Genomic DNA, 62,962 nt, shown 5'->3' with positions numbered 1-62,962 from the left:
AATTATCCATTTTAATTAATTAATATTATTAGTAAATAATTTATAATATTTAATATTTAATTTAAATATTAATATAAACTTATTATTTGTTTATCATTTTTAATAAATGGTCCGTTAAAATAATGATTATATATATTCTAAATTTAATCACATCTAAACAATTTTAAAATATAATATAAAGAGATATGAAATCTTATAAAACTTATTAAAGGTAGAGATATTAAATTCATCGTTTTTTTTTTTTCCTATAATTATTTTTAAAACGACCATTTTTTAGATTAAACAATTTTTCTCCATCAGGGTCATTTACATAAAACAATAAAGCTAAGCGTTTATACAATTTTAAATTGTTTCTCTTAAAAATATTAATATTATACAAATAGTCGACGTTTGGTAAAATGAAACGGTTATCATAAAAATTGTATATTCATCACTACATAGTATAAAACAAAGTCGCTTTCTCTGTCCCTATGTCCCTTTGTATGCTTAAATCTTTGAAACTACGCAACGGATTTTGATGCGGTTTTTTTTAATAGATAGAGTGATTCAAGAGGAAGGCTTATATGTATAATAACATCCATTAAATAGTGGAGAAGTACTGCTATTTTTGAGGTTTCTAATGTGATGTCGTAAATAATTAAATTTTTTCCGCATACATTTCCGCTATGTTTTTATATACAACGTTCACAGTTTTTCTGTAGTGTATTTAGTATCAGCATTGCACCCGTGCGAAGCCGGGGCGGGTCGCTAGTCTAAAATAAATTGTAAGCGACGTCCTGAATCTTAAGGCTATATAAAGCAATATAAGTCACTTGAAACTGCGTCGAATTTATAGTTGGAAAAAAGAATTTAGTCGTGATTTGTATAATTCTGGATCACGAGTCCTAGAAGAAAATAGAATAAAACGTCGTGAAGAAGCAAACAGCAAAGATGGGCTCCCAGTAGCATAAAGGAAAATATGCGGATGAATATGATGCCATACCTAGCAGCAGAAAAAAATCACATAAAAAAGGAAAAACAGATGTAAGGATAGAGATGATTGCAACATAGCTTGAAGCTTGTGGCTGAAGACAAAAGCAACTGTGAAACCAAAGCAATGACTAAATCACAAAAAGCACATACAGTCTACAATACTCCAGAATTAATTGCAGCAAACTATTCGATAGTTCCAAAACTTTCCAGAATATTTCATGTTTTTCGTAGTGATACCAATTTATATTCACTTTGGACCAACAAGTTTTTATGCTTTCGAAAAGCTAAAATAGAACAGTTGTGTTCACAAATGAACCTTCGGGGAATGTGATGAAGAAGAAAACAAGAAATAACATCTGTTGCATCGATGCCCGACACTGGAATATCAACGATTTTCTGGACATCAGTCATTTCGGCGAAAATGGACATCATGCAAAATAATGAAGGTGAAGTTTTTTAGCAGACGATAATGTTTTGTCCCATGCCTCAAACGACTGTTAGGACTGCTGAGACGTTCGATCTCTTCAAATTGATCCACCTGTCCTTAAATTTTTGAAAGAGACTATGAAAATTATTCGACGTACACTTTAAAAATATAATTAACATAACCAAAGTAAAAAAAAAAAATACATATTTACTAAACATATAACCACAGGTAACTACTAAGAAACAAAGTAAACAATTTGATGGTGGCTGTGAAACTCTTATAGAAGATTCCATTCTTATAGGTATGGGGTCAGGCATAGTACTTGACAGTCATTTTTGAGTGGTTTCAAAACAGACAGTTGCTAACGTCGTGCTAAGGTTTTAACTTTAATTTCAATAGATTTTTTTTAATTTCCACCCACTAGGTTTGGATAAATCTATCGTTTTCCCATATGGCCAATGGTATGAATACTTTTGAAGTAATTTAATTATATTTAGACAATCGGGTAACTCCATCCCCCTCTAAAATTGATTTAAACTTAGTCCAAATGCATATAAAAAAAAAAATTAATAAATCTAGCCTTTTCTCCAAAAAGATAAGCCCCCAGCTATAAGAAGACTTTGAAAATAGCCCCTTAATTATACTTAGACAATCGGGTAACTCCATCCCCCTCTAAAATTGATTTAACCTTAGTCCAAATGCATATAAAAAAAAATAAATAAATCAAGCCTTTTCCCCAAAAAGATAAGCCCCCAGCTATAAGAAGACTTTGAAAATAGCCCCTTAAATTTTCAGCCTTTCTGATAGATTTGATTGGGATAGTTTAGAAATTCCGTTTTCCCATAAGGCCAATGGGAAAAAGAATGAATATGAATACTTTTGAAGTAATTTATTTATACTTAGATAATCGGGCAACTCCCTCTCCCTCTAAAATTTTCAGAATTGATTTAAACTTAGTCCAAAAGCATATAAAAAAAATAAATAAATAAAATAAAATCAATCAATCCTTTTCCCCAAAAAGAGAAGCCCCCAGCTATAAGAAGACTTTGAAAATAGATTTTCTTCTGATAGATTTTGTATATCTACAGATTTGATTAGGATAGTCTAGAAATTGTGAAGTTTCCAGAGTTCTCCCGATTTCAGTAAAGAAAGATGTTTTTGGATAATTTGTTTTACATTTAGGTAAGTGAATCAGTTTTGAACACTGAACAAAAATATCGTACAGTTTTTATGATTCGGTGACATAAATAGATTAATTTCACTATCATCCGACTAAAGATTAATCTCTTGCAACTTGACTTCCCGGAATTTTCAGATGATAACGCTTCTTTCTTAAGTGACTATCAAATATTACCACTTGCCCTAGACTTATCGCTGAGAGAGCCTCCATCTAAGCATTATGTTGTACTTCTTCTTCCATTCTCGAACGTTTCTTGTTTTAAGTCAAACATTCTTTTTAAGAGTAGATGGATTGAATTAATATACAAATTTACATAATTTATTAAAAATAATATATGATTAATGATTATATGTACATTTATACACAACAACAAGGTATCCAAGTACCCCCCATGATGACGTTTTTACATTTACCAAGCGTTCTTGTATAAGTAATGTTTTTTTTTTTTCAACAAAGTATGTTAAGTAAGTTTTTAAGTTTATTTTTTGTAAGTACACCTATGGCGTTACTTAGTTGTAATTTTTGTGTTTGTCTTATTTTAACATCAAGTCATTTATTATAATTGCATTTGTGAGAAAATTATTTCGTTTCGGAATAACAATGTACAGCCAGAATTTTATTTTGGGTGGAGTCAATTACTTTCTTATTTTCTAGGTCAAAATTTAAATCGGTGACTTAAAAAAATTTCTCATTTTTTTTTAAATTTTCTTAAGAGGTCTCATCTAATCGTGAAATGAGCTGCTTTTTTTAGGTTTTTTGGGTTCAAGTTACTCTGAATAATCTATAGACATGCAAAACTGATTGATTTTGCAATTAAACGACAAGTTTCTGCAATAAGGAGTGAAGAAATTGCTCCGGAATATCTCCTTTCGCCACCTTAGTTAATATCTCAACGATCTTAGTCAATATCTCAAAAAGTACACGCCCAATCGTTATTGGTTTTGTTTGTATATACCCTAGAAAATTTGTTTCCTCTAAATCGAAAACAAAAGAATTAGATTACTCTGTAGACTCGAAAATCTGCTTCATTTACCGATTGAATTACAAGTTTCTGACATATCGAGTGAAGAAATTGCTTCGAGTCATCACCTCCTGTATAATATCTCAATATTTCAAAAACTACGCGAAAAATCGTCAAAGTTTTTTCTGATTTTGTACAATTTTCTTAAGGCGTAAGTAGAACCCCATTAAAAAATCGAAAAAAAATTTTTTGGTTCGGAACTTGATAAAACTTTGTATATAGGATAATTTTGATCCCAAACAACGAGTTTTCTCCGAAGACACGAACATTTTATTAATGACAACTTTCTAGCATGTACAGTGAAGAAATTGCTGTGGAAAATTATTTTTACTCAAACTGGAGCCCAAAAATGTTTTCCGCTTTTTTGCAAATTTTCTTAAGGGATACAAAAATCGAATTCATTTATGGATTGGATGAGTAGCTTTCACCAAATGAGTTAAACCTCTACATACTTATTGCTTTATAATTACCCTAAGTAATCCAGAAAACCTCGATTTTTGTATTTATTGAGTCAATTTTTAAAGAGGGATATTTTCTACAATACTGTAATCATTTATACAAAAATCCTCTCGAATTTCTTTTCTAAAAACCGTAGTAGTTAAAACCATATCTTAACGATAATTTTATAATTACAGGTTTAACCGCATAATGTAAATGATATAAAAGAAAAAAAAATTAATAATTGTAATAAATCAACAACTATTTAAAAAAAAAAATGTATTCAAAAATTTTTATTGATCGTCCTCTAAAAGGCCAATCGTTCGTTGTGTATTTTTAAATAGCGATTTTCAGTTAATACTCTAGGGCGTATCAATTTTATAAGTAAAAAAAAAATATAAATATTAAAAAAATATAAACACTAAAAAAAAAAATAATTCTTCAATATTTGTATTACAAATTATACCAATTTTCATTTGTTGTTAAAAATTAATTCAATATTTCAATAAAGCAGACTATATCTTGACTTAAGTGAAACAAATTAAATCGATTTTCAAAATCGAGTGTCGCCCAGGAATATCCATACGTTTATTAAAGACGTAGGGCTTATGAAGTGCCTTTGGAACAAAGGAGGTACAATAGATCAAACTGTTTCCCGGTACAAAATATCTTATAAGACTTACTCCAAACTGAAATCGCAACTAATATATAATCTAAAGCGGACCATTAATTTAAGCTGAAGTTAATTAGTTTAAGCTAAAATTGTTAATCATACACGAAAAATTAGCAAAAATGGAAAATTTTTTAAATCAAAGAAATGAGAATCAGTTAAGTGGACATTATTTATACAGAAAAGCCAAAGGAAAAGCGAGAAATCTACATGGCTTACATAATTAATTCCAAGATAGTTTTTGTATTATCTTCAAGTTTGTCAAATCAGTAAAACCGAGTCCTTTTTTTATCAATTCTAAAGAAATACTTTTTCAAATATGAGACAATTGATAGAAAGTCGCATTTTTGATATAATAAACTGTCGAAGTCGTGAAAACTATACGAAAATTTCTAGTTTAAAAGCGATATCGTATTTAAAAAACGGAAACTATGCGACTGTTTTGAAAACAACGAAACATAGACAATTTCCTGAGCAACATCTTCAATTTATTGGTACTTTTATTTTCCAAATCGAATTTGCCCATGGTATATTCCCCCAATTTTCGAATATTCTAAATAAAAACCGGAAAAGAATCCTTTGAGAATCTTAGTCCATTTCCCTTTCTCGCTGGTCGTTATCTTCTTTGATAAGATCGATACGTGTTTGAGACTTGAGCAACAAGCCGACATACAACGTTTTTGGGAGATTCTTCGTGATGAGCGAGTTTCTTCTAGAGTCGAGAATATTATTTTTGTACTTCAAATTTTCAATCGTGTTTCTTTCTTAGCATTTTTTCTTTATCGTCTAGGCTCCGCATAGTATAAATAATGAACTGGTACTATTTAAATTTAAGTAAACTCGTATCGATGATGATGAAGAATGAAAAAGTATGTAGTGATTATGTGTTGTTGACATACAAATTATAAGCCATACTTCGTTAAGGTACAGCCCTCATCTCCTAGGCATATTATAAGTACCTTTGCTATATAGTGTACATATCTCATCCATAACCATACACTGAAACATTTCAAAACGATTAAGTAAATGACCTTTGGTAGCTCAGCAAATCAAAGGTTCTGTAAGTAGTTTTATATGAAGTTGAACTAAGTCTAAATCAATTCTGAAATTTTTAGGAAAAGGGGGGGGGGGGTGCCCGATTATTTAAATAAATAAATGACTTCAAAAGTAGACATATTTAACATTGGTCTTTGGGAAAACGGTAGATGCATGATATGTTTTCATAGATTTATCCAAGACTAGTCGATGGAAATTAAAAAAAAGGTATTTAATTTAAAGTTAAAACCTTTATAAATTATGGAAAACAAAAATCACCCATTCTGCCCGACTAATTAAGGATGTATGAGCACGATAGTAGGGACACAAATTAAAATATATATAATTTTCTAAATTTTGATGGTGAATTATGTTATAACTTGATAATATAAGACGAAAAGTAAGGATAAAATTTTTCGATATCTGGAGTAATTTTCAAACTATGGAAAATTGTAATTTTTTTTAAATTATTTAACTTTCGATAGTCCGAAAACCAAGGTAGATATTGAAAAGTTTTATTCTGATTTTTCGTCTATATTTATGGAGCTATAACAAAATTTATCATCCAAGTTGAAAATAAGATACAAATAATTTCAACCACACAAGTTTAAACTTGCCTTGGCGCTACTACCTTAAAATTAAAAAACTCAATTCATGCACCATTTATCTAGAAACATTTTGAAGGTACAATTACAGAAATAGTAAAATAATCCGAAATGTTATGGACTTTTGGAAAATTTGTACAGCTATACATCATCCTAAACATACAAGAAAAAAAAAAAACAATCACATCTCTCATATACAATCATGATATGTCCGTCCTTATTTATGATTGATTCTATGGCCTACACTATTATAAATCATGTATAACCATCTTTGTCTATAAATATAGAGTTAGTTATTCATTTAACAAGATCTCACTATAAGTACAAGACGTTAAGACATAAGTTAGTTAGTCAAAGTCTTGTAATATAACTAAAAAACTAAATAAGATTGTGTTAAGGCGAAGAAGAAATCATATATACATCTCAAAACGTAATCATGTAATAATTTACAGTAGTACAAAAAATATTATTCTCTCTTAAATGACGTACTCAAAGGCTATTTTGTTTCTATTACCTTCTATTTAAGGTAAACACAATACACACCGGTAATCGGAAAAAATAGACCGAAAAATGAGACTTCATTCCGCTGGTACAATATTAGACAAAAATCATACCTCATTTCACTACAAGCTCATATACTCTTACGGTGCATATAATAAAAAACTTTTAGACAATATTGTAGCGGGGCAATATCCATAATTTCATCTTTTATAATAAAATAGTTTTGTATTTTGCCACTTGGGAGAATTTTAACTACCATGGTTAAGTAGTTGATTTTCAAAACGATCGGGCCTACATTCAATGAGAGAGAATTGAGGCAGACTTATTGTTAAATTAATGTGCAACAGTAATTTTGATGTGATTTTTCCGAGGGTAACTTTGTGGTCTTATTCTTTAAAAAAAGCAATGTAAGGGTATAGGGGTAATGCAAGGTATAATAATATTTTTGGTATAACAGTATTATAATAAATATATAGTATACGTTTATAATGTTATGAAGTCTGTCTTAACTAATAATAATAATAAATAAATTTTATTGAAATTTCAAAACTATTTTCTATTTTATTTGAATTCAATACCAATATAAAAAAAAAACGATATTATTGATTCATTTTCGAAAATTTTTTAGTTTTTTGATTAATAATATTATTTTGAAGGCTGGATTACTCACTTTCACCAATAACCATAGAACAAATAGTATAAAACTCGACGATGAAGTCTACCGGTTTCCCCAAAATGTAATTACTAGGCATATAGTCAAACAGGCTATAAAAGTCAATGGTTTGTATACTAGTACAATAGACGAACTTTTTTCTTAAGAAAAAATTGTTCGATGGGTGTATTGACTTACAGTTTTTTGCATTGGCTTCAGAAAAATATCCTTAAAAGAGTCTACATGGCTTAGAGCATAACGTTTTTGCCCCCACGCCATTGGGGTGAAGTCAGTTTAAATAGTTAAAGTAAATCAGATTGAATAAAATAACTTTTTTTTTAAGATTTTAAAAAGGTTAAAATGCTAAAGTAACCCGAAATTAAAGATATTTTTACTAATAAACTCCTTTATGCACATCACCTCCCACCCCTTTCGGGATTCAAAATCAAAAACATTTTTTTTGCAAATTAAAACTTTTAATGACGTAAAAGGGGGATTTTGGGGTCACTGATCTCGGATTTCAGTCAAAATGTTTAATTTGTTATTTTCTACCCTCTATTAGCTCATATTAGTAGACCTTCTAAATAAATAACACAATTTTATGAAAATTTAAGCCTCTTTAAGGTATGTAAGGGGGTTTTAAAGTTGCTGATCTTGAATCTATGATAAAATTGAATCAATTTTCACCCTTCCCCCTCTTTTAGCTTACATAAGTGGTACCCCGAAATAAAAAAATGCCATTTTTTTGCAAAATAAGACTTTTAATGACGTACAGGGAGGTTTTTGGGGTCGGCTATGTCGAATTTTCAGTCAAAATGTTTACTTTGTTACTCCCTCCCCTCTTTTAGCCCACATTAGTAGTTCTCCTAAATAAATAGTACCATGTTTTTGAAAATTTAAGCCATTTTAGTTTATTTAAGAAAATTTATTTCTATTTAGTAAACAAAATTTTTAAATGTGTTTGTTATTAATTCTAAATAAAATTTACGAAGATGGTGAAGTTTTGGATACAAAATATAAATCAGATATCAAAATATCACTGAGATGGGACCAAAATTGAAATTTTGACAAATGTCCATATAATGTGTTAAGAATCCGTACACATATAAATTGTATAAAACCGCGGCACATTACTTGAATCACGATTTCGATAAGTTGTGTGTATTATATGTATATAAACCAAAAACATATAATTATGATTGGTCAGATTTCAATACTATTGTGAAGTTGTTCCATCAAAAATAAAAATGGATATTGGTTATTCAACCGATGCGATCCATAATGCAATACATATATAACTTTTACATGTAAATCGAAATTCTTTTTGTTGTTGTAGAGAAAACCAAAAACCAATTTGTTCAATAAATGGATTTATTGAAAAAGAATTTTTATAATAATATTAAATATTTAATATTATTCGTGTACTTGTAAAATATTATTTATGAAATGAAAATTAAGTTATTCTTTGATGGATAGCGATTTTGATTAGAAAATTTGTTGATGAGACTGGTTAGAACACCAAAACAAGAGAAAATAAGCCATAAGGGATCCGACTAAATTTTTTTTATCACTTCAAAAATTTGCACTTTACGTGCAGAAAAGTGAAATTGGTTATTAAAAATCTTAACTAGTAAGCAATATATGAACGTTTAAAATTCCTAATAAAACAAAGAGGAAGATATCGAAAATTTAATTTTGCTCTATCACATCCAAATTGTATCCAATTTTGATAAACCAAGTATGTAATTCTACTAAATTTGGGCCATATTTTTCAAATTTATGATCAAAATTTACCTAGCTTTATTAGATTTCAAGAATGTGGAGGTCTGGTCCCGGAATTAAGCACATAAGTGATAACTAGCGAAAAACTGACATCACAGCTGAAAAGAATGACCCAAAATTAGTGGGTTTCAAAAAAAATTCCAATAAGATCGGAACAAAATTGCCTGTGTTATTAAAAAAATCGAATTTTTGTACTTGATGGCGTCATCAAAATTCAAAATATTTAATTTTGCTCTATTACATCGAAATTTTATCCAATTTTTATAAACAAAATATGTAATCCTACTAAATTTGGGCCATATTTTTCAAATTTATGATCAAAAATAACCTAGCTCTATTAGATTTCAAGTATGTGGAGGTCTGGTCCCGGAATTAAGCACATAAGTGATAACTAGCGAAAAACTGACATCACAGCTGAAAAGAATGACCCAAAATTAGTGGGTTTCAAAAAAAATTCCAATAAGATTCGATCAAATTTGCTTGTGTTACCAAAAAAATCGAATTTTTGAACTTGATGACGTCATCAAAATTCAAAATATTTAATTTTGCTCTATTACATCGAAATTTTATCCAATTTTGACAAACCAAGTATGTAATTCTACAAAATTTGGGCCATACTTTTCAAATTTGTGATCAAAATTAACCTAGCACTAATAGGTTTCAAGAATGTGGAGGTCTGGTTTCGGAACTAAGCACATAAGTGATAACTAACGATAAACTGACATCACAGCTGAAAAGAATGACCCAAAATTAGTGGGTTTCAAAAAAAATTCCAATCAGATCGGATCAAAATTGCCTGTGTTATTTAAAAAAATCGAATTTTTGAATTCTACGTCATCTTTTAGTTGCAAAATGGCCCAATTTTGATAAAAATCGCTTTGAAAACTTGTGATTTGAGTAAAATTGCATTTCGTACTTTAAGTATTATGCCGATCAGAGGAAATATTTTACTCTACATCCTATATAGAAGGTGGTAACAGTAAATGTAGAAATTTTCAATCTAGAAACATGCGAATTAAGCATTTCCCAACAGAGCAAAAATTCTAAAAAATTCCATAATACCTACCACATCATAAAAATAAAACCTTTTATGAATAATTAAACAAATTATTATATTTTCATGTCCATTACTATATACTACGCATCTTTTGAACTAATTAAAATAAAAAAGCGTTGTTGATTCAAACATGAAATATAATTAATTATTTACCTTACAAAAATGCCAACACAAACATAATTAAAAAAAAAAAAACTACAAAGAGTTATAAACTATATCAACAGTGAGTCGGTCGGTCGTAGCCGAGTCGTAAATACAATTTTAATATTTATATAAATATCGTTAACTCTATTTATCTTTTTTTTACCTCTACGTATAGAAAAATTGTGAGTAGCTAGTAATCTCTCATTGGGTACGTCTGTTGCTTATTAACGTGGAACAGCATCTTTGAATTCTTCCCGAAACAAATCGATATGACAGATCCAGACAAACTGGGAATAATTTGAGAAATCCTAGCCGAGTTATAATAAATATACACAATAATTAATATTTTCGCCTGGCAATATGAAATCCTTTTCGTTGACTCATTGGGTACGTCTGTGGTTTATTAGCGTGAGCCAGTATCTTCACATTCTTCCAGAAACAAATCGATATGACAGATCCAGACAAACTGGGAATAATTTGAGAAATTCGGGCACAGTTATGATGGATAAACACAAGAATTAATATTTTAGTGAAATACGACCCATTGTACAAGATCATAATGTACCATTGAAGACATCCTAGTGTAAATTTGCCTGGCAATATGAAATCCTTTTCGTTGACTCATTGGGTACGTCTGTGGTTTATTAGCGTGAACCAATATCTTCACATTCTTCCAGAAACAAATCGATATGACAGATCCAGACAAACTGGGAATAATTTGAGAAATTCGGGCACAGTTATAATGGATAAACACAAGAATAAATATTTTAGTGAAATACGACCCATTGTACAAGATCATAATATACCATCCTAGTGTACATTAGCCAGGCAATATGAAATCCTTTTCGTTGACTCAGGAATAGATTAAAGAAGATTATCGTCGGATACATTAAAATTAGATTGAAATAGGATTGCTTTTCCATTAAGACTACCTTAAAGATTAAAAAATTGCAATATAAAGACTATATGCTTATTAATCAGTGTACAGGACGTTGGTTTGGTCCAAAGTACAAGACGCTACGCTGTGTTTTTTCAAACATTATAAAATGAAGTCTAATCGCTTTTCCTCTTAACTCTTTATTTTATATCTCGTAGGTGGCAGCAACATGTACCCAAAAAATTGAAGGGTGATTCGAGATACAACAGCCTTTCGTTCCAATATAGAGGCTTTGTGAGTTTTTCGACTTAAACTTTTTATTTAAAACTAGTATGTATTTATTATTATTATTTTATATAAATCTACATATTATTATGCGACATCTAAACTAAAAAAAAAAGGTATCCGACCGTGTGTGCTACGTTTTTAAACGCTATCTGGCTTCCATTGGCTTCTACAATGTAAATTCACTATATAAATGCATTGTTATATATTTATTTAAGAAAAATTAAAAAAATAAAAATAAAGAATATATATTTATGTGTAGCATTTTTGTTTGTCGGTGTATGCAAAAGAGGAAAAAAAAATCGCGCGTTATTTATTCAGAAAAAATAAAGAAACCGTTTATATATTATTTGTTTTTGTTTTATTATAATATTGCAACGCTAACAATGTATTTATATATCTTGTTATTATTATTCTTATTATATGAATTATTTCTAATCGGTCCGTAGGTTCAATTCATTTAGAAAAATAACAAAAAGTTCGAGATCTGTAGCAAATTATATTATTACTTAGCGACAAAAATTTTAAATGATTTTACTCTATCAAAAGCAAATTATTTCCAAATTTACTAATCCAAACAGTAAGTAATTCTTCTCCTTTTTGTACTTGCTGACGTCATAAAAATCTAGAAAAATCAATTTTGCTCTATCCCGTGAAAACTATATGAAATTTTAATAAAACAAGTACGTAATTAAATTAATTTTCGGGCATATTTTTCAATTTTTTGAATAAATTTTAAATGTTGGATAAGATTTATCTAAATGATCAAAGAAATAGATTCTTTTATACTTGATAACCTCATCAAACCCAAAAACCATGGATTTTGCTCCATCTCTCGCAAAGTATATTTTTGACTTTTTTGGTTGAATTTTGCATATCAATTTGGCAAAACTATACAAAAAATGAACGATGTACTAGTCCCATGTTTCTAATTCTTTATAATAAATTCGAGCCTTTGAAGGCTATGCTCGGCGTTATTCATTTTTAATAAAAAAACTTTACTTTTCACTTAATTGCACAATTGTTCCTGTTTCTGATTATTATTATAATTCATTCCTACGGGACCTTATCGCACACATCCGTAAATTGTAGGTGTACAATATTTATTTTTTATTTTTTAATCGGTAGTTTTTTTTAAAAATATATTTTTAATGCGAATAAATATAATTATCAAATGATAGCGCGTAATAATTTACCGCTGTATGATCAAACAATATATAAAGTTAACTATATTTTTAAACACTGTTAAGTGTTATCAGTATAAAAAAATGTTGCAGCATAATAAAACTAAAAGTGAGTAGATTATTTATTTAATTAAAATTTTTTATGTAAACAATTATTATTTACTTCCCAGTATAAGTAACTTCTTGTAATCGATCAGAAAATCGAAAGTTTTTCTCGAATGTTTGTAACAGTTTATCACGTTATAAAACGATAAATGTATTAGAAAAAAAATTTTTTTTCTTCATATTTTCATGTCTAAAGCGAATTTATTAGCAGATTGGCAACGTTTAAGTATCTTTTTCAATCGTTACATCGTTATAAAACTTTAATGATTCCACTTTGATGTTGGTTGCATAATATTTTAAAATAAATACGATATTATTTATTAGTAAATAAAATATTTTTATAAATGAACTAAAAATTAGTTTCAGTTTATAAAAGCCGTATTAATACGCATACTACCACTAATTTTACGAATTAGCCATAAAAAGTATGCTATATAAAAATATATAAAAATATATTTATGAGATTCGTATTAAAGACGTCTTCATCATTGCTTTAAAATTCAATTCAATTAAAAGTATAATCTTTTTGTGTATTATTACCAAAAGCTGCTCTCAATTGCGCTTAAACATTCTTAATTTTAAGCGTATTGTCTTAAAAAAATACTACACGTATTGTTTAAGGGAAGTGTTATCCCAGGGAAGAGATCCTGGATTATAAACTAACTTTACAAGAATTATTATGCTTAAAAAGGAACAGCATATGGTAACCTTAATCTATTTGGAAAAACACGAAAGCATCCTATTTCTACTTCTTTTTACATGCTGTCCTGACCGAACTCAATCAATTTTCAAAATACTAATTTAAACTTTTCGCATCAGTTTTATTGTATTTTTCTGAAGAAAAAGAGAATAGTCGGTTTCGAGAGAAAAATTTGGTATAGGTGCCAAAAATAATCAAATGTTGAAGATGATTTTGTCCTAATCATGAAGTATATTTTAAGATGTGATGAACTTTTGTAATATTTTCAACAATAAATAACAACCATTTCATTTTACGCATTTAAATTAGGTATACGGCTATCACTGTTTATAAGTTTTAAAATATATTTAGTTTAGCTACGGGATGTTCAAGGTCTGAATTATTAGATTTGAAAATATAACAAGCCAAAAGTTCAGTCATTTTTAACTTATAAAGTAATTTTATCTTATAAAGAAAAGCTCTGATGCAGAGTAAATAAATGATGGAAGCGCAATTAAGTTATGCAACATATCCATCCTTACTGTGTAATTTAAATTTATTTGCGCTCCCACCATATTTATTAAAATTGACTTATTTATTATCTAAGATATCTAAAACTGGCAAATATTTAGAGGAGTCAAATCGCAACATCGATTTTTCACATAGGAAACTCTCTTCCGGTTTTTCCCATGAAAAACAAATAGAAATTTGGAGATACGAGAAACTTTGAGATACTGTCAAGGGGTATCAATATAGGATCGAGGAGAAATTTTGTCAAAAAATATTTTTATTTTCAACATGATACTTATTGGAATTTTTACTTTGAAACCATGTGTTTGAAACCAGAGCTCAATTTTCATTGGTTTACTTTAGTTTTTCAAATTTTAGCCGAATTTGCGGATAGATACCTTTCTGTGATTAAATGTGGATGTTCTGCTAGACAATGAAAATGCATATTATCCACTCTTTGGAAACTTACCAGCGCCGGTGTTTATTAACCCCCGAACCAAAAAGAGGGGTGTTATAAGTTTGACAGCTATGTGTGTGTGTCTGACTGCCTGTCTGTGACATCACAGCTCCTAAGAAGATTATTCGATTTTAATTTTTTTGATTTCTTTTGAAAGATAATTTAATGTAGAATGTTCGTAGCTATGTTTCAAGCATGAGTTTAGAATTCCGTACCGTAATAGTCGATAACTTTCAAAATCGGTTCAGTTTGGAGAAGGCTTTAAAGGAAAATATATTTTAATAGAGTGTTCTTAGATGTTCCATATCTGAACTTAGAGTTCCATTCCCGGAAAATTTGTCTGGGGTTTCTTAAATTTTGTATATTTCACTTGTTTTTTATTAGTGTTAATCGCCAAAGAGCGACACACAAAGTAAACCTACTCGTGTGGAGTTTATCCAGTGGGCTCGGTTACAATGTAAACGGTTATAATATTTGTCTTAAGAAGATATTCAATGAAAATTAAAGATTTGAACCTGAAACACTTGATATTAAATAGCAGGTGCAATCGTGTATATTCGTTTCAGTTCGTATTTTACCACATGGAGGAAGAAATTTATAATATGTTATGAATATATATTGTGTTGTATAGTTATGTATTCTTGTATACTTCTATACCAGTAACATCCACAGATCCAGTCCAGTCTCAGTCGTCACAAAACACTTGAAATTCTTAACTTACTTAAAGAAGAGTAGTAAGTTTTTAAGTCAGTCTTACTTAGTCAATTCAACTATAAACTGGTGTTGTTGGTTGGTTAAAGAACTCTTGCTGAATGCTGTTTACCTGAGTGTGGTGTGCTATAGTTTTGTGTTGTTTAACTTCAAAAAAAAAAATTTATAATCACTTTTCAAAAATATTTCTTAAACGTGGGCTAATTTGACGCGTGTGACTTCCTTCACGCGCACAAAAAACTATGGAATTTTTACACATATTATTTTTATTATTCTTTAATACAGTGTTAATCGCCGGCGAACCGTCATTAACGAAATGTGAACCAATTCGTGTGGACTTATGTCGTGGACTCGGTTACAATGTTACCGGTATGACAAATGATTTACAAGCGGAAGCGGATTTAACCCTTCAAACTTTTACGCCCCTAATTCAATATGGGTGTAGTGCTCAATTACATTTCTTCCTGTGTTCAGTGTATGTGCCCATGTGTACCGAGAAAGTGGCAAATCCTATAGGACCGTGTCGCAGTTTATGTGAATCTGTACGATCCAGATGTTTTCCTGTACTCCAAGGATTTGGATTCTCATGGCCGGCTGCTTTGAATTGCAGTAACTTCCCAAAAGAGAATAATCATGAAAATATGTGTATGGAAGGACCAGCTGAAGTAGTGTCAAACCCACCAAATTTATCTCCAGTGATAACTGGTGGTTTGAATCCAAATTTTGGTGTTACAAAAACGAAATTATTGCAAAGCGGTGGAACATCGACTGGTTTCTCAACGCAATGCCCACGGTTGCATATTTACGTTAATCGTAGTGGTAAATGTGCGCCGTTATGTGATGCAGATATCTTTTGGGATGAGGCAGAAAAAAGTTTGGCTGAAGTTTGGTTACAAACATGGTCCATTATGTGTTTTACATCTTCGGTGCTTGCATTACTTAGTTTTTTGGTAAGTGATATTACAAGAATTGGATGTCATTTTGTTATTTTGTTAAATAGTTTCACGTATACAGTGATATACGTTTAGAAAAAAAACTGATGTCACGTACTTTAAACGAATATTTAAATAATTTAATAATTACTGCACGTAAAATTTAAGAAATACATTTGTTAAATTCCAAAACATCATCTGTATTTTGTGTTTTTAATTTATTGTACATGATGGTTTCTAAAAATTGTCCCATTGGAGAATTACCTCTTTCAAGACCAAGTCCAAAAGCAAGATCAAAATATATTTTTATCTTGGTCTTTTCTCAGGCATAAGATTGGTTTTAGCCTTGGCTGTGAACTTTCCACAAAAGGAAGACCCAGACTGCTAAACCAAGGATAATTTTAAAAGTTTACCCTCTATTTAAGATAAAAAGTTATAATTAGCGTGAAATCACCTCAGCCAGTTCTCTTTTTTATCAAGATGGATACCATTTATTCTATCCTAAAGATGATATTTCCCTTTTCGATGTGATATTCTGCCAAAAAGTGTATGCATTAGGTTTTTACAAATAAAAGACCGTTGAATTTATTCAAAGAATCTTACATACGCTGTTGAGCTTCGATGAAAACTACTTCGCTGAAGTGCTTACTAAGATGACAGTTCCTGAACAATTACTCTAGTAGCCAATGTAAAAAGGTGGACATTCCTTAGAAAGTAAGGAATCTTTAGCTTCAACTAAAATTTTTACCGAGCTTTTCTATCTTTCTTCTAGTGATGAGCAAAGTGTTTGTCCTGTTAAAATCGCGTTTTGATCTTGCAGGATTGCAAAACCGAAAAGGCCGGGACTTTATCTTGACCACTATTCTGACCACGGGAAAACATTTTCTCGTCTACTTTATTTTATCTACAATATCGGTAAGCAATATTAATTCCCAACGTCGGAAGGAGATTTTTTTCTAGTATAATTTACCGAATTTATATTCTTCTTATCGAAAATATTTATGCACTTTGGCTTATATCTCCAAAATGATTAAAAATTTTATTATTTTTGAACACAAAAATTCTACAAATCTGATAAGAATGATAAGAAGTGTGAGAATGCTTTTGTAGATAAGAATAACTTTAGAAATTATTTTTACCAAGAAACTTGTTACGATAATAGAATTTACCTTGCTGAATCCATTCACATTATTTTATATTAATAAACAGGTGTATAACAGACTAATTCAACACAACAAATTGAAAAAGTAAATAAACAATATAACCACCCCTATATTTAAACAAGGGGTAGTTTAAGTTTTGGGTCTTATAAATATAAATAAGTTTTTTGGACATATTTGTATTTTATAATTTTTATAATACATCCATCTGTAATAATAATATTCATCTGTCTATCTCCCTTCATTTTGATATTACAAAAACAGGCCTGTTTTTTACATTATTTTTGTACACTTTTAATCAAAAAGAATTGAAGCTATTGTTTTTACTCGCGTGAACATTTGATTTATAATATGGCAGTTCTATACATTGTAGTTTGTAAAAAATATTAGTCAGTATTCCACACTCCGGTTTCGATCCATCTTTTCCTTCAAGCAGCATAGGAGAGCAGTTATTCTCTACATATGCGCTCAAATATCATGCAAACTTGATACGATACCAGGCCCTCTACAGGGAAATGTAAAATCTACGAGTTCGTCAGGAATGACAAAAATCTGACGTTAATAAAAGTATCACCAAGTATTTTTATCTACCTTTTGCAAGCGACTCCATAATGAAACCATCTTAAAAGAATATGTAGGGGAGGAACGTCCCTGTGATATTGCAAAATAGATATGATAGAAGTATAATTGAAGATATTCCGAAGTATTACTTCACTTCAAATTAAGCATCCATAAGGCATATCGTTGCAGTTATTACTGTCTGGAAGACAAATAAGCTGAGCATCCGAGCCTGCACCTGCTCTATCACTGACCATCTCTTATCTTGAAAGATTACCCAGGCCACTTGAATCACCAAGACAGGAATACCTGAAGAAGTCGTTCTGTAGATCTTACTTCAAAAGTCCTTCATAAGCAACATTGTTGCAGATATTACGCCGCACTGGCTAGGAGGAAAAGACCTAGATTAGCCATTCTTTGAAGGCATTTCCGGTTTGAGGTCTATTGAAGCACTGTGGTTGTAAATGAGACTGCTTGTTTTATTCGGTATTAAATCGGATGCTTCTAAGGGCCACTATGAGGTGGTCATTACCACCTAACATAAAGTTAGATGTTCAATGTAACTGTGATTCAAAGGACACACTTACACCTTATTTTTACTAAACTTATTGCTAGATTTACTTTAGAGCCAGATCTGCCAAAGACATCTACCATATCTAGAGCCTTTTAAAGCTCCAACTGGAGCCTTTGACATTTCTTAGAGTTATGCTTAGAGCAAGTCTAGCGTTACGTTTAATAGACATAGTGGACAAACGTGGCTCCGGGTTGAGGTTGGTTCATTTATTGTTACTCTCGTGTACAATCGGTAATATTATTATGATTTTGTGAATATATTTCTCATATATTATACAAGATCTTTGAACAGAACAGAATAACATAACAATAACAGCATACATACATTCAGAAAATGTTATGTTATTTATCTAGGCAGGCATTCACTATCATATTTTATATATTTTGACAGATATAAATGCAGTTTAGATGTTTGGCTTTTTAAAAATACAAAAAAAAAAGGTTGCGTTTGGTTTTGGTTTTTCAAACTACACGTTGTTCAGACTATCTCACTCTCATTCATTACTACTGCAATGGATATGCTTGCCTATAAAGTTGCCTGCATATGTTGCACGGTAGTAAATTGGACACTATTTATCGATAATTTGATTAGAGACTATCGCAAGATATGCGTAAATCGGATGGCAATACAATATTAAGGTTCAAAAATTGTAAAACTTACTTTATTTTTTGTACCTTTCACTTCTAGCATATAATTGATATGCACACGCTTATTTTTACAAACGTTTACATCAAATTTTGATATTCGTGACACGTTTTCATTGTCATTTTAAATTAATGGATGAAGATCATAATGTAACATAGATCAGACTATAGTGTATCTTGGATTAACCTTCTCTTCAGTTTGTGGATCGCAGCACTTAGTTCAAAATGTAATCTGTACAGCTCTTTTTAAGAAGGTCCCTTTGCCGCCAATGTTAATTAAAAGAAAATGCACATTTACTTCCAGAGTGGATAATTTGCAGCGAGAAAGGACAGCCAGTGAAAGGACTACCTTAAAGACTTAAGACTTATATTGAAACATTGAGAACTCTATAACAGTGCTCAAATTGGCTCATTGTCAACAAAACTTCTTTTTATTCACTTGTACTACGTAAAATGATGGCCTATACCATTTATTATATATTATTGATCAATGGTACAGGACTTCATTTAGATCCAAGGCTTATGACAGTACGCCTTCCCTTTTGTTATGGCAAAACACAATACCCACTGATAAGTAGTAATTTAAGTAGAATATAAAGCAGAATTTCAACGTTTTTTAAATTTATAGTTTCAACCAATACCTGTAAAGAAACTGGAGGATAATTCAACGATTTGATAACTGTGTTTTACTTTTTACACAGATAAAGTGCCTAATTTACTTACAACCATCTTGTTGTACCTACAATATACCTATAAATATGTTATAGAGAAGCTTGTTAAAAAGATAAAAAGGTATCTACAATAACTACCACACAGCAGAGAAAGGAAAAAGAAATATTGTTATCGAGATATGATAGAGAGAAAGAATTCTTTTTAACCAGAGTGTAGAGACCTGAGACGATGATGACGACGGGCAATACGGACGACATCTAATATACAAATCTCGTTTGCTTGTTGAATATATATTTTTTTTCTTGTAAAATAAATGAGGGTTCGTTCTCTTCTTGTAATATTTAAATATTGTTGGAAAGTTTTGTTGTTAAGAAGTTATGTATCATGTTTTTATATACAGGATGATTATTATAATGTGAGGATCAAGAATATGCTATACGTGAATCTTTATCAAAACAAAGTCATGATTAGTAAGGCTAAAGAAAAGATATCCGAGTAAAATGCCGTGGAACATCTTTGGCTCATGAGAAATGCTTGCCGATCACTGAAGACTCAAAAGTATCTAAACGGGGCAGTAGTACGTTTTCGTATTGTGAAAAGGTGGCTGCTATGTTATTTCGTATTCTTGCAAAATGTTCTCGTAAATCCAGAATGGCATATCTAGCCTTTGTATATGCAGTGTGAATTGTCGTATCTCTTCAGAATTGTAATTCCAGTGTAGATAACTTTCCATTTTTGCAAGTTTACCGAGCTTTTGAAGTTTTCTGTCATTACTCTGGTCCTTATCTATGACCTTGTCTATAGTGCTCAAGCTATGTGGCGATCTTCATGATATTGGTATCCACCTTTCGTTACTCTCCATTAACTCATTAATCGTTGGAAGTTGTGATTTTATCATCGCTGCTTAATGTTCTCCTTGGTAATGAAAATACTCTGTCTGCTAAAACTTATCCCCCAATTTTTCAGGTTTGTGAAAAGAAATAAAAGGAACTTTTGAAAATATCCCGAAAACCAATGCACTTAAGAATACAGGTTTGTAAGAACTGGTTGTATATTTATTACTTTATCCAAATCACACTGTATTATACAACCAAAAACAATCGTCCTATACTTAAGCGACAGTCAAAAAAGGTATAACAAGGAACCAACAAAGTTTTAAAAATGCCTTGTAGCGATAATTTATTGGTTGTTATAAACTTTCAAAGAAAAAAAATAATGTACATACAAAATTGAATTTTATCCTAAATTTGCTAAATATTATATATTTGACTTTTTGTTTATATTTCTAAAATTTATGACCATTTACTATTTAGTTTAGAGAGGTAGGCTGCTATAGGGTCTGACCTTTCATTGAAGTCCTTAAGTTTGTATATTATTAAATGTATAAATTTTAAACTAATTTACGAAAAAAAACAATATCTGTCTTTAAAAACGTTTAAAATTGTTTAATTTCGATGAAGGTTTTTGACACAGATATCAATTTAAAAAGGAAAGAGTCTTTAGAATTTAAAGCCACACACAGATATAAATTGTTTTGATAATACGAAACAGTAAAGACAGTATGGATGTCCAAAAGTTTTTAGAGTTCTATTGCTAAATATAATAAAATGTGGCCTCATTCTTGCAAAACCGGCAGCAAAAACAGTCAACTTTATAAACATCATAGTGGCAGATACTTACCTGGATCATCATCTTCGACCATAAGGACAAAAAATGTTCATGCCATGGGAAGCACTGTTCTTGGTTTCCGTTACTCCTGATTACGAAGAGTGCTTCCTAAATTCCTCCTCTCTAAGTGATATGGACAATTTTCATGAGTTTGATAAATAACCTGATTGGTTTATCTTCACGATTGATAACACTTTTGAAGATTCCAGCTACCTATCATTGCAACAATTGAAAAAAAGTAGCTTCTCTAAACCAAACTGCTGCAAATACAGAGAAAAAATGTGTTCTTTTCTAAGAAATGAATTTATGAATTTTATTGAATCGAGCGTTAACTTTAACCGTTCATTTCATTTGATTAGTTGACCTGCAGAAGTCAAACATAGACATATAGATATTATAAAAAATAGGCTTAGAATGAAATAATGAATAATACATCCATTAAAAAGTCAATGACAAATTATAAATTATATTATTTTATTTCAAATAATAATGAATAAATAACTTTAATTCACTGTCAAAGTTATTAAAGTACAGTTATTTAATTTCTTTCTCAATCTTTATATTTGATTATCATAGTTCCTTAAGAACCTAGAAAGAGGAACCTCGACTCTTCTATCTATAATTTAAAACGGTTTTTTTTTCCCGAAATAAATCTATATCTTGAATCAAACGGCATAAATCAGGTAATGATTTGGGCCTCAGATGCTACCCTGGGGTACACCAGGTTAGATAGGAAAAAATTATAGTGTACTCTTCTTCCAAAGTTGCAGGTACTAAATAGAGATAAAAATATGATGTTTTCAGAGAAATATCTATCTTATGAAATTTGGCCTGTAGAAGTCAAACACAGATAGTTTGATTTTGTATATCAAATAGACTTAGAAATGAAATAATAATAAATAATACTAAAAAGTCAATGACAAATTATAATTTATTATTTGATATCAAATAATAAAAATATAAAAACTTTAATTTACTGTCAAGTTATTATTCAAGAAATCAAATACATAAGAAGTACAGTTATTTAATGATTACATTTACATTTATCCATCTGACTAAATTTAATTTCAAGTATTGTACAATAATAATACTATGAATTCTACCATACGTAAAAAATATATACTTCTAAATAGGAACATTGTACAATCCAGTACATTAAGATTGAACCAAGAAGTAAAATTGGAAAAATGTGTAATAGTTCATAAATGTATAGCAATAATTTCAATTTTTTTGTAGTGGATTAACAGGTGGTTTGAGACGGACACATAGAAATAGTGACTCCAAAAGACAATGTACCAATTTGGCTATATGATTTAAAAATCAATGAGGATGTTGACTTAATTTTTTTTTAATACTTTAAAGAATTCTCACTTCACGAATGGAAAAATGTAGTTGGTTTTTGAAAATCTTTAGAAATACCCTAAATATGAAAGCTTACAACTCCTAATTAGACAAAGAGGAAATAGTTCAAATTGTGTTTTCAAGTGTAGTGTTGATTCAAATTTATTGGGTGGTAGTATACAATCACAGAATAAAAAAAAATTATTCGATGTGATTATATTACTATTATTTGAGAAGTAAAATATAATTTAAAATAATAATAATCATAATATTGAGTATTTTATGAAGATGTGATTTTGATGTTGGGGCTTTACAGAACACTCTACGGCTGAGAAGAGTTGGGTAAAAAATATTTAATAAAAAAAAATACATATAAACTTATTTGTGGTATAAGAGATTCATTTACGGGGTGTGTAGCTTATCATAAGGTTGCCCAAACTAAGAGAACCTTTGATAGTATTTTTAATTAAATATCATATTTACGAGGACATAAAAGGCCAATTTGATCATCTCTATATATCGAAAGAGTTATAGATCTCATAAACTTGAAGAATATAGAATTAGTGACGAGACCCAAGACCAAAACATGACTAATTTGATTATCTTTATCTTATTCACTTTGACTTGTAGGTACATTGGGTTTTCTCTTACACCTTAGTCATTCAAAACTAATGTGTTAGAGAAATCTTTCAATAATAACAGGTCTCTCTATCTTGATTATTGGTATTGTAAGCTAATCTCAATTTTACACACTCATAAGACAAAACAAGACTTGTAAGACCACAAGTTTTGTGTAACACAAAGATGCAAAACTCTTAAGAATAGGTTTCCCATTGTTCCTCAAGTTTTAAGCTTTAAAATCATACCAAAATTAAGAACTGTGCATAAAAATGAAAAGCTTTTTTTTAGTAAAAACACTGACTAAAATAGTTAATTTCTCTTATTTCGTACCGAGAATCGATATGTTATCGATTATTCGATATCGCTAATTGATAAATAAAATTTCAAATTTTTTGGATTATTTTCATTTTATTGGTATCGAAAAGGTATCGAAATACCGAAATAAGTGAACTAACTATTGGTGCAGATTACTGGTCTTTTAAAAACGTATTTTAAAAGAAAAATGCATTTTCATAGCTACCATTGCTACTAAGGGTAATAAATAAACTCAAAACTAGAACAGATAACCATTGGTCACTATGTTTCAGAAAATGCGTTCTCCTTTTCATGCAATTCTACAGTTTTGCTCCAAGACAACATACACTTCATGCTTCTTCTTCTTACTTGAAATTTTACTTTATGCTGGAATAATATGAAACAATTTTAAAGGCTAATGCTTATAAACACATCCTGTACATTCATATAATTTAAAAATTACTTTTTTTCCTATAAATTATTATTCACTTTAAAAATTTTATCTTCTTCATATATTTCGTTTTTTTTTTTTATTAAATAGAATCATTATATCTTCTTTATGTCTTTACAAAAATATAATTTTAGAAATTATTAAATATTTTTGGTTATTCTAAACTTTTGACTTTAAATTGAATTTATTTAATTTTAAATAATAATTTCATTTCAAAAAATTGTTTAAATTGTGCACATAAAAAAATTGTTTGTTCACGGAATTTAAAAAAAAATTAACGCCTTTAAATGATTTAACCCGAAGTAATTCGAAATCACTTATAAAGAAATTTGATTAAAGGATATGAATTTTGGGCATACATTCTGAAATACATTGTTAGGTCGAATAATTTACAATTTTGTTAAAAAACACATCAAATAAACTTTAGAAAATATTTATTTCAAGTTATTTTGGACGGTACTAATTTTTGTCTTTTTTATTTATGTTTATAGGTTGAACCAAGCCGTTTTCGTTATCCAGAACGACCGTTAGCGATATTGGCATTGTGCTATTTATTATGTGCCGTGGGTTGGGGTGTACGAGCATTAGCTGGACGTCGGGCGGTAGCATGTCAACATGAAATATCTGAATCAAGTGATCCAAACAGTTTGGGACATTATGGTCATGTTCTATTGGCACAAGATGGCTTAGCTAATCCGAATTGTGCTGTTGTATTCTTTTTATTATACTATTTTGGAATGGCTGCAAATGTATGGTAAGTAATTTTTAGTGTTCTTTGGTTTTTAATCGCTTGAAAATATTAGGTACCAAGAAACTCAAATTTTTGTGTAAACATTAGTTTTTCATATCCGTTGTGTGCGTAGTCATGGTAGGGACAATTAAATCGACGCCAGCTCTTCCAGTCGATAATTTTAGCTCCTCAATGATTTTGAGAAGCTGAGTACACCTCTTTCATGCATATACCAAGATACCAGCCCATCGCAACTATTAATTAAATTAATTTTTCTTGTGACGACGGGAATTGAACCCGCTACCCTAGGCATATCGAGAATGGAGTTGGTTACGCTTTCACATACTCAATACTCATAGCTCTCCTCTTTGTCGGCAGTGTAGTCGGGTAAAGAAGCAACAATTCAATCATAAACAGAAACTACAATAAACAAATATTTAATTAATATCCAACAATGTGTGATAAAATATGTTAAGTATTATGGAAGAACTTAGTCCGCGGGGCGGGTAGGACCTTATTTAAAGTATGAAGTTGTTTATATTTGAAAAGAATGAAGAAAAAAACAACTTATTTACTCATTATATAGAAAAAAAAAGAAGTTTAATATACTCATAAATTTGTGTGTGTATATTGAAATGAATGAACTCTATTTTAAAATAAAGTAAGAAAAAGTTTTTATTTTTTTTTCAACAACGAACAAGCAACACAGAAGAAGTTGAAATAGAATTAACAAGCAAAACATACGACTCATTCCTCTCTCTATAATATCTTTGACTCTGCATTATTATAATGATTATAAAAGAGGTGCTAAGTGGACCTGAATAAGCAAAGAGACTTTGGATCTCGAGACTTGAGTGCTTCTTTTTTGTTTTTGCCTCGAAGGTGGCAGGAAAGAACTTCGGTGTCGAAAGAGAGAAAAATTTTGGAAATGTAACGTAGAAATGTAAAATTATAGTTTTCAATTTCTCGAGCGCTTTATCTACGTCTGTGCCTTCGCAGACCTTATACCACTTTGTTTGTGATTATTACGGTATCCACTTGTATACTTTGGATTGGCAGATCACTTCCAATACGAAGAAAATTGACGTGTTTTCTTTGAAAATTAAAAATTTCTAGGACTATATCTCGAAAACTAGACTCATTCTAATCAAAAATAATACACAGCTCCCCCCTTCACAGCTTACGGTCTAATACGTTCTTGAAAGTGATCGTATTATAGTCCAATTATCTTAGTAAGTTCACCTCAAGATTTTAAATCCAGCTATAAACTCGTATAAACTTGTATTTTGACAAATTAAAAGTTGTCTCAAAATCTACATATGATAGGGCGTACGTGACTATTATAATCTAAGGACATAGGTCGCAAAAACAGCTATTTAGGTAGGTTTTGATACAACTTTTAGTATGTTTAGAATACTAGTAAGTTTAAACGATTTTATAGCTGGGTATCTCAAATTCCAAGATAAGATTATTAGTAGTTAATTGCCTGACATATTTTTGCGACTTATTGATAATTACAAAACCTGAAATACTAAACGATGTTTAGCAAACTGGGTATTCGAGTATATTCGACCAGATTTTAAACATATTTTGGCGTTAATATTTAATTTAAACGAGGAAAATTATATCAACCATAATGCAGGTTGAGCTATCCTATTCTATCCTATCGTAAGTACATAAAATTTCACCTATTTTATTCTCACGGAAAAATGTAAAGAATGAAGACATAGAATTACAAAACTAGATATTTTTAATAATCTTTTTTGGTCCACTTTATCTGAATAAACTGGATTTTCTCAAACTGATCGGAGTAATTTTTGTTCTTTTATGTTCAAAAGAATGATGTAAAAGTTTGCGAAAAAAGATTATCAATGTTTGCATACTTAATGCCGATTAGAATCGATTATGTATAATGACTGTAGCCATTGAAAGTGGTATATAGTGGACAGACAGACTGACACTGACCATACAATTCTTGTTATAATAAAAGTTTGTTTATAACAGTCAGACAGATAGACAGACATGGCAGGCAGCAGCGTGGTCTTGTAAAGAGATGTTTTAAGGCCGCTATAAAATTATATTATATCATATATGAAAAATATTATTATAAACTATACACCTTCGCCTATCAGAAATGTATTTTATATGTACTCTTTGGATTTTTTTTTTTGGATAGTGCGTTTTTTTTTGTGTTGTTTTATCTTTAACGAAGAGTTTTTGACGAATAAAATGGATCAGTTGTCATAACGATGAGATGAATAATTCTGGAAATACAAATCCGAAGAATGGTGAAGTCAAGTAGTCAATATGGTGTGATAGATAGTTCATTCATTCAAATTTGAACGGTATTATTGAAAATTACTATGGTTTCTTGATGATACTTATCCACCGCCAGCCGAAACCAAGTTTAAATCGGTTATTGTAGTTCTATTTTAAGCCACATGTTGTCGCAATGACATAAAGTTTTTCCCAATACTAATCAAAGGAAGTATTGTAACGGCGAAAAAAATTCGTTGTCCGTTTTTCAATCGAAAATTAAGGATCTAAAACTTTTTTTACAGTTATTTGTGAGCCGCTGCTTTTGCACTGACTTGTACGAAGGAATATCGAAAAAATTTTTGATACCTCGTTAATTAAAAATATTATGAAAAGTTTTCTAATAAAATTCGCCAATTGAATAAAATCTTGATAATTGCTAATTAAAACAGAAATATTAGCGCGACTAATGACATGAGAGTCATACAATTTTATCAATCCAATTATTAACTTTGTGCTATAAAATAGTATATGCTTTAATCAAAACTATTTGATGTCGTTTGCATGTAGGCAGTAAGTAATAACTAAACTTTTATGACCCGCATAAAATATTTTAATATAAATAATTACTGGCGCCAATGGAATTACATAAATCAACTCCTTCATAATATGTAGTACAGTGTCTTCAAAATTAATATTAATTGTATGCAAATTAATTGAATTAATTTAGTTTAAACAAGATAATATTAAAATTTTTTTTAATGTCAAAAATAGTGGGATGGAAGTCAAACTTGAAGTGAATTTTTGTGTCCAATAAGTATAGAGCAAAGCGTAATATCTGAAAATAAATTCAGAACGACTGAAAATTTGAGAGATCTACTAAGAGTTGAACAATTTTTTACTAAAAGTCGGAATTGATTAAAAGTAATTTTCCAGAGTAATTTTGATCCAAACAAATAAAAAAAACGGAGTAGTTTCTAAAATTGTTTTCTATGGGAGATATTCTGGAACAAATTCTTCAGTATACACCTCAGAAAATCTCTCCAGTGTTAAATGAACCAAATTTTCCTGTCTATGGGTATCGTTCGGGGGTAAATGGGATCTAAAAACAAAAAATTCACCACATTTGAGTTTAGATATACGAAACTATACTATATGAAAAGCTTTTATTTGAAACAAGAACGTATTTTCGTAAAATACTTTTTTTCTAGAGTAATTTTGACCTCAAAAAATACAAAAATTTAATATCCCACGATTGGAATCATAGTTTAGAGTTATTGCCAAAATCCAATATCCATAGCGATTTCTAGGATCGATTTCAGACAATTTCTTAGAAGAGATTTTTGTCTGAGCCAAATTAAAGGGATTTTCATGATCTAATTTTTGAAGAAAATTAAAAAGCCGAAACAAAATTTTTCAAGTTTAAGTAAAATCGTAAGAAAAACTAGCAATCACAAGAAAATCACCAGGAAAATTTGAAAATTTAGTTCTTATAATTTTCCCTTATGTTAAGTGAAATATTTTTTTTTTTTTAAATTGAAAAAACATTTATTATTGGGAAAACTTATTTGCTTCCGCTTTGAATAAAAAACTACAAAAATCATATCCTTTGACGTTTGAGTAGCAGTTCAAATATTTGACCAGAATTTTCCAGAATGTTTTGCTGATAAAACGTTCAAAATTAATTGTAAATGACTATAAATATTACTGTTTAAAATAATAATTGTATTTCATATTATTATAATATATAAGAATGAAGTCAGTTGGAAGTTGTTATCGGTTTGAAACATCACACACACAAAACACAACACACACAAGTCAGAGAGCCGTCTTGTTAACTCGTTAAAATACTATAGTGGGTGCCATGCCATGCTGCCATGCTTGTACGTCCACAATCTTATGGAAGCGGACTCTACACAGAGAGAAGAATATTATTAATTAAAATTAATAATTGTTATCGTAATAAAAAAAAAAAAAAATAACTTGTTTGTTATTCTGTCACCTTTATTGAATTTTTTTTTTATATAAATTATTTTTATTTATTTAATAAATTTCTTAGAAAAGACCACATATTTTCCTTTGAAAACTTTCCGCTAAACTTTCTATGGACTCGAGTAGATGTCTTGATGAGAGGATCAAAAACCTCTGTGGGCATAAAATCTTAAAACTTTTGGGCTTTTGTTTGAAAAAAGGTTTTTGTAAATTAGTAATTCTGTTTAGTAAATTTGTTCATTTGAGAAGCATTTTTCACTTTTACTACCAAATAAAATTTCCTAAAAAGCATTAAAGCATTTCAAATAAAAACGGGTCGCTATAAATACAAAATCTATAAATATTCACAAAGTATTAACAAATTAACAAACCTATGAACTGTTTTACTATACAGAACATCTATTACTACACAAAGTTTTACTGTAGTTAATTTATGAGGTTTACTAATAATAAAAAAAACTTGCAAGTTTAACGCTTTAAGTACTAAAAATTTATGTTTGTTGTTAAAATTAATCTAACAATTAAATGCAATGCAAGTTTTGAAAAAAAAAAGTATTTTGTGTAGGTTTTTAAAGATTGGTTTACAGGGTGTCACACATACTTATATATTCTCTTCGCACACGTAATAGTATGCTTCATCATTATACATGTCAACTAAAAAACACGATAATTTAATTTATAAATGTGTGTAGGCAGTTGATTGTTTTGTACTGAGTGTAACTCATCATTTAATACAGAGTGTCACTCTATTATAAGCGATTAATATTTGAGGTTTCCATAAGAATTGATTTTCGATAGTTGTCAATATATTGAGGATATTTTCTTTTTTCGCAAGTTTAATACAGAATGGTTCCTAATTATTAGGAATTAACGATTGAGGTTTCCATTCCATGAAATAGGCTAAAGCATGGATTTTCAAAAAATGGGTAACAAAATCAAATATTCTGTCCACAAGCTGTATTTTGTCAATCTGATATTTCTAAGTTTTCTTAAACATTTCTAATCGTTTTGCCTTGCCCCCAAATAAATTGTATTGGCTCTATCTATAGCATTGGCCACAAAGCTATAATGCTTGTAACTCCAAGATGAGTCTTTTTCGGACACATGTTCCTTATATCAAAATTCTTGTTTCAGCGTATCCAACCACTCTCATGATTATTGATCATTATTTCGCAAAAATAGACCAAATTATTGTTGTAACTACGAGTTGGTTGGGTTGATTTTGTCGATTATAGAGGAGTTGGTTGGGTTTGGAAGTTTTAAGCCTTTGCGTTCAAAAATGGGACATTAATTACAGAAACTTTCCGGTCTATTTTTTCCTAAATTCCATTATTTTAACTGTATACTATAATACCCATAATTACGTATACACTTTTGAGATCGCTTCTATTTTCTGAGCCATTTCCAATAAAAAAAATGCCAAAAAGGCTACTACATTTTTTCAGACATAAAAAATAAATTCTTCGAATTTTTTTAATAAAAATAAAATTTTTCTCTCCATCCTAAATCATTCGTCTTCCTCCCCGCTCATCAAACAATATTTAGTAAAAAGTAATAATTTAAATTTTTATTTATATGTCGATAAAGCAGTTATATATTATTTTATATTTTTTATAGCATGATCTATTAATTTTGATTTATAACTTTACTTTATTATACCAAACATAACTGACAAGTTTCATTTAACCTTTTTAATGAACAAATAAAAAAAAAATATTGTATACATATATATATATATATATATATTCGATTGGCTGACTGTGATGGGTGTTTGGAAAAAAAATAACACACACAACATGGTCCATATCTTTTGAAAAAAAATAAAAAATAAATCAAGCACCTAAAAATATTTTTTATGGTTCTCTAAAAAAGTAATGGTTTTGTAGTGCAAAATAAAACATCTTTAAATAGATCTGTTTTTATACCCTTCGTTTTATATTTTGCAAACTCAATTGACAATTTCGTTAATATGACGACATACGAAAAATATGGTTAGTGTCCCTAAAATATCATACATACCGAAATTATTTTTTTTTATAGAAGAGCAGAGTGATATACATATAAAAATACATACTTTATAGAAAAATTTTGGTGGAAGCGCAAATAAACTTAAAATACATAGTAAACGTTAATATCCTGCATAATTTAATTGCACTTCCACCAATTTTTTACTGCATCTACAAAGATATATATTATTTAATACTACACAAAAATATTGCGTAGCAAACGCAAACTGATATAGTTAGGGAATATATAGTCTAGGGTGAAAATATGTTTGAAGTATTTGAGTTTGATGTACCAGAAATGAGGTAAATAACTAAGAATTTAATTTTCTACAATTTTGCTTGTTGTAAAAATTCAATGTTACATCGGATTTAAAAACTTGGTCGGAACTGTGAAGCCGATATCTCGGGAACGATAATGTGCCATTGGTTAATCGGCATCGTTTTTATCAGGTTTTAATAAGAAATGACTTTCTTTTAATCGTAAATAGGATTCTTAAAATAAATTCGTGCAAAACTTTGATTTGGAATGAATGGGTTTAAAGAAGAAAAAAAGACTTTAAAGATCATCTTTAAATCGTGTATATGCATTAATGCCCTTTGAGAAGTTGAAGGCGTTTTTAACATATCAATTCTATATCGAAGTGTTTTCTATGTAAAAAGGCTCATTTCCTTAAAATTAATTGGGAAAACTAATATTCATTAGATAAAAGCATCACAAATATTTTCCTCTAACGAAAATTATAACAAGCGGTCCTCGTTTTTCCCATAAAATACATTTAAAGTGATGAAACGAATGTCATTCGTGTGTTATTTCTTCTGTAATCGATTTTCTCTAAATCTTTAGGCATCATTATTTCAAAAACTATGGTATATATCGAATGGTATTTACTCTTAATTTTCGTCTAGTTTTCCCAAGCTCTAACAGAATTCCTAATGAAAATTAAATCCCCACCCTACATGAAACTTAAATCTCAATTATTTTCTTTCATCCACTCAGTTTTTTGGGAATGTTCTTAAGAACCAAAGACAGTGTGGTTTATATATTTATACACCACATACTCGATAATAAATTTTATATTTTAGAAGAGATATTAATCAGAAATGAACGGAATTATTATTTAAAATAACAACATAACATTAAAAAGACTTCACTCTATGTCTTGTACGAGTCTTGTCAGTTTTTTATAATTTTATTCAATAGTTGATTGGTATTGTAAACCTGCCCACTTATCGACAGTGAATCTCAACACAAGCTACAAGCTACAATTTATTATAAGCTAATAATAAATTACATTTTACACTATTATAGATTGTGTGTAGAAACAAAATACAAACATTTTTAATTGCTAGCACGAACAAATTTTTTTTTTTTTTATAAATGTGGTGGTGACAAGAGCATATGCAATTGTTTATCTTAAGGATGTTCCCGAAAAATCATGCTTTCTTAGGATCTTCTTTAAATCGTGTATATGCATTCTCATGAATGCCCTTTATAAGCAGATAAATTTGTAATACCTCTTATACGGTGTTAAATTTTTTGATTAGAGCTGTTAAAATTTGCGTTTTTACCATATCTCTAAATATTATAAATGCGAAAGTAAGGATGTTTGTATGTTTGGTTGTTTGTTAAGCTTTCATGGTAAAACTACCGAATGGTTTTTAATGAAACCGTACAGCAATATAGCTCATACTTCAGAATAACACATGAGATACATTTTATAAAGATATATTAACAAACAAACAAACAAAAATTTAAAAATTAATTTAATTTGACATTACCATAAATTACAGATTTCTGTAAAAGTGGTCATTTGACATTACCATAAATCACAGATTTCTGTAAAAATAGTCAATATAAAATATTTCACGGCCATCTTTCCTGATATACTCAATGAATAATTACGACTATTATACAATTAAAAAAATAGAAAATCATACATATATTTTATCTGTGTAAAACAATCCTTTTCCATTATTTTACCATTATTTCGAGTGTTATAGAAAGGGGATAAGCGAGAGCAATTTTCATCAACCTTTACTTTTAAACCCAGCGAAGCGGGTGGGTATCACTCTAGTAAATTATATAATGAAGTGTTCTTAAAGAGATTCTTTATTATGTAAAAAGGCTAATTTTCAAAAGATTAATTTGGAAAAATAATATTAATAAGTTAAATGCATGACAAATATTTTCCTATAAAAAAAATTATAACAAGTGGCACTCGTTTTTCACAAAAATTAGATTTAAAGTGTTGAAATGATTGTCCCATATGTTCTTCAAAATCTATTAACCTTTCTTAAACCTTCGCTTTGAAGCGTTTTCAGCTTTTAAAAAGGATTATATAATCTAACTATATTGAAGTGTTTTTAAAGGTATGCTTTATTATGTAAAAAGGCTAATTTTCTTAAGATCAATTTGGAAAACTAATATTCGTTAGTTAAAAACATGCCAAATATTTTCTTCTAACGAAAATTAGAAAATTATTTCAAGTGGCCCTCGTTTTTCCATAAAATAGATTTAAAGTGTTGAAATGGACACCATTCAAAGGAGTAAAAAAGATTTGAAGCGTTTTCAGTTTTTAAAAAGGATCATTATATTCTCAATGCCCATTTCATTCGCCTCTTCTAGACTATTTAGAAAGTTCTAATCCAATAATATAGAATGCTGGCTTGCCATTACTTGGTTTCGGCATAGGATTATCTTAACACGTCAAAGAATTTCAAAAAAAAAACATAAAAATTAAATTTAACCTCTCTTTTATTACTGAACTATTATTCAACAATTTAATTTAATATTATTTATTTTGGCTATAGAAATTTTTATTTTTGTGTAAAAGGAAATGTAATTTAAATAGGAAATAATAATTTCAAAAGAATTCATTTTTTCCATTTAGGTCGTCAGTCGGTCGGTATGATGTGAGACTCTGTTTTGTACAGAACGTAGATATATTGTTAAGGCCTATGTTGACATATCACGTTCATTTATTCTAACAATAGATCCAGAACAGTTATCTCTTCTCAGGTCTTTTGGATCTATATAAACATACTACACAAATGTAAAACACATATAAAAAAAAAATGTATAATACAACAAATTTTATGCATTGTTTTGAGAGATGAAAAAAAAAACAGGTTAAAGAGAATTTTTAAATCCTCCAACACCTTTAACAAGACAAGAAAAGAGACCCAGCCCTGATGTGTTTTGTGTGTTTATTTTTATTATCAACATTCATCCATCAACATTGGGTCGGGTTTTTGAAATCTTTTTATTTTTTTTTTCTGGTTTGTTGTTCTTTCAATGAAATATAACAACAGACTCTCAGTTTATGTGGTGTTGGGTATCTACCTTAGTATTTTCCCTTGTATTAATAAATAAAAGTACTCTTTTTAAACTTGAAATTTGATCTTTACACTTCAGAAAACATAGTACATATTTTTTTTTTTGAATTCTATATCCATATGTATTGTGTATGGTCAATGTCTGATTTGATTTGATTTTTTGAGTAACTAAAAATTGCAGATTGTATACGTTTAAATTGTAAAAAAGTACGTTGTGAAGGTGTAAAAAAAATTTACTTAACCCTAGGTTGGTTTAGAGTGAATTTTGTTATAACTTCATGAATGCAGACGAAAAATAAGAAGAAAATTTTTCGATATCTGTCTTGATTTTCGAAATATCGAAAGCTAAATAATTTTAAAAAATTTCAATTTTCGATATTTCGAATATTACTCCAGATATCGAAAAATTGTATTCTTACCTTTCGTCTAATATTGCCAAGTATAATTCACCATCAAAATTGAAAATGTATATTTTTTGTAATTTGTGTCCTCACTACCTTTTTTTTGTTTTCAATAATTTATTAAACTTTTAAGTTCTGAACCCGGCAAACTTTTAACTACGCTGCGATCAGCTTATTATTGACGAATATATACTTCTTCTGAAGCTTTCCGGCGTGACTTTCTTCATTACATAACCATTTATGGAATTCTTTCCAACCCTTGATTCGGAATGGTATTAATTAGATCTGATTAATATCGCATTATAAAAAAAACGAATTAATTTTCGCTATTTAATAATAAAAATCGTTTTATAAATATAAATTGAATATTATAAGCGAATCAATTAAAATCGCGGTAAATAATTAAATAAATAGTGAGTACTTAATAAAATGAAACGAATTAATTGATATAAAAAAAAAGTATGGAATCTAAAAAATTATAATTGAAACTGTAGCACTTTAATTTTTATAACATTATTACTTAGGCAGGTACTAGTTATTCATTAAATATTTATAAATGCTAGATTTAATTTTTAATTTCTAAAGTCAGATTCACACTATATAATATGTTATAAATTGTTGGATTGTTGGGTAATTGAGATATTGGATATGTTGAATATCAAAAGTAATTCGATCAAGATCCAAAAAATTTTCTAAAGAAATGTCTCCGAGGTATCTCTATCTACTTAAATGTGGCGGGAATTAAAAACCAAATTCCAAGATTGTTTTGGCTAACAAAGTGATAGAAAACTGAAAGTATTCTTCTTGCTGTAACAATGGGTATTTTATGCCAATAGACTGAAGTGTAGTTTTGAAGTATCTCATTCATGAAATAAGGAAGGATTTTAACTCTGTATAGTGACTGTGATTAACATGTAAAAAGCATTGTCTTTATCGAATTCGAGTAAGCGTGTTCTATTGTACGCATTTCGGTTCACTCAGATAATATCATGAATCTTCTCTACCACATCTACCGAAAAAAAATAGTGAGTCGATTGTCTATTCGATAAACTTGGCTACTTCTAACCTAAGAGTCTGTCTGCTCTTGTGTTTCCTTCGCCCTTGCTCAGCCCACGAAACTAGCAGAGAATCATTCTACTCTTAAGAGACCAATGACCAATGGATTGTCTGTATTTATTTTTTAATTATAATGGATGGAAATTTCTATAGGGAAGTTTCATTCCAAGTTCTCTCTGCAAAGTGTGAAAACGCTCACTTCTTTTCCAAAATTATTACTGGTGATCAAATAGTCCTTTGATTGTGGTAGTAACCCTAACTATGTCCCTTTGGTTTGTCTCGACGTATCTCTTGGTTGTTTAATATATTTCATTTTCTTTGCTTGTCTAAAGTTGGTAAATACTTCCTAACATTCGACTCTTGGGGATTTTGAATTTCTGTTCCTGTAAAAATTATGTATAACCCCATAATTTGTTGATATTAGTTGATACAATTTTTTGAATCTATATGAATTGAAATAAATCGGAGAAAATAAGTTATGACAGATAGGCGAACTGACGTAAGTTTCCAATTTTTCATTCAATGATGTCGCCTTTATAAATAAATTCATCTGGATTCGATATTTAACACCTAAAGTGTGTGAATCACACCTTACATTATATTATTTATCAAATTTAAATTGAGAATATAAAAGAACGTTTTTTTTTTTCTTTAGTAATAAATTTATTGTAGTGTAAAAATAATATATATTTTATTTGCTGTTATTATTAACTAACTTAGTAACTCTGGTGGTGTTTTTTAAGTTCACTGAACGAGAAAAAAAAATTTATTATAACACGTACTGTACAAACTACGAAGCGCAAGAACACTCTATAAGCATTCATTCAAACATCCATACAAACACTTCGATTTAATAATATTAAAAAATTATATTATTTTTTTTTTTGATCTCGATTATGCATTATTGGTTTGGTATTTTGTACTAGCTGATGCCCGTAACATTGAACGTAAATTCTCAATTAATTTAATATTTTGAAATTATTTTCTTAATATATTCTATCTCCTAAGTTCTATCTTCTATCAATGACAACTGGATCAATAATGATTCAATCCCGAAAAATTGTTGTGAATTGGACCAAGTTTGCAAAGTAAATGTTGGTCTGGACTGAGTTTAGCCTCGAATGATAACACCGTGCCAATCATGGACGCCAGGTCTTTTGTCAAGCACGCGTTTCATATTTGGTTTCTCAACTATAAAAAACTTTTTTGGTTGATTATGGGGTTATATTTGGTTCTTTTCTGGATCGTTCCCTTTGATAATCTGATGGTTTTTATGCACAATATGTCGTAATTACTAGCCAGCAATGAACGGTTATGCCACAAAGCGGATTTTTCACCTTTAATATCTATAAATCACAATTTCGCTATATGTCAGATGCCTTTTATTTCTCTTTCTAGTATCAAAATAAGAAAAAATATCAATAAAAGTTAACAAAAAATATGGTTCATAAGTCTAAAAGAGTCTATCAGCTTTGGTTTATGTTTGGTTAAGAATTGGAAATCATATTTCAGTGTATTAGACTTGGACTATAATCGAGGTACAAATACAATGCTATTATTTACCAAGAAAATAAAACGAACAAAGCAAAAATACGCTATATTTTTATAATATTTTTAATCTCAATATTACGTATTATTGGTTTGATATTATTTTATGGTTTGTATTGTTTTTATATATTCAACCGCAAAATATCATTATTTAGTTTTTGAGAAAAAAAAATTATATTTCTCTTTGTTTTGAAAAAACAAATCTAAAAATTTAAAAATTATGTTATATGAAGCATATCAGAAATAATTATATTTTCTCATTGTTTTTATAAAATTATTTATCATCCGTTTACTCTAATTTCTAACTCATTTGTTTAGTAGTAAAAGTTTTTCGTTAGGTGGCAAGAAAAATCATTAAAGTTTTCCATGATACTCACGTAAATGCAACCAATTCTACAGAATAATAGTATTTTTTGACGCAATTAGCCAATTAACCACTTCGAAAACCCATAATTTGTTATATTTAAAGGTATATAATTGGGTTGAACAAAAAGGAAAAATTTTAAGGAAAAGAGGAGATTGGTACCCTTTAACCAGAAATCTCGACTTAATTTTGTCAGGAATTTCAACTTTTTTGACATTGTAAAAATAAAGTTTGGGTTTTCAAGATAAATTATTCTTGTCCTATAGGAACTAAATTAAGATATCTATTCGAATCAAAGTATGTAATTTAAATCAATTTTCTACTTCACTAAATGTAATTTGTTCAGATTCATTAATATGAAGTCAGCTGTAACATTATAAATCAATTTTCGTTTTTTTTTTTGGTAAACATCCAAAGATGAACGAAAGAAAAAACTAATTGATATACTTCGATGTGGTTTGATTTATTTACTTATTGATTTTATAAACTTTTATTTCGATTAAATAAATATTTCAAATTTTTTTTAAAATAAGTATAAACATTGAAGTAAAACTATTTCAAAAGATAAGCTTTTATTTTTACTAACGAAAAAGTATATTGATTTTAAAATGCCTTCAAAATTGGGAATTTTTTTTCACAGGTACATAGTTATATTTAGATAGGTCGGGAAACTATGGGAAAGCTTAATTCTTGAAAAACGGAATTAATTTTTTATTCCAAGTAGTTAAAAATAGTCCAATCGTTTTCCCAAATTTTCCGAAAAGAATGTAAAATATTTGCCATAAAAATAGTGCGCAAATCTTCGGAAGAAGAAAACACTTACTTAAAAGTGCTCGATTTCTAGAAATAAAAGTACCAGAAGAATTTATATCAAGGAAAATCAGCCATACCATCTAAGAGGCTTTATATAACAACGCAACGGTACTAATGAATTTTGTTATAAAAATTGCAATAAAAGTCAAAAATTAAAAATATAGCTCAACTCAAACATTTTTATTTCTCAATATTGAAAATACTTTACAATTTTTATTATTAGCAATAAATATCAAAATTCTTTCTTATCTTGATTATATTTTTGTCACGCTAGTAAACGACTGACAACTTGTGTATATTTAACATACCTTCCAGCGATACAACACATTCTTATAATGATTACGATTAAGTCGATCGATAAGAATAGTTGTTAGAAACTATAATCAATCTATAAATTAACTTAGGTATAAAATATTTAATTACAAACGGACGTATTTGCATGAATTCAACATTGCCGTAAATAATAAAATTGTACATGTTAAGTAATTAAACGATTTGTAGACATATACAAATAAATTAAAAATTTGTGTATTTATTGTAATTTAATATTACTTACATAGATCTAGGGCCGGAAGTAATATTTAACAGTCGTTTCAGAATGAGGCTCCTTTTATTTTTAAATTTCATGTGACAGCTAGATCGAGAACGCACTCCATTTTCTATGTCTATTGTCACGTCATTACTAACGTTCAGAAAAGGGGAAAAGAGACAGGTTCACTTTTAGTGTTCAGAGTATATACAAAAAATTGATGTTTTAAAAAAATTTTCGTTAAAAAGGTTGTAAGACGTGACCTGAGAATATCAAGTTTCCAGCCGTTCTGAAATGACTGTCAAATATTACGCCTGGCTCTAGATCTAGTGCTGTGTAACTATGTGAATGAGCTCATTAAATAATAATAATAATTATTATGAACTTTTTATTTTCATTTTAATAACAATTTTTATAAACAATAATCCTATTATTATAAAATGTATGAAACTTCATAAACAAACCTGCTTGCTGCATATTTTGAACTATTTATAAATATGTATTTATAATTTATAACTACTCGACCCGTGAAGAAATCCGCAGTGCGGTACCTGTGACTAAAAACAAACTAGAGAATTTGTATACAGTGAGTAATTTAATTCATTTTTATTTATAGGCAATTTTATTACAGATATGATATACAAATTACATAGTAAATTAATCTTATTTTTCTATCCTGTTTTTCCTGAGCGGGACATTTTTAGGCCGTAAGCCTATTTTTCGTCATTAGCCATTACAATAAGCTTTAAAATGAGTTGAAATGGAATTTGATAAGATAATAAAAAGATATAAGATTTATATTTCTGCCCATAATTCTAAATAGGTTTATTGTGAGACACACTAGCGTAAAGCGTAAAGAATATAAATATATTCTTTAACGTGTAAGAAAAAAAGAAATCTTTCTTATTTTCGTTAATATAACTGCATTAACATTTAATAATCTTCAGATCGTTTTTTACGTCTAGACTTTTATAGGATTTTAATCTCGCATTACAATCCCTATAACATTAATCGCTCTCTTATTAAGACGACATTCGGCTAACTCCCAATGCTCTTCGAACTTTATTTCAACGTTATCATAATGAACGATTAACGATTAAAAATTTAATGACGTAACTGGTCTTGATTGATGTATTTTTCACTTCAAATGACAAATTTTTCACAAGAACTAACAATTTAAAAGATTAATTCCAATTTCCCCTTAATATAAAATTACATTTCATGATATTTGCCACATTTTAAAACCTGCATTTCCCCTATACATTGATCTTCCCGTTGTGTTGTTGCTATTCGCTCTGCTACCATTTATTTTTAATAGTTTAAAAAAAAATAATGTTACAGATCTCATTTTAATTATAATTTCTAACTATAATTACGAATCATAAAATTTTATTACATTTTATGTGTGGTGTAGTTCTCTTTATACATTTAAGTTGTTAAAAGAAATATATTATTACGATTATAAAAATGTCAGAGTTGGTAATATTGATTATAAACTTTATTTAAAAAAAAACACCGTCCGTTCTCGCTTTTTTACATCAGCTTCAATTTCTTCTTGCTACAGGTGTTTGTTTCTTTTTACACGCTAACTTTAACATGTTTGATGTAAAAAAAAACGTAAGTGTAAATCGTTGGAAAATTAAATTTAACGTTTTTCTAAGTTTCACAGTCTCTTGACCCTGAGAATGGTGATTCTAGTAGCTTTCATGGCTAGCTTTCGTAATGGCGCGTCCCATGACATATCATTTCTTGTGTGAATTCCTAGACCCAGTACTAATTTGATTCTTTTCAATTTTTAATGAATGCAACAAAACGACTTAAAATTATAATTATTTTCTTACATGTTTTAAATTAAAATAAATTGAAATTTAATCACATATTTATAAATTAAGTTTCATTATTGTAAAAATATATATAAAATGCAATTTTTATTATTTTATTCTAAAGATATCTATAGACATTCAATATTTTTACTATACAGAAAGTGTACTCAATTTTTGAGTTAGACAACCTAGTGATACTTGACAACTCCAGCAAATGAGGGTTTTACTTTTAAACTGTATTAAGTATTCTATTCGATAAATTTTCTAGCTATCCACAATTATTTTTAGAATATGCAATGAGCACCATTTTTCAGATTTAGAGGCGTTCTTTGAATAGACAGAAAGTGGACTCTTTAGAAACCTTAGCCCATTTTAATTTAGAATAAAGCTTTATAAAATTTTTGCTTCTACTCATACAAAAAGTTTTGACGCGTTGATAACAAAGAAACTACTGGTCTTACAAGAGAAACTACTGGTGTTACATGGGAAACTACTGGTCTTACCAAATCTTTAACTTTCGATATAGCGAAGAAAATAAAAATTTCGTATCTACCGATTTATTAAAGCATTATATTATGCGTTTTATCTTTATTCGGTATATAAGGGAAAATTTATGAACGTCTTTGGGCTGCTTTAAACACACATAGCATTCCAACACCAAGTAATAATAACCAAGAATGTATTATAAATAATAATAAAATATAATTTTTATGATTATAACTCTTTATTTAACTAGTTAAAAATTAATATTGAATTTTATATTTTATTTATAAAAAGAATAAAATATTTAATTTTCTTTATTCGAAAATTATTATTATATGTACATGCAGGGTAAAGTGTTGCGCCTCCAGGCTTATGTTAGTTGAATCGCATTTTATTTTCATGTCATACATAGAAGTGCATCTATGCCATATTTGTATTGTCATGTTTGATGTCTCATGCACCTTTGCAAGATCTTGTACTAGCGATAATAGGTGCCTTAATGTGACAATCATTTTGTCCTTTTTTATAGCCCAGCATGCCATCCTTATACCTTGAGTCAATGAAGTAATTAATTGTAACTTTTACAAACATTCAAGGAATAGAATGCTTCTGAATAAAAATTTTGTAGAATTGGTGGAAGTTCGCTCTTCGTCTTGTTACAACTAGTTTTTTCAAACGATACCCAACTTTACCCTATTTGCGTGACGTATAAAAGAATGGCCTCTGAGAAAACAGAGTCAAATCTGTCACTCGATTGCTTATCCCCTTGTAAGAAATCGTTGTCTCTCTCATCATAGATAGTGAAATATCTCTTAAGAAAGAACTGTGACCCAAGTTAGATAATTGTGTGATTCAAGGTACAACACTCTATATATTTATTATATTACAAGCTAATATAAACTATATGACAGTGAACCCAACGTCACGACATGACTCGACACATGACACAATACTCTTATATATATATTTAAAAGATTTAGTTTATATAAATTTTAAAATGTTTTATGTAAATTAGATTTTATTGTAAAATACATTTATATTTATAGTAATTTTATTTTATATTCAAAGAAAATGTAATTTTAAAATTTGAATTTGAATATATAAGTAAAATACAAAAACATTATTAACACAACAAAACAAAACAACACAACACAAACACACATTTGAATTTATAATAATATTTAATTCTGTTTATTATGAAGTTAACTAGTTGAAAACTTATTATAAAGGTTCAGTCACATGGAAAACAATGATAGATGGACTCTGGTGAAAAGTTTGTCTGATTCCTGAAATACACAGACTTGACAATTTCGTAAACTAATTCAAATTTGATTTGTTTCATGATGAATTTTGTTATAAATTCATGAATGTAGACGAAAAATAACAAAAAAATTTTTCGAAATCTGCCTTGGTTTTCGAAATATGGAGAGCTAAATAACTAAACAAGATTTTCAATTTTCAGTATTTTGAAAATTACTCCAGATATCGAAAAACTTTATTCTTGCTTTTCACCTTATATTGTTAAGTTATAACATAGTTCACCATCAAAATTGAATGAAATATATATTTTTTTTTAAATTTATGTCCCCAATACCGTGCATATACATCTTTAATTAGTCGTGCTCATACATCCTTAGTGAAATTGTTTATAGTCAAGGAGCATACCTCGCAAGTTTAGATTTTGAACTAGTAACCTTCAAGTTATAACGAGTGTATGTAAAATCACTCACTCATACAGTTATGTCGTGAATGACAAAAAACCATATTATATAAAAAAGTTAGAACCACTGGAATCATGCAAAAGGAGCCCTGATTTCATATCTTTTTACCATTTTTGGCATGAAGCAAAAATACATTCGAGGAATAATTGAACCTACAACCTCTTGAAGCTCTGAGTTCTCTGAGCTATCGAGCTTTTTGAGTGCATGAATGTATATCGGTTTTTTTTCATTTGAGTGTAGAAGCACCTTTATAATTTCAATAAGGCAAAACAAGAACCCAGAATGTACATGATTATAAACACAGAATAAATAATATCAAGACAGACGCTAAACTAAATAAAAGTGAACAACAACGATTCTGACTCAACAAGCGAGTCGAACCAAGCGTTGTTAGCGATGTGTTTGTTTGTACGTATAGTAATAAAATTCTTTTATTTATTTAATTGAGTTTATTTTATATACATACATATATTTACATATTTATTTATTTTATATAGTTTTGTTGTAAATAAACAAATCTTTTTTTAAAAAAAAAATTATATAATATAATATAGTCTAGATATAAATATATTCTTCTATGGACGTGTAAACACATATGGTGGGTGTAAAATATACCCATTAATTAAATTTTAAAATTTATGAATATACATTTATAATAAACAATTATAAAATTTACGATTATTTTTAACGATTTCATAACGATCTAGTTAGTACTGAGAATATTAAATCACGTTCAAAATGAATTATTTTACATCTTACTTTTTTTTATTATTAAGTTCAATCAACTCTCGTCAATTGGGACTCAATAAAAATAGGTAAAATTGTTCCGATTACTGGACTATTGGAATTGAATGATTATGGTGGAAGCGCAAATAAATGTATAGTACATACTAAGTTTGGATATATTTCGTTAGTTAATTGCGTTTCAACCATTTATTTACTATATCTATAAAGGGATATCTCCTATCACTAATTTAAAAGTCTTTCTCAAAAACCCAAAATTTTACAGTAAATAACTTTTAGTATTATCAAAATTGTCTCGTTAATTATCACATTTCCCCTATATATTCTATAATTTGTAATTTCTATGATTGTTATGCAAGTGGAAAGGGGTCTCACTCTGTCCCAAGCACAAAATGCGACGTACATTTATTAATATTTTAACAACTCTTATTTTTTGTGGCCAACTGAGGTACAAGAAAATGGCCCATGTCTATCGACGTATTTTTCTCTATTGAATTCGAAAATCAAAGTCTTCTTCGCGAAATATGGTCGAATAATTTGTTACAAGTTAAATCTTGTAGCACAATTGGTTAAGGCGAAACCAATTCTGTTCGCGATAAGCTTAGGGTAAAAATTAATTTCAATAATAGTTGTGATGGGCTGGTGTAGTGCATGGTATATGCAAGAAGAAGGTGTACTCAGCCTCTGAAAATAAGTGAAGAGCTGATAAATGAAATTATCAGCGAAAAAGGTGGTAAAACACATATATGGTATCACAATAGCCTAAATGTGTCCTAGTTGGACAGTCAATATAACCTTACCTAACCTAACCTAATTTGCTATAAACGATCAATCATGTTAAGCAATGATTTTTAAGGTTACTAAAAGTAACCCCACGAATGAATTTTTTTTTAAATATTAATTAGAATAAAAGTTACTAAAAAATTTCGTGAGTAAACAGGGAAAATGCAACTTGAAATTATGTGTGTTGTGTACCTACACACTACGTCTAAGTATTATATACAATAACATGACTGTTGTCACAAATAATGCACGTATATATTATTTGAGTATGTTTTTATGAACTTGATCAAACTATGTTAAAATTATTAATAACTCCTGAAACACCTTGTAAAAAAAACTATATGATAGTTGATAATTATTTATGATAATGTTGATCATCTCCTTTTTTAAATAAGAGTAACTGACTGCTGGCTGCATGAGGTGAAGAGGAACATGAAACTTTACACTGTTCAACATAAATAAATATTGTTTAATTATATAAAATAATAAATAAATAAATATATATGCGTTGCATACACTAAACTTGTTAATTTTAAATAAATATTTAAACAAATTGCTGTGTACTATACTATATAACTAACTGCTTCTTATTTCTTTAGCTTATATGTTTACTTCTTCAATGTAGGTAAGTATTTAATATTGATTTAGATGTCTGCCTCCATCTTCTATCCGTCCAACTGTCTTAACACAGAATGGTTGTAGAGATGAAATGCTTTTATTTATTTTGTGTAGATCGAACGCTTTTTAAACAATTTTTAAAATAAATATTTCACTCAAGTAGCTACCATATTAATAATGCCACTCATTAAAGTCTTATATAATTTATTAAGGAGTTTGCTGCAGTTTACCATCAAAAAGATCGATCCTTGTTATTCCTGAACCTTGGCCCATTTGTTAAATCCCCCCCTCCTTCAGAGGATTCATAAAAATGTGAACATACTTGGTATAAAACCGAATGGAATGTACAATCAGTGCTCATTAAATTGATTAAAAATATATTCTATGCATTAATTTCTTCAGACTGACCTATAAATTTCGATACAAACTAGGGAGAAGACCACAAAATTCGATGGGGGGGGGGGCTGAAACTATTGTTTCAGGACTCCTAGGAATATGTTTCCCACAAAGTCTTTGCCTTAAATCTGTTTCACAGTTTCATGAGTTCTATTTATTATGCACTGAAAAAAAAACTTGTTTCAAGACATGGAAGCATTTTCTGAGAATGGTATGTAGATGACACAATCTGGATGTCCAATTTTCATAGAACTTTCGCAGCAATTGCGGTAGTATTTACAAATAACTTTTCGAAAGTTTCATTTCAATAGACTGTGTTTTTCATATCCCCAGAGAAAATAATTTAATTGGATTAGATTACAAAACCAAACTTAACACAATCCAACTGTTTGCTGTCAAATTGGTTATAATATAAAAGAGTTTTGACAACTCGGAGATGGGAAACTCTATAAAAACAACTTTTGTAATGAACGTACAGACGACTGTATGTCGACTACAAAGTCGAATTTAAGGAGAAATTGATCTCTATCCTCCTTAAAAATTGAAAACTGAAACATTTTGTAAAATTTCTAAAAATAAAATGTCATTGAAAATGAATCTTGACAAGAAAATTTTTGTAGGAAGATTAAAATATCAATTTTGGTATTTAAGCTATTTCCTGTTTAAATTTTTTGTGGATGAAAGAGGTAAAAAAAACGGAAATATATTTGATATTAATTGTCTTCACATCGGAATATGATAGTTAGTTGGCTCTAACACAAAATGTGAATTCATCTGGTTTGAATAAATCTTATTTATTTTCTTTATGTTTTAGTTTATTTAATTTACGAATATATTTAAATACAGGCTGTGTAATAAACGATTAGGTATAGTAATTAATATAGCAGGAGTTAGGTGTGCACAAAAATTAATCTTGAGCTGGACTTTCGTATGCATAAGCATATATCGTAAATATATCGATATATAAGGTAAATGAAATAGTAAACAAATGAAATGAGGGGTTCTATTTCTTTAACAAATAACAGCCCCCTCCCTCCCACTTCACAAGCCACAATTAATGGTAAGGTACTATTCAATTAAAGTTTTGGAATGAAAATACCTCATTTCGCAGTACCTTGATGGAAAAACCTCCAAATAAAGTGCTTTCCTTCTTGGGAGGAAATTTCAATTTTGACTTTAAAATGTACTAGCCTCTCTAAAATGTTATTTCTCCTGATAACAAATTCTTTGTGATTGGATAAAAGATTTCTCTGAATATCTCGGGAATTACACACAAGAACGAAATTTGGTTAAGATCTTTTTCGTTCCTCTAGATGAGCTTAATCTCGCAGTAGAGATTTCCAGGGTCAATTAAGGAACACCCTGTATAAACACAGTTTTTTGTTCTCTTCTGGTCTAGTTTCATCAAATACACAACCTGTACTCTTATTCACACTTTTGATTGCACCACACTTTACTTACTTCACAAGACAGACAGACAGACACACAGACATATGGTGAATCGAGATAGACACAAAGCATGGATGGCTATGTGGCTCTGTGTGTTATATTCACACCACGCAAATAATAATAAAGTGAATAAAAACAAAACAAAACGCACACAGCATGAAACCAAATCAACAAGAAAAGAAAAAGAATGCTCAATGTACTGCAATAACATTGCACATATAAACAGAAACAGCCATCTTCAGTAAAACGAGATTTGTAAATATAGTTTGTGTGTGTGTGTTGTTTGTGACTGCAGTGATTAAATATTATAAATTTAAGTTCAAATGGTTGAGTTGACATTTGAATAATGGTTGAAATTTGCTTTTTCGTTTTTGATATGCAAACGACTTCTAGTCGTTTTATATGTAAATGATTTACAAGGTGTCAAATTGAAGTTCAGTTTTAGTACCTTCATATAGTAATAAAATACATCTGCAGATTTTACAGAGAAACATAAAACTACGAGTTAGACAATAATCATAGTCTTGAAACTTAACAAGCTATAAAGATCCCAAGTTATCGAAATTTATTCACTCTCGCAATCGTCTGTTAAATAAAATTACCTTTGTATATCATTTTCCGATGGTAGGTGTAATAAAACGAATAAATTCAGTGAAATGACATTGCAGAAAAATCGCTGCAAAGCATTTTTTATCGTAAAATGGAAAATGTATTTTTCATAAGTTAAGCACGCGATTCTCTCGCAAGTTTTTCCTCATCGATTTCGTTAGTAAAGCTAAAGAAATGTTCCTGAAGTACCCTGGATTATCACAATTTTACGGTTTAATTTGATAGAGGATCGGGCTAAAATTTTTTATCACTTCAGATGAAGAATTTTCACATCACGAAAAAAAAAGTGTAGTTGGTTTTTTAAAACCATTACGATTATGCAAGATATGAACGATTAAAATTCCAAATAGACAAAGACAAAAAGGAAGAAACCCTCTAGTGACGTCATACGTGGGTATCGCCAGAGAGATTACATATAAAACTTTGTTTTCCTAAAAGGAGATGGGCAACCTTTGAATGCAATCTTTGGTTGCTTATAACTTCTTCGTTTTTTAATCAATTTTAATTTCACATCGGGATTATCCCCTTAAATTGGAATATTTTTTCAGAAGTTGAATAAATAGATCGGTATGCGAAAACCATAGTATTGTATAACAATACAGTTCAAATGTATGAATGAAATTTCTTATAAAAATTAGCCATCATTTAATGGTCTAGTCATTTCATAGGCCACTGCTGATTTCAAAGTAGATACTTTTATATTTTCGTTTCAATCATGGCTATTTCATTAAAAGGTTGCATATTTACAAGCGCCATTTGTGACCAGCCAGCCAGGGATATTTTTAAAGAATAAAGTCTGGTTATAACTGTCTTATTGACTTCTTGACGTCATTAGTGATTTTACCAATACTACTTATCTACAATCGAAAAGTAGATAATTGTAAAAGTAGATGAGCAACTACACATGATGTTTGTTTGATGCTAAATAAATTCATCATCTACAGAAGAGTTTTAAACTGTATAACATCAGCTCAGTAAGAACGAACAAAATACATTAGCCCATTAAACACACTTTTCAAGTAAGGAGCGTGTTTCTAAAAATAGAAAAAACACCAGCAATTAACTATTAGTTAAAAATAGTTAAATATATATAATTGAGTAAATATTTAATTTGGATCATAATAAATAGTCATTAGAATAAAACAATATTCTTTTTTACCTATTAATAATATAAACACAAAAACTCAAACAAACATATCCACCAATACAATAAGCTAAATAAAGATAGACATATCACTAATAAGAATAAACTACTAATAATAATGAATAAACATAATGTTAAAATATAAAATAATGTTGCACCTCCTTAGGGTCCAATGATCTTGTTAGCATACAAATCACGTATATCCTACTGTGAATATGTATGTATGTGGATGCATGTGTGTGTTAAGGAGAATAACGTGAATAGCCCTAGCTATTACCATAGTGGTGCATATAAGTGCATTTATTGAAAGTTTGTTAAATGTTCAAAGTAGAAAATGGAATAGTAAGAAAACATTTATTTATCTACGTTCAGTTTTTGATAAAAAAAAATGGCCACAGTAAACAAGACTTGAAAATTCAACCAAAGTACCTAAAAAATCGTTTTCTACACCCCGAAAATAATGAAGAAAAACGTTTTTTCCAAGTATAAATAACATTTACTTACGGATCTGATGGACAGCGTCTTAGGAAATAATAGTATTGCTAAAATGTCAAAACAATTAGCTGCAGAAATTTGATGATTAGATCTAAAATCTCCCGAGTTTTTCTCCTACAAGCTTCGAAAGTATAGAGCGTTCACTGAAACATTTTACACACACAAGAAAATTTTGAAGAATAAAACACACAAAAGTTGCACTTTATTGATAAACACATATTTTACGGGTATACATTTTAACAAAGGCTATTTTCGAAGAAAAACTTATTTAGCTTATATCAAATACAACTTATTTTATTTTTTATCCCCCAGGAATTGATATTAAATAGAACATTATTTTTCCTTTATTTACTTTAAACTACTTTATTTAAACTTCAGGGTATATCCATGAACTGTGAAGAACCTTATTTTCTCGTAAATTCGATTTGTTATACTTGATTTGTTGTTATTTTTGTTGAAACCACACTAATGTAAAAGTAGAAAGAGAAATATCATCTTACATTTCTTCCAAAGAGCTAAAATGCAATAAATATTCTGAAATATACTTTCAGAAAATCGTAGAAGTTACCCTTAACTTGTTTAAATACGTGAGTGGTAAGTGCGATAAATAAATGGTGGAAGCGCAATTAAATTAAGCAATATATAAATTATTACCATTCATCGTTTATTTATTTGCGCTTCCACCATATTTAAAAAAAACTAGTTATAAAAGTTTTTGTGGAAAAATAATTTGTTTTGTTTTTAACAAGATGATTTAGATTTTTGTTGAAAAAAATTATAATTGACGTATTTCCACCTTTAAAATCCCAGAAACTTCTTATACAATATGCAGCTTGTGTTAATAATCGTTAAGTCTTCTGTACCTTGTATTTTTTTTTAAAGATAGCTTTTATTCTAACTAACTTAAGCTAAACAAAAACGTATTTTAACATCTAGTTAAGTTAGTTTTATTCGCTTATAAAGAGTTAAAATTACAGAATTCTATCCACCATTACATAGTCAAGCCAGGCAAGTTCATATTTTAATATTAATCATATATTTATATATTATAAACAGTACGTCTGTTTAACTTATCAGTCCGTTATAGGTCTAGGACCAAGTATAGTATTTAACAGTCAAATCAAAACGACCCTTGGAGATAAAAAATAATGTTGCCAAGACTTAATTTTAAGCTCCGTTAATTTTTAATCTTTGCGGCAAGCATAAAATTGATGAATTGAAAACGATAAACAAAGAAGAGTGTCTGTCTTTAAAATTCTTGAAAATAGAAATTTTTCAGATGTCAAAAAAACTCAGATCTGGTTTTTGACCGGATTTCCGGTATCGAATGTCTAAATAAATGTTCTACAATTTTTAGCTTGCCAAATAATTAAAATTTTTCCTGGTTTCTGAAAAAGATATGAAAATTGTCGAATAGGAAACTGTACTATAGGCTACCAAATTTCCATCTTGTTCTAAAATGACTGGTCAAATATGACGTCTGGCTCCAAACCTAGTAAGTAATATGTTCATAAAGTATATAAAAGTATTAAATAAGAAAGTGTTGATGTGCTTATTAAAATAGATAATTTAATGAATGGAGAATGTTGAGGTGAGGAGAGAAATGATGGAAAAAATAAATAATTTATTTTTTTAAATGACTTAACTCACTTCTTCACTTCACTATTATAACTACACTTCATTACAAACAAGAAGACTTGTTTTAAAAACACTATTATTTAATTTTATTTTTCAATTACTGTTTATTAAAAAAAAACGAGCCGTTGTGAATGTGGCCCTTTGAGACTATATTAATAACTTTCTGATTCTATAAATTATAGAATTCGATTTTACTCACAATCCAAATTGTGGTGAATAATAGATGCCAAAGAGTAGAAACAAGTTATAAAAGACATATTTATTTAGTCTAGTTAATCAAATTTATGTAGGTTGTACCCCAAGTATGTGACTTGGGTCCAACATTCTTAAGCTTTTTATTTAAGTATAGTTCTATTTAAAATTGAAGCATGCTGATTAATTTTGTTTATTGTATAATGATTTTTCATAAAGGGAATGTGATTTTCTTGGGTTGTCTAACAGAAAAATCTTAAATTGAGATATTTTTCGGCTTAACAGAAGAAATAAAACAAACAAGGAAAAGTTTTAAGCCTTGATTCCTAAATGATGATTAAAAAATCATTTTCTTTCCAATATTTTTTTGATCGATCAACAATTAATTATATTCTTTTTAATTTTTCCAGGTGGGTGCTAGTATGTTTATGCTGGACCTTAGCTGTTTATAAACGATGGACTCACGAACATATACAATCACATTCATCTCTATTACATTTTATTGGATGGGGTTTACCAGCCGTGCAAACTGCGATTGTTTTGGTACGACATGCTGTGGATGCTGATGAACTTATTGGTAAGTGAAATTTGTTTCTTTAAAATAAGATAGGATTTTACAAAATTTGCAATTTTATAAAATGGAGAGAATATTTTAACAATAAAGACCTTATGTTAGTTGATTAAGGTGCTCTGTCTTAAACTATTCTTACTGTATGAAAATAAATCCCGAAAAAGGCCAAAGGAAAGAAAAAAATAAATTCTTGATATAGTAAGCAATATTTTCATAACAAAACTGAAACTCGCACCCCGATAATTTGAAACTATCTTGGAAAAAACCGCTCTAATGCCACCGATGCGTAAACTTATTTTGTTCTTACAAAATTAATATACTTAATTAAAAATTTTGCATTAAATTAAACAAAAAAGAAAACTTTGACCTATTTATACATAGAAATTTTATTGAAAACAATTTTAAATTAAAAAACTGGAAGTGATATACGGTATTAAACGTAAATTAGAATTTACAAAACTTATTCTGCAGTGTAAAAGTTTGAATAACTAATTGAAAACTGTTGTATACGGTGATGAAGTACATTAAATACTGGTTGTATAATCAATTATTAGGCATAGAAAATCGTCGATGAATGTGTGTAAAGAATTATTAGGCACAGAAGATCGTTTTCGTTTTTTTTATAATATGGAACATAGTCTTATACATGTGATTGGAGAAACTTCTGCGTTGTTATATTTTAATCTTATTGAACTCAAAGCAAGTCGAGCATTTCGAAAATCGTTCTATCTATCAAGAAAATTGTTTGTGGTACTTAATTTTTATATCGCATCATTATCTTTGAGCTACCCTGGAAAATTTAACAAAAAAAGTTGGTGTTTTTATAAAGAACAATGTATACTTCTTTGATTCTCCATCGCTTCTACAATGACTGTAAGTCAGGAAAATGGATAGTTATGAAGAAAAGTCGGCAAATTAAGGAGAAAAAACTTTAAAAAAGGATATGAGTTTTTGAACAATGGTTTTTATATACGTTCTTCGTATATACTCAAAAGCTTAATGCTTTAATACACAACCTGTACCTATTGTACGTATATCTAAAAAGAATTCTCTTCTAACGATTTTATAAATAACGAACAGTCATTTATTTATACACTTCATGGATATTATAAAGGCGATAAACGTTTATATATGATCGTTGTGGTTTTAACTGCGAGTATGTGTCGCTTAGCGCAGTACGTTAACGTATAGCCTAACTAGGTGTAGCTAGCCAGGCTCTTTGCCCGTTTTATGTGCTTGTCACTTTTTTAACACATATACATATATATATATACAGCAGAAAACAACTTCTATTGTATGTATTGCTGTGTGTGCGATTTGCGATTGTGCGATTTTATGTATATTATTCTAGAATATATATAACAGCATATAACATAAACTGGAATGCAAATTCACAGCTTCCTTTTTCAGTAAGAAGTTTTTATTATTTAACCAAACATATAACACAACACATGGGTACTCTTACATTATAGCGTGGGTAACCACGAAACCACTTTAGTGCCATTTTACACAAATAACAATTTCTGGAATTTATGATTTTTATGGTTTAAAGTTCAAATTATGGTAGTTAACTTAACAGAGATACAGGCCAAATCGTTTTTAACGACAAAAAAATGCACCAACAATTATGACCGCTATAACCGTTAGTCGTTATTACTAACTTATTCCAATTACAACAAAAAATATAACCCATATTTGAGTTAATAAGGTTCAAAATAAAGTGAATGAAGCCCATAATTAAGTTTATATGCCTCAAAATAATTTTATGATGCTATTTTGTTTAATTTCAGTCCTTCACCCCACCCAGCCTATCTTTGAAATTTCAAATGGTACTTACCTTGTGATACTTCATTTGAAAGGGCATTGAAGACAAAATTTTATGCACTTTCAAATGAAGTATCGCAAGGTAGGTGTGCCATTTGAAATTTCAATGTTAGAGGGTGGATGGGGTTGAAAGGATGAAACCTGAAATCCTCTAGTTACCATTTTTTAACTTCCTTGTTGATATCTAAACCGACGTGTTTTCACTCAAAACAATAATCACATCCGGTCAAAAGCTATTAAGAGTGAATTCTTACAATAAGATTGACTATGTTAAAACATTTGACCAGTACATCCATACATGCTTATACAATGTAACATTAACCGAAAGTATTATGATTATACAACGCTATTATAATAAACATAAACTTTTTGTCCAACGTTATAAAACGTTATTTATACCAGACAGTCACAACAATCGTAGTTTATTTAAACTTTGGTACCCCAAAAGACCTTAAACCATTTTTATCCTCTTCATAAAAACGATAAAATAAAAAATTTTATTTAAATTATTTTTAAAATTTATTTTATAAAAAAAAATTACGTGTCCTTTTTGTTATAAAGATATGTTTTTTTTTCTTGAATCGTGACAATAATTTTAAAGGATTTCAAAAATTATAATTCAGATCTAGTCTTCATAAATGCTAAAACCGGATGTTATTTAACTAGCTGGGAAACGAAGGGGTTGGTAGTGAAACTAAATCCTTTATATTAAGATATTTTCTTAAGTACATCGCTAAGTTTGATCTTCATATTAGTAAAAACCCATCATCAGTAAAATTTGTCATTGTCGAAGCCCATTTTAATTGCAAACAGTTTGATCTGTCTTCGATTGTATGCCTAAGGCTTGAATCTTAAAAAACATGAAATTACTCCATTAAAAGGTTGAGTTATTCTTTTATAGACAGTTCATTCATACATTTTTTTTTGACAGTATTGTTGTAAATTACTATGGTTTCTTAATATCCATCTATTGATGCATCCCCGACTGAAATCCATTATTTTCCCAATAAATCAGAAACGGCAGGCAATAATTTTTAATGGGCAATAGGCGCGTCAAAAGTAAAGATCAAAATATTCTCACGACATGTTTTTCTTGCTAATTAATTTATAAAAAAAATATTTTAAAAGTTTAAATGTTATTATTTGCCGCCGACTGATTGTATTAAAGTCCTTGTTTATCAAATTATGAAAAATAATTAGTTGAAAGTAATTTTATTTCTGTTTTTAAACTAATTAAATTAAAAACAATAATTATTTTGATGTTTAAGCGTATGTAGTAAGCTATTAGGAAACAAGCATATATTTATTTAAACATTTATTATGTTAATTAATAAAATTAAACAATGATTTTAATTCATCATATCAACTTACAGATGAATAAATAATACAAGGTGGTGGAAAAAATAAGTTTGAATATATTTTTATAGGTAGTGTTTATCTAAAACTTCGAAAAAGCTGTCAATGAAGTAACTAAACTTTATACAAATCTATCTAATTTTCACAAAAACTTCGTTTTTAGAAGATTATAAATTAGAAAACGATTATTATTAATAAACGATTTATGGGGCTCTTAATAACATCTTCACAGAGCTCAATTTTAAGATTATTATATTTTCACAGAGGATAGATACTTGGGGATCGGACTAAATTTTTTTATCACTTTAGGTGAAGAATTCTCACTGGACGTGCAGAAAAGGGTAGTTGGTTTTTAAAAATCTTTAATAGTATGCAAGATATGAATGTTTAAAATTTCTAATTAAACAAGGAGAAAGATACCCACTAAAGACGTCATACGAAGGGATCCCCATAGAGATTACATGTAAAACATTGTTTTGCTGAAAGGAGATGGACAACTTTTGAATGCCATCTTTGATTGCTTATAACTTCTTCGCTTTTGAATCAATTTTAATTTCCCTTTCAAATTTTAGGTAACAAGCCTAGTTTTACATTTTTATGGGCAATATGGCCAATTCGACATCAGGATTATTCCCTATTGTTTTTGTTCAAGAAAATCTCAATATTAAATGTCAGTGACGTTGTTCAGTGTACAAATAAGTTTTTGCACTATTTGTTCAAACACTCTGTACAATAAATATTATAATATTTAAAATAATAAATAAATAAATGATGAATGAGATGAAATAAAATTGATGATGATCATAAATAATTATGAATTAAATGAATTGAAAACATTCTGTTAATGTTCCTATTTAAATAATAAAATTGATTATTAATTAATTTTTATTATTTAATAATAATCAATTATAAATAATTATATTTTAATAATTCGTAAACAAATTATTATTAATAATATTAAATATTTAATAGCTATCAAAAACGGTTTGTGTGTTTGTTAATTAGGTTATCATTTCTAACTATAAAGAAAATGGTTCAGTTGATAAATTTATCGAAACGGGTCATTCAAATTTATTGAAAGCTTCTTCAATCAACGTCGAAAAAGAAGCTATAACCAGTAAGGGATGGGATGAACTCTCAAAGTTCTTTTCATACTCTCTTCATAAAACGAATATCACTCTTGACTAGAATGAATTATAATACGTATTGCAAGTGATATATCGGTTAAAATACAATGTTTCCTTTTTGTAAGGAAACATTGTATTTATCCGCGGCTTGGTTAAAAATTTCGTAAAAGTGGATAGAGTGAGGCGGGCAAAAAATAATGAATTAAGGTCTGTACATGGCTAATCAAGTAAGAATTTCAAGAAGGAATTTGAAAAATGAAAAACGAAATCTTAGATATGTTATCCAAGCGATTTGCTCCTCACCTTACGCTCATTCTTTTCTTGTAATAGTAACCGTGTTCGTACTGCCTTAATAAATATACAAAAACCAATTATTTAGCAAAATAATTACACAATAAATTCTCACATCATTAACAAAAAAACAAAATTGACACACTTTTGACACTCGAACAGACGGCAGACCGACCGCTGGGGCTGGCTGGTTGCAGTGTGCCATAACGAATAAATAGACGGACAAGTATTATTATCATTATTATTATTATTTTATTTACCAGAATGAAAACATTGTTAACATATTTCATTACCCCTGTGCAGTTTTTTTTATAATTTACTGATAGAGAGTTTTGGTTTTTGACTCAAAAATTGAAATCAAAAAGTCATTAATCATTCTTTACTTTTTTGTTGTACAGTATAGCTTGAAAAGCGATTAATATTCGAATAAAATCGATTTTCGATGAAACAAAAAGTAGCTTAGTAGAACTGCGAAAATACAAGATGAAGAAAGATTAATAACCATAAAGAAAATTGTAAGGGATAAATCGAGAAAAACGCAAAAAAAATTTTTTTGGATTTTGATGAAACTCGATGGATGGGGTAATTTTGGCCCAAAAAGTATAAAAATCAGGTTAATTTAATGATTGGATGCAGAGTTTCTGAGATATCGCAATATTTGGATCGATTTTAGTCCGTATCTCAAAAGCTATTCGACCAATCATCATTTGCACCCGATTTTTGTACTTTTTGGGTCAAAATTACCTTATATACTGAGTTTTATCGAAATTGGAGATTACAAAAATTTCTCGATTTTTTGCAATTTTTTTAAGGAGTACCCCTTTGAAAAAATCGAAAAAAAAAATTTTGTTTTGGAATTTAATGAAACTCGGTGGGTGGGGTAATTTTGATCCAAAAAGTATAAAAATCAGATTAGTTTAATGATTGGATGCAGAGTTTCTGAGATATCGCAATATTTATCAATTTTAGTCCGTATCTCAAAAACTATTCGACCAGTCATCAAACGCACCCGCTTTTTGCACTTTTTGGGTCAAAATTACCTTATATACGGAGTTTTATGGCATTATTAGTCTGATCTTATAAAATCACACTCACCACAGCCTGTTTTTGTTTAATCATGAATCGTTTAACATAACTTCGTTCCCTTCTTTTTTATATATATTTATTTATTATATATTTTATAAAGTTACATCACCATGATCACACAACAGGTAGGAGACAAACATTTTATTTATCGCGAATAGAGCCTAGCTGGTGTGACTGTGATCATGATGACGCGATCACGATTCAATGAACAACAACAACTTTTTGATATAAAAGAATGCAGCAATAATGCAATGGAATTTATTTTATTATTAAATGAATGACAAATGTTATATAATGACTTATTTATTTATTTTTTTGTACTATTATAGTATGGCATACTTTTAAAACAAAGTGTGATGACATAACGTAGTTATTATAAAATGATATGAATTCAAAAAAATTTGGCAAAGAATTTGTTGTTGTTTTGGGTTTTTTTTGTTGACCCTTTTATAAATTTCATTCAGTTTTAAACGCATGTTTTGTGAATCAAAATAATTACAACGTTATAGGAATTTTTATTTTGACAGAAATTAATTCTTTTAGTTTCTCCAGAATTATAAAATTTGAGAGTATCTCAGTTTTATTATTCAAAAAAGAATATACAACAAAGTGCAACTTCTATAACAGGAACCTCGTTAAGTCGTAATTCTCAGTAAGCCGAAAAAATGCCATTTCCTTCCACCGAACCCCAAAATACGCGGTATCTCGAATTATTTAAAAGTTGTGATTCGAACAAAATGTTATTTCCTTGCAAAGAACTGATAGTAGGTACTTAGTTATACTCTGTAAGTCGAATTTCGAAAAGCAGGCTCCGTAAGGCGTAGTTAGTAAAATATAATCTCGCCTTCATAAGTCAAAATTTTAGCAATTAAATCTCCCGTATCTCGAACTAACTGTTAAGTCGAAAACTGAATAACACGAAATTTTTTTGCATTTCCTTTGACGTTAGAGTTGTGAAGATTCCACTGTGTTAATTTGACAGGCGGTATAAATTTATTCAATCCCTTTCGAAATTGTAGATGACTAAGAATGGCTTTGCGAATTACGCATCACTTCGTTCAAAGAAGATCCATTGTTTCTAGAACGTCTCCTGTATTCAGAATATCATCACATTTTACTAACAAAGCAATCAAATTGCCATAGAAATCTATATGCCAAATTTCGACCCAAATTTTTTGCTAATCGTTATTTAAGTCTAATAAACTACAAAATTTTGGCAGGCAATTTAAATAAAAGTTCATTAAATAGAATTCACTTTGTTATTTGTATATTGAGGTAGTCCAATTTTAGGCAGTCCTGAATAAAAATAGTTCCTAAACTGTATGGTATCAAACAGTTGATAAAGTTTTTCTTCGATTCTTAAATCCAATGTAATATATATTCTTTTTTACTGTATATATAAATAAAAAAGTTCTACAATAAGAAAAAGCGAAAATTGGAAAAATTAAAATAGAAAAAAGAGTTAAGAGGAATTTGGGCATTGATTGATTTGGGCAAAGATTGAAGCGAAATTAATTTTCAATAAAAAAAGGTATAGAAGCCACAGATTTCTGAGTAAAAAAATATTTATAATAAGAAATCTTCTTCAAATCTTCTTATTGAACTAACTACCCAAGGAATGCAGATGCTCTTTCTGATTTAAATTTCATCGAATACAAATTTTACTTTTCCAAAGATTTTCAATAATTCAAAGACTCTCTCCAAAACGTATCATCTTATACGCATATTGGAAATATTTCAAGGCTACAATCGAAAGACCAGAAATATTTCTCTTACATATAAATAAAATATATATTTTATATTATGGACGAACATAAATTATTTTCAAAATGAAAAAGACGGTCCCCAAATTGAAGGTCTAATATATTTGTTTTCAAAAATACAATATTTTATATGTAAATAAGTACACAAATTTTGTTGTTATTTATTATATTATTCCTTGGGTCTGGTTTGGTAAGAAATATACGAACGAAAACAGAATAAAAAAAAAGATCTTTTTATATTTTACCGACTCCAAATAAATTGTATTATTTTTCGATTGTGACAGTAGACTTTGGATTTCAGTGGCGTTTCTTGTAGGGACCTGTAAGGCCTTAGGTTACAAAAATTCCGAAGTTAGTGCGTTTTTGTTTACATCTTTGCTCTTGTGGTGAGAGAAATTCTCACAATTACTGTGAGACTTGAAAAAAAAATATTTTTAAAAACTGTAGAAAGGTTGAAAAATCTGAAAGATTCATAATTCGAAAATAGATAAACTTATATGAAGAATTCAATCACATATCGAGGCCATTTGAAAAACAAAAATTGTTTATATTTTAAATCAAGCCTGAGCAAAATAATTTGACTGATTTCGTTGTCGCCAAGATTTATCGCACTGATGAAATTCCTTTGAGAAAGAATGAGTTATTTGGATGCGCCACTGGAATAAGTCATTTATTATAACATATCGTATGGTCTGCACAGCTACCGTGCAGTTGCTTCTGTAAATGTTACACAGTCTGCGCTGCGCTTATTAAAAAATCTTTTCGATTCAATCGAAAAGACAATACAAAAAAAATATATAAACAAAGCAAAACTTATTCAAATGTGCAAGAGGCAGATTTTTGCTTTGTTGTTTTTTTTGGTATGTCCATTAGTCAAAATGCAAAAAACCAAAATGCATAATTTATTTTGTTTTTTGTATGCATTTTAAACTGCCATTTTAAGTCCATTTGAATTTCGGTTCATTATAATATTGGATAAATAACTGTATTTTTTTTATATCTTCGTGTACATGTTTAAAATTTCGCCCATAAAAATGAAAATCTAGCTCATTTGACAATTAGATTAATAATTTTCGAGATATTTCCAGAATCGCTCTGGATAAAAACCTTTGCCCCTGGAATTTTTATCGATATATCAAAAACTACTCGCCCAATATTTTTTGAATAAAAATAACCCTATTTACCAAGTTTCATCAGATTCCGAAACCAAAATTTTTTGTGATTTTCTCGAATTTTTCGAAAGTTTACCCCTTAATAATATCGGTAAACTTTTTTTTTGCTCCGATGTGGTCCATTTGGAACTCAAAAATGTGGTCCTTTTAATGATTAGACGATTAGTTTCAGATCGTCGACTGAAAGAACGTATATGTTATCATATCCCAGAGAAATTACTTCATATTTCAGAAAATTATCGTTAAATCGCAAACTCAAAGAAATTTTCGTGTTTATCAAAACCAAAAAAAATGTAAAAGTTCTCCCCAATTGATTAGATACGTAATTTTTTGAGATATATGCAGGATCACTCCGGATAAAAAATCTTTTACTTGTAAAAATTTTAAAATTATATTTTTTAACATAATCGAATTACTTTCAATAAAATGTTCGTTTTAGTTAATTTGCATATCACAAATAGATAAAATAAGCCTTCAATATTGATTTATATTAGCATAAGAAACCAATTAATAGCGCATTATAAGGGTTCGAATTTTCGAATTAAAATCGAGTTTACTCAGTTAATTATAGAATGGTTACAAAATATTTCCATAACAAGATTTATTGAATATATAGACGAATTTCTAGATTGGATTCATAAATTTTGAATATTTGATTATCAACTATTTATGAAGAGTAGTATAAACTGTTATATTCGAAATCCGACATATTAGCTGCCTTCGCCATTACTCAAAAGGTGTGAGATAGATTTCAGACGATACAGTCATAACATTATTTTATCGAATCCAATTAAGACTCCTCCCCATTTTTTTTCTAATTTCAACAATTCTTCTGTCTTTTGAATCAGATTTAACCTTTTCTATTTTTTTCCAGGAATATGTTATGTTGGAAATCAAGATCCAGATTCCTTAATACTCCTGGTATTAACCCCACAAATTGTCTACTTAGTCGCTGGTGTTCTATGCTTAACTGTTGGATGTGTATCGTTATGGACACGCTCTCCAGCACCCCCACAAAATATAGCCGTCTCACAACCATTAACTGGTGGTCCACAATTACTTCGAGCCCGAACTCATCATATGCAATCAACAAAATCATCTGGATTAGTAAAATTAGGAGTATTTGGAGCATTATATGCATTCCCGTTGGCATGTGTAATCGCTAGTGAAATTCATGAATTATGGGCACGACAACATTGGATGAATTTTGGATTGCCACAACCTTCAATGATGTCAATGTCCAGAACAAGTATCCCAGTTCATCCATATTTATGGGTTGCGTTGTTGAAGATTTTTATGTCGTTGATAATTGGAGTTACTGCCATCGCATGGGTAAGTACAAATTCCATATCCCCTCTCGAATTTTCAACTTCAAATCAAATATTAATAAATGATTTTTTTTCGGCAGGTTTGGTCTACGAAAACTCTACGTGCATGGCAAAAAGTATTCCGTACCATATTAGAACCAGCTGGTTATAAACAACCACCGGTGAAATCGGTTTCAATTCCTCCATTACATTCAACACAAACGTTACATTATTGTACACCAGCGGCGCCACTATCAGCGGTTTCAAGTAGTGGAAGTCGTCACACGTCAAAATACAGTAATGTGACGCATGCGTCAGCGTATCGTACAAAATCAAATCGTAAGCATCATAAGTACACAGGAAGCGAAACGATTTTATAAAGAACTGATTTTTGGGTGTAAATTTTTGTTTGAATTTTTGTTTTGAATATAAGGGAATAAGTACAAGGATTATCACATCAGAAATGGGGAAATTCACGGGGATTAAATAGAATAAGCACGGTACTGCCATCTATAAAATATTCAAACAAAAATTTTAAAACACCCGCCAATTTATTATTGTAAATAGCTTTAAAAAAAACAAAGATACAAACGTTAATTATTTTCTTTTACATATTGTAAATAGTCATTTTTTATTATCTCAATCGATATAAACATCATTACCATTAAAAGTAGTTTTTAAAAAAAAATAATAAAAAATTAATATCAAACTTTAAAAAACAGCTATATCTAGTTTAATTTTTATAATAAATGACATTTCAATTTAATGACGTCATTAATATACTTGCTTCGTTTATATGCAGAGTAATCATAAGAAAGAATTTATGATAGCTAATTATTTATGAAACGGAAATCTGTTTTAATAAACTGTCAACTCAAATACATGTAAATGAACGTTTAATAATTAATTACTTGCTCAATTTATGTACAGGATGTCACGGGACAACCTTTGTAACATTAGAGGTATATTGTTTAAAACCTGTTAGCTTTTATGTGATGAGAACTCAAAATTTAGTTTGCTGCATTAGTAACAAGTGAAATTTACAAAATTTAAAAAACCTCCGAGTAATTTTTTGGTTACGAAACCCTAAACTTGCACTTGAAACGTATCTAAGATCAATCTCCATTAAATT

General features: G+C 29.1%; 1 protein-coding gene across 1 annotated transcript; it reads left to right on the top strand.

Annotated features, from left to right (window-relative positions):
• The first annotated feature begins 15,327 nt into the window (after positions 1–15,327).
• LOC123299630 (frizzled-4-like) lies at positions 15,328–62,233 on the top strand. Its single transcript, XM_044881896.1, has 5 exons — positions 15,328–16,242; positions 24,699–24,961; positions 51,744–51,910; positions 61,398–61,855; positions 61,932–62,233. Exons 1-5 carry the CDS (start codon positions 15,535–15,537, stop codon positions 62,208–62,210), a joined length of 1,875 nt encoding a protein of 624 aa, XP_044737831.1. The 5' UTR covers positions 15,328–15,534; the 3' UTR covers positions 62,211–62,233.
• Positions 62,234–62,962: the final 729 nt, after the last annotated feature.

This window comes from Chrysoperla carnea, chromosome 5 (genome assembly GCF_905475395.1).
Source record: "Chrysoperla carnea chromosome 5, inChrCarn1.1, whole genome shotgun sequence".
NCBI lineage: Eukaryota > Metazoa > Arthropoda > Insecta > Neuroptera > Chrysopidae > Chrysoperla > Chrysoperla carnea.
The sequence above is the reverse complement of the archived record's forward strand: the minus strand, read 5'-3'. Positions and strand labels throughout refer to the sequence as shown.

Excerpts from the sequence above, each read along its gene's own strand:
- LOC123299630 (XM_044881896.1), top strand. The coding sequence starts at position 15,535 with ATGGAATTTTTACACATATTATTTTTATTATTCTTTAATACAGTGTTA. Across the intron at positions 16,243-24,698 it reads TTGCATTACTTAGTTTTTTG|GTTGAACCAAGCCGTTTTCG; the intron begins GTAAGTGATATT and ends TTATGTTTATAG. Across the intron at positions 51,911-61,397 it reads GGATGCTGATGAACTTATTG|GAATATGTTATGTTGGAAAT; the intron begins GTAAGTGAAATT and ends ATTTTTTTCCAG.